The 57,346-nt window shown below is 60.3% G+C and overlaps 1 protein-coding gene across 1 annotated transcript; it reads left to right on the forward strand.

Annotated features, from left to right (window-relative positions):
- The first annotated feature begins 3,314 nt into the window (after positions 1-3,314).
- Positions 3,315-24,911, forward strand: TRPV4 (transient receptor potential cation channel subfamily V member 4). The gene is made up of 15 exons (XM_067539448.1): positions 3,315-3,694; positions 9,024-9,196; positions 9,801-9,953; positions 10,181-10,321; positions 12,110-12,408; positions 14,193-14,372; positions 14,971-15,129; positions 15,740-15,832; positions 16,403-16,476; positions 17,165-17,330; positions 18,417-18,483; positions 19,152-19,468; positions 20,402-20,529; positions 21,748-21,869; positions 22,231-24,911. The coding sequence occupies exons 1-15, from the start codon at positions 3,315-3,317 to the stop codon at positions 22,386-22,388; spliced, it is 2,610 nt and encodes an 869-aa protein (XP_067395549.1). The 3' UTR covers positions 22,389-24,911.
- The last annotated feature ends 32,435 nt before the right edge of the window (positions 24,912-57,346 follow it).

Raw genomic sequence — 57,346 nt, forward strand, 5'->3', positions numbered from 1 at the left:
TGTGTGGAATTTGTCGGGCTGGAAGTTTGTGTGGTGCTGCCACAGGGCAGGGAGCCAGGCAGTGCAAGCTTTGTTGGCAGAACTTTACCCTTCCTCTCCTAGGGCCTCACAGACTCTGTGCTGGCTGCTGCCTTTCCAGCCAGGAGACAGACGTGAACTGGCCTCTATCTTGTGTTCTTGTACTGGAGGAGCAGTGCGGTCTAGTGGCTAGAGCAGTGGACTGGGACTTGGGAGACTTGGGTTTTAGTCCTGGTTCTGCCATTGGCCGGCTTTGCTAAGCCGCGTCCCTTCTCTCTGCCTCAGTTTCTCCATCGGCGAAGGAGGGCTAATGATCGTGACCTCCTTTGCTTTGAGACCCATGGATGAGACGTGCTAGGTAAGAGCTGTGTGAAGCTGAGGATTTTCCCTTTAGGCAGCGTCTACACTAGACTAGTGCGGACAGGGGTGTGGACTAGCGTGGACGCATTGGCATGTCCGTCTCTGTGATATTTGACCCTGCTCAGAGCAGGTCTAGATGATCTGCTAGTTAATCACTGGTGACTGCCTGTGCCCTGGCTACGCTAGCACTCCCTTTGCCCCCCTACTTGTGGTTACCACCACTGGAGCTGCACCAGCGGGAAACCTCCCAGAAGAGGAGTCAAGGCCCTGGCTGCCGTCGCTGGGAGGGCTGAGTCACCGTGGTGATAAACCCGGGAAAAGAAACAAAATCTGAAGGTGGGACAAAGGTGTTTCTGTGTGCAGACGGGAGGTAGGGCAGAGTTGTGTCGGAGGCCAGCCCCGGGGGCTGGGAGCTCTGGCTTCTCACCGTGGGCACTGGTTGTGACCAGCCCCCCGGGGCGTTGCCGTGTGGGGACGCGGCGTTCACTGACGTGTGGAAAGCACCGAGCGCCTGCGTCCTCCAGCGAGTGCTTGACCGCGCTGAGACCCTCCGGAGTCTGCTCTGCATCAGCTCTTCTTCCACGCGCTTGGCTCTGCCGAAACCTCACAGTTTGGGTCTGGCTGGGGGACCCTGAGCCTTTCTCCCGGGTTCAGCACACCCGGCTTTGGCCCGTCCAGCCCAGGACGAACTTCTTGGGACTTCCCCAGCGCTTTGGGCTTGGCTCAGGTGTCCCTGCTTGTGAATCCAGAGTGGCCGCTGCTGTCTCCGGGTGAGAGGCATGGGAGGTGAATGGGGCGGTGTGGGAGGAGCTGCAAAGGGGGGGCTAGGAGAACGGCTTGGGTGACCCCGGGAGAGGCGCTGGAGGAGGCGGCGGTAGGTCTGTAACTGGCCAGGGCCTTCAAAGTGAAGAGGCGACTCGGAGCCTGCGTGGGTGAAGCTGTGGAAGGCAGGACCAACGGCTTCGGCTCTGTTCTCTTTGCTCTTTCCTTCTTCTGCATCCCTGCACCCCCTCCCCCGGCCATGCGGGGTGCGTGTGCTGCCCCAGCCTGGGAGGGAGCCCCCGGGGACACCTGCCTGGCTCATGCCAGGATAACTCCAGACACCGGAGTGGGGCCAGCGGGGGAGACGCTGCATTGCCAAAGACAGGGCAGCAGGACGGCCGTGCGGCGCTGGGACGGTGCGGCTCGCTGGTAATGACATGCTCCGTAATGAAAAGCAGGTGATCCAGCACGGTTCCCGCCCGAGCCCTGGAGAGCAAAGCCCCACATTAGGGCTGGTTATACAAGGCTGCGACCAAGGAGAAAATGGCAGGTTCCCAGGCTGCTTTTTCTGTCCTCCCAGAGCCGCAGGGGCTGTCAGCCACGGCCCAGAAACTGACGTCGACGCCTTGGCTCCGTGGCTGGCGCTGGCTTAGAACTTGCTGCTGATTTCTTTTGCAAATTTTCCTGTGCACCAAAATAAATCAGGGACGTGGGTTTGAGCTCCAGCTGCAGGGAAATCCACACTCAGGTCCTTCCCCCGCCCCACCGCGGAGCCCTCATGCGGATCCCCTTGCACATCTCCGTCGCGGGCTCTGATTTAAACAGATTCCCTGCTGCCCCTCCGTCGCGTCACCGTTTCCACCCGGGCGGCGTGAGAGCGACACGCCATCCATCAGCCAGGCAGCCTCTCCCGCCCCTCGGCCCTGGTGGAACTGACTGCAGGAGGTGCAGGGTGGCGGAGAATCGGGGCCTGGTGCACCCCTCGCCGACAGCTGGGCAAACTGGGAATGTGGCCAGGGAAGTCAGCGGAGCGGCACGGGTGTGAAACCAGCGGGAGACCAGGAGCAGGCCCTTAGCATTCACATTCACCCGCAGCCCAGCCTCTGCTGAACCCGCGCTGTGCGGTCCTGCAAATAGGACGTGTGCCAGCCCAGTGCCAGCCCAGTGCCAGGGCGGCAACTTCTGCCTCTCCCCGGCTGACCTGTGTTGCTTTTAGCCAGGCCCTTGGCATTGATTTGAGGGCGTTTTTTGGGTGGCCGGTCAGTATTTATAGGGCTGGAGAAAGAAGAGCTTGTTCTCTCCCATGCTGGGCTGTGCCCCAGAAAACCACATCTGGGAAAGGCAGGGCCTGCGGCTGGGCTCCCCCTCTGTCATTACAGCAGTTCTTTGAAACACGAAGCCGGCTGGATCTGCCGGAGGATCTGCAGACATGAGGGGACCTGGCAGGCGCAGTGCCCATCTGACTCTGCGTCCCGGGGCCCTGGCTCCCAGTGGGGGGGAAGCACGTTTACTGGATGCGGGCAGCCGGTGATCTCCGTGCGCACGGAGGGAATCAAGCAGGGTGCAGGGAGTCCCCCGGACGAGGGACGAGGGGTGGGAACAGGGACCTGGCTAGGAACGATCCCTCCTGCCGGCGAGCCCCAGGAAGCCGTCCCAAGATCCCAGCAAGCGAAGGGTGTGACGGGCGCTGGGGCCCTGCGACCTGCCGGGCGTGCTGCTCACCCTGTCTGCCGGGCTGTTCTCTTTCAGGAGGGGTTGAGTTGAGTTGATCCACCCCCCTCCCCGTGATCTCCAGGAGACCGCTCCTGATGTTACCCCCTAGCGTGCTGGCCGGGCGGCCGGCCTTGCCCCTTCCTTTCCTTCCGCCGCAGGCGGCGACTCCCCCACTGGGCTGCTGCTCTTCGTGGTGCTCTGGCTCTTGGGCCCAACCTCTGCCCCACAGCTGGGGGGCCTGGGATTCCTGCCCCTCCCCCAGAGGGCTGAGCTGAGCAGGGGTGGAGGAGGGCGCTGGCTGGGTTTTGTGCATCTCTAGCGTTGATGCCGTCTCCGGCTGGGAGGCTTTGTTGCATGTGGCGTCTCTCTCCCCCGTACGCGCGCGCCTCCGCACACACACGGTCCCCCTTGTCACGTCTCATGCCCTCTCCTGCCACTTCTCTTCCAGACACGCCGGGGGCATGGCGAACTCCGGAGAATCCCCCCGGCTCCGCGTCGGGGAGGTCGGCGAGGCGCCCGGCGAAGAGGCCTCCTCCCAGAACGACGCTTTCCCCCTCTCGTCTCTGGCCAACCTCTTTGAGAATGAAGACGGCCCCACCCCTGCTGAGGCGGCCCGGGTCCCCCCCGGCTCGGGGGACAGCAAGCAGCAAAACCTCCGGATGAAATTCCAGGGGGCCTTCAGAAAGGGCGTGCCCAACCCCGTGGACCTGCTGGAATCCACCATCTACGAGTCCTCTGTCGTCCCGGGGCCCAAGAAAGCCCCCATGGACTCGCTCTTCGATTACGGCACTTACCACCAGCACCCCAACGAGAACAAGCGCCGGCGGAAGAAGATCGCGGAGTAAGTATGGCCCCCCCTCCCACCCCTGGTCCCCGGGTGGGGTATCATGGGCTCTGCGGGGGCATCCAGCCAAGAGACGCCAGCCCGGGGCAGGGCAGAGCCAGCTGGGAAAAGGAGCTGGGGGGGGGGGGGTGGAATTGTGAATTGTTCTTTGAATTTCCAATGGTTTCACCAGCTGCAGAAATGGCGGGAAGACGGGGGCGTTTGCGAGCCAACGTTGGCCACAATTTTCCCATTGATTTTTTTTTTCAAATTTCGGAATTTCCAAAGGCAAAATTTACTGGAAATGTTGAAAAGTCTCAGCCGGCTCCAGCCCGGGGCATTTTGCCTTTCCCAGCCTCACAGCTCAGCTTCTCGCTACCGAACGTCCACACACATGGTGGAGTTTGAGAGTCTTTTCTCCCCCCGGTGTTTTGTTGCTGTTCAGGAAGTGCTGGAGGGATCTGTATGTTCCTGTTTCTGTTATTCTGGGGGCTCAGCTGCCCGGCGTAGCCATATTTCTTTTCTTTTAATGCTACTTTTAAAAAAATGCACATTTTAGTTGCCGGTGTTTGGGACGTTTGCTGCGGATCTGAACCTTCTGTGGAAGGTTTGCGGTGACAGGTCTTTATCCGAGCGGACAGATCTGCAGGAAGAAATGCGCTAAGAGGGAGGGAGATGGAGAGGCAGGACAGTCCCAGTGCTCAGTCCCGGTCTGCTCCCAGGGCACTGGCACTTCTGCCACCCTGGTCATGTCTCACCCGTGCACACGGGTCACAGTGACAGGACGCGTGTCCGTAGCAGGCCCGGCAGCGCCTGTGTCGAACGCCACCTGCTTGTGTCTGGGTGAACGTTTTCCAGGGTCGCTTGCAAAGAAGAGGGGTGCTGGGGTTACAAGGACGCCTAAAAAGCGCCTTGCTGGGGGCTGGACCATAGCCGGGCCCCTCCGACCTGGTCCCGAGCAAACCTCTGCCACGCGAGGGCAGCAGGCCTGGGAAATGCCGCAGGGGCAGGCTGCAGAGGGAAGGTAGCGATGGGCTGTGCAGACCGCCTGGGAGGCGGTGGGGCTGTTGTAGCAGGACTGGGAAGCTCCGGAGGCCCAAGGGGCGATCCCAGCCGGGGGCATTTCTCCTCCCTGACGGGTGAGTTCCAGTGCCCGTGCGGGAGCACTAGCTGGGGTGCTCCAGCGGCCCGCGGCGCTGCGGAGCCCCGTGAAGCGCTGGCATTGGGGCGCTGCCAGCACCCAGCCGCGTCTGCCTGAGCCGTTCCTGAAGTGAGGACCGGGCGAGCCCTGCTTCCGGGGGCTGGAACCCCGGTGCTGAGACCAACACGGGCCTGAGCCACCCCTGAGCCCCGGCGCAGGCCGGCGGCAGGTCACGCTGAGCTAGGGGCGAGGGGACGCCAGCGGGAGTGGGGGGCTGGGCCGGGCGGATCCGTCCCCTGAGCTGAGCCGCGTTGGAGGCCTGCTGCAGACAGCCTGGCTGGGGAGGTGCTGGTACCCGCTGTTGCGTGCGCTCTCCTGAAAGAGGGCTCTGTGCTGGCCCGTCTCACCTCTGTCTCGGGCTGTCTGGCTCTCCTCCCCGGGAGCGGCAAGCCAGGCTGAGCTCTCTCAGGCATGAATGAGCTTTTCAGGAGCGCTCCCCGCCCCTTCCCTCCCAGGCTGGGCCAGGAAGGGCCCCTGGGGACTGGAGGTCCAGCCCGCCCCAGAGCAGGCAGCAGGGCACAATGCACCCGTCTGTCCTGGAGAAACTCCCCGCGCCGTGGAGCTGGACACGCCACGGGCTGGAGAGATCCTGGCGCCACGCCCAGGGCTCCAGCGAACAGCACCTCGGGGCCCTGGGGCCGTTCAGACAGCAGGCCACAGCCCCGGCCCTGCGGGGTCCCGCGCTCCAGAGTCCACTGTGCTTCCCGCCCAGGCGACCTCAGGTGTTGCCGTGACAGGGACCCAGGAGGGCTCAGAGCAGGGGGCTGGGAGGCAGCGTGTCCTTCCCTCTGTCTTCTCCTCTGCCCCCCTCTGCGGGTTGGGGCAAATCCCACGCTTCGGGGGTCTCGCTGTCCCCTCATTGCATGTAGCAAAGGGATTACAATGCTCCTACCGCTTGCAGGTGTGTGTGTGTGTGTGTGTGTGTGAAACATTGGGACGGGACTGGGGGGTAACAGGCGCCTATATAAGAAAAAGCCCCGAATATCAGGACTGTCTCTATAAAATGGGGACATCTGGTCAGCCTCAGGTGTGAGATCCTCGGGTGAAAAGGGGCTAGGTTTGCGGGACATCACACAGGCTGGAGAACAAATGAATCAGAAAAGCGGTGGTGGTGGGGGCAGAGGGGCAGAGAAGCGCCCGGCTGGTTTAGCAGGCCCTGTTGGCGACTGGCGCGCTCTCACTGTGCATGGTGCTGTACGGCGCACAGAGGCAGAGGCCTCTCTCCCAGATGCTGAGAACGAATTGCCTCCGGCTTCTCTCCCCCAGCCAGGACAGTCTGGGACTGCCATGGGGCCGAGTCCCACAGCAGCTGGTGTGTATGTGGGGAGAGGTTTGGGGCCATTGGTCTAGGGCGTGTTGCTAGGGACGTGCGCCTGGGTGACTGGTCCACCTGCCTTAGATAGTGCTGGGAGGTCTCTCCCTCTCCCCCCCCCCACCTTCCGAAAGCTGAGCGGCGTCTGCGTACCCAGGCTGGCTGCAGACCGGACCCAGACGCCACACCCCAGCTGTCCCCTGCAGATGGTCTGAGCTTTGCAACCTGGGTGCTGGGCCCCCTCCAGCCTGGCCAGGGCCCTTCTCCCGAGCTTGGGAGGATGCTTCCCCACATTCCCTGGGGGGCTGCCCCATAGGGCGCTCTTTTTGGGGCAGGGAACACGGCTGATGTGTTGTAAAGTGCCGTGGGATAACAAGCACTGGTAACAATCTGGCAGATCTCCCTGTTCGGGAGGGTTTCCTGAAGTTTAGTCACGCTTCCCCTCCCTGCATCGCTCTTAATGCTGCCCCTCGTGCCTTCTGAATGTTCCTTCCCAGGCAGTCGGGTTGTTTGCGTGTAACCTACCAGGAAGTGTCTCTTGGTGCAGCTGCTCTCATGTTTCTGCGGCTAGATGCAGCCAGGCCAGCCCTCGCGGGCGAGGGGAGCGATTTATTTGGGTTCTCGTGCCAGCAGCGCTCCCTGGGCTGATCCAGGCGTGCAGAGCAGACCCCGAGATCATTCTATTGCACAAACGGCCTGGCTCGCTCCCCGTCAATGACGGCTGGTTCTGTAAGGGGCTGATTCGTGCAGGGAAAATGCCTCGTTCAGGCTGCGCTCTCCCCTCTGGCTAGGCTTGGTGTTTCGCTGAAACCAGTTTGTTTAGATGTAATTAGCTGAGACAACAGACCTGCCCAGACAGGCCCGGCTTGTGTCCACAGAACTGGCCGGGACGGGCGGGGAGGGGCGGGGCCCATGTCCTCTGGAAAGTGGCATTTATCCATCCCCAGCTTTCCGCAAGGGAGTTGGCCCATGTCATCCCCACCCCACACCTCCGAGCCTGGCTCCCCCATTGTGAAATGGGGACAGTGATGCCCCCCTGCCTCCTCGGGCTACAGGCATGAAGGTTTGCAAAGCCACTTGGGCAGAAGGCGCTCGAAAGAAGAGACATGTTCCTGCAAGCTCCGTGTGCTGGAGCAGATCTGCATTCTGCGGCCCCTCATGTGACTGGAGGGGGGGCGCCGCAGTCTTATTGCACTTCCTAGCTCTGGGGAAGGACCTCGTCCATCACCCCTCCCCTCTCCGCCTGCTGCGGCTGTAGCTTTCACAGGTAGCAAGAAACCTGGCCCAGGAACCGAGCCCTGGTCACCTGCGTGGCCGCGTGGAGCACTGATCACCCGGCTGCTGGGCTGCCTCCCCAGCGGGAGGCGTGAATTCTCCACCCTGGGACTGGTCTCGGGGGCAGTGGGCTGCTATGGCACGTGTTGCCAGCAGCTGTGTGGCTAAACCTCTCTGGCTGCAGCCTGTAGCCAGGCGTGGGTTCAGGTCACGTCCGGGGTCATAGTCACTTAGTCCTTGTTTGCCAGGGGATTTCCAACGGCGACCGGGTGGGGGAGGAAATGGCTTGTATTGGACCAACAAGCTTTCTCGCCCCCAGAGGCTGGTCTGATACAGATGTCGCCTCACCCACCTGGTCTCTCTGCTGTGCTGGGACTGACAGGGCTGCAGCTGCCCTTCGAGGCCGCCAGTTCGGTGTGTGAAGCCAGACAGAGTCACCTCTTCCTTCACCAACACGATTTCCAGTCCCCTCTCGGGGCTGCGGTTCTTGGGCAGCTCCTGGGCCGGGAGGGGAGGATTTGGGATTTGCAGACAGCAGCACAGTTCAGCTGGACAGGGACTGCGTGCAGAGGGATGCGAAATGATGTGCGTCCTTGGGCGATAAATGAATACTCCAGGGCCCAGGCTTGCTCCTCTGGGATACAAAATCCTTGCCAAACAGCTGTTGGCCATCCTCTCTCACAGCATGCAGGGTCCCCTGAGGGACAAGCGGCCTCCAAAGCAGGGAGACATTAGGAAATTCACATGCTGACGGCCCCGTGAGGGGCAGGCCTGCAGGGCCTGATATGAGGGGCAGATTGAGTCAGTCCATGGCAGTACCTGTAACCAGTCCTGTTTTGGAGCCGCTGTCAGGTTCTGGAAAGTTTAAGCTTTCATTTAACTTCATTTTTAAAAAGTAAATGTCTGGCCTCATTTCTAATGTGAGCTGGTACAGTGCTGTCTGTCTCCAACAGGAGCAGCCCGCAGGAGAGGTGCGAATTGGCCCTTACGTCTCAATGGTGTGTGTTGATTCTGAAGCCTAATGACACCAGCTCACATGGCAGCATCCTTAACTATCGCGCTGCTGATGGGTTTAGTAGAAACGTCCAGCTGTGATGCAATCATTGGTGTAATGGGGGGGAGCTTGAGTTGGATTCCCAGGTCTGAATGTGGAGGAGTTTCCTTCCATAGGAAATGAAACACTTTACACAGGCGGCCCATGCTGGCATTTAACAGATAGGGAAACTGAGGCACAGAGTAGGGAAGCACCTTGTCCAAGAGAGTCAGTGCCGGAGCTTGACTCCCAGGCCAGTACGCTGTCCGTTGGATCCCGCTGCCTCTAGTGCACCTGGCTAACTGCAGTGCTGCGGGGTAGAGGAGGAGTCGAGGGTCAGGAGAGCAGATGGCCCCACCCTTGCACCTGGAGCAGTGGCCATGTCTGGCTCGTGCACTGGTGCACTGGCTCCTTGCCCTGCAGGTGTCAGACCGGCACTGATGCCAGGAAGACCTGCTGCTGCTGCTTTGGCTGCTGGCTCGGCTGTTTGTAGAGCCTGTTTGTAGAGCCAGTGCCCCTTTTCCAGGAAGCAGACCCACAGCCCGAAGGCCCAGGCCCCCAACCCACCTCCAGTCGTCAAGGTGTTTAACAGGCCCATCCTCTTCGACATCGTGTCCCGGGGCTCAACCGCCGGCTTGGATGGGCTCCTCCCCTTCCTGCTGAACCACAAGAAGCGCCTGACCGACGAGGAGTTTCGAGGTGAGCTGGGAAACAGGCAGTGTCAGCGTCCTGCAGTTGGCCTGGCGCTGAGGCCTAGGGGGCAGGGGGAGCCAACCATGCCAGCTCGGGTCAGGGGAGAAGAGGGGGAGCCAGTGGTGGTGCTGCGGGGGCCGCAGACTATAGCCCCCCAGCGCCCAGTGAGGGGCACAGCAGAGTCCATCGAGCAGGGCGCATCATGTGCCGTCACTGAGGCGGAGCGTGTAGTGATGGCAAACGGGTGTGCACCCTCCGTTGTGCGGACCCAGCTTTGCATGCCTGAGCCTGGCTGCACGGGCGCTGCCCGTGTGAGTGCATTGGGGCTGGCGGGTGATCCTGAAGATCCGGCCACCCTTCTGGGGAGCTGGCCTCCTTTCCAGCAAAGCGGGTTCGAGGCCCCCCCAACGACCCTTCCTGGGACCTGGAGACGCCTCTGGACGCTGGCGTTCCTGGGCCAGGCGGGCTGGTGGCGGGGACAGCAGCGGGGGGAAGTGGAGTCTCCCAGAGGTGGGGATGTGTCTGCTGTGAGCGCCAGTCTACTCCCGGGCCCGGGGTGGTTCCATGCCCATCCCGCGCCCTTCCTCACAGCCGCTCCCTTCCCTGGCAGAGCCCTCGACGGGGAAGACCTGCCTGCCCAAAGCACTACTGAATCTGAGTGGGGGCAAAAACGACACCATCCCCCTGCTCCTGAGCATCGCGGAGCAGACGGGCAACATGCGGGAGTTCATCAACTCGCCCTTCCGAGACGTCTACTACCGAGGTGGGGCCTGAGCTGGGGGGGATGGGGGAGGGATTCCTGGCCCGGCCAGCGAGGGTTGGGTTGCTGGGAGGTCAGCCGCCGGGGAGAGCTGCCTTCACCCCCCCCCCGGTCTGCTCTCCTGGCACGCTCGCCGCTGGGAGCTCAGGGGTGTGACACCCGCCTGGCAGGGCTGTGGTGGGCATGGTCCCGGGTGCGCCAGGCACTGACGGGTCTGGGTGTGGTTCCAGGCCAGACAGCGCTGCACATCGCCATCGAGCGCCGCTGCAAGCACTACGTGGAGCTGCTGGTGGAGAAGGGGGCGGACGTGCACGCCCAGGCCCGCGGCCGCTTCTTCCAGCCCAAGGACGAGGGAGGGTACTTCTACTTCGGTGAGTGGGGGGCGCTGCCCAGCCCCGCGCACAGGAAGGGTCGAGTCTGGAGGCAGCCTGGGGGGGGGGGAAGAGGTGCCTCCGAATGCCCTGGTTGGAAGAGCAGGTGGGGAGGCCACCTGCAGTGAGGGGGACGCCCCGATGGGGGGCTGGGCAGTGCCACAGGCCAGCCCGCCCCTCGGCCCCGGTCACGGGTGTGGGTGCCAGGACGCGTCCCTGTCTGCCTGCTGACTGCTGGCCTGGGAGATGAGCTCTGGACCGGCTCTGCGCCCCACGGATCGCCCCAAAATGGACTCCTGCCCCAGCGGGCCCCCCGGCGCAGGGATGAGGCAGCCTGGCGGGGCGGGGAGGGGAAGCTGGCTGTCCCTGGCAGCCCCATGGGAGGGAGGACCCCGAAGGCTGCTCACAGGCAGGGCGTCCTCTTGACTCAGGTCCTGCCCTGACCGCACTGAGCCCGTCTGCGCCCTGCGCCCCTTGGTGTGCTGGGGGGCGGGGGCCATGGCTCTGCCCACGAGCTGTCTGAAGCAAATGCTGCGGGGGGCGAGGGCGGCTCGTTTCGAGGGGCGGCCAGGCTGTTCTTCCAGCCGGCTGAAGGGAACGAAGGCCCCGGGGCTGGTTCCCTCAGTGCCGGCCGCCGGCCTGGGCGCGTCCTCTGGGGCAGCGTGGAAACAGAGCGCGTGGGCCCGATCCTGCTCTCGTGGAGTTACTCCTCATTTACACCAGCGGGAGTGAGGGCCCAGTTGGGCCCTGTGTATCCCTCCTGCCCCCCACCTGGGGGCGGGAGCCAGGGTGCTCCCCGAGTGCAGGGGGTCCAGCCCCCACCAGAACTGCAAGTTGGGCCTGTGAGCCCAGATCCAGCTGGAGAAGCCGGGGATGGGCCCCGGCCTGCTTTTAGCACGTCCCGCAGCCCCTGCCTCCGGGCTCTGCTCTGGCAGGGGGCAGGGACTGGCGCTGGATGGGCCGAGGAGCAGCCTGCTGCCCGGGAAGCTGTAACGGGACCGGGCAGGGGCAGGTGGGCGGAGGTGACAGCAGTAAATAGCAATGTCCCGTCAAGGGCTGGTGAGGGAGACCGAGGGGTACCGGACTCGGGTGGGAGATCTGGGCCACCTGGGCCGGGGTTCCCTGCCGTGCCCCACCAGGAGAGGGGCCCCCCTGCAGCCAGAGGTGAGGGACATGACGCCAGGCTGGGCCTTTATCCCCACGGCGGCCACCGGAGCGCGAGGGGGTGAGAGCAGCAGGCTGGTGGGCGAGGCTGCTCCTGGCGCCCAGGCTCCGGGATGATGTGATTCGCCCCAGGGCGCCGCGCGTAGAGGTCAGCGACTCCCCGACCGGTTGGATGATGGCCAGGGTGAGCGGTGGCGGTTCCGGTTTGCAGGTGCGGCCCTGGCACTGGTACACGCCGATCAGCGCGGGAGCGCCCCGCCGGGCGGCACAGACCGTCTCACACGCAGCGACCGTGTGTGTGTTATCGCACAGCTGTGCACTCCCATCACACACTCAGGACCTGGTGCGGGTACACACCGATCTGTGCGGGAACGCCCCGTCGGGTCAGTCTCCCACGCAGTCGCGGTGTGCGAGCTGTCACACGTGTGCGATCCCGTCACACACTCACGCTCCCCGTCACTCCACCAAAGCTCACGCCTGCACTTCAGCGCCCCCCGCTGGCTCTTCCCTCGCTGCCCTGGGGGAGCAGAGCGGCTGCCCCTGGCCTGGCTCCCGCTAGCCGGCGGCCCAGGGCCCGGTGCGGAGGTGAGGGGCTGATGCCTGCCGTGCTCTCTTCCCTGCCAGGCGAGCTGCCCCTCTCCCTGGCCGCCTGCACCAACCAGCCGCACATAGTCCACTACCTGGCAGAGAACGCGCACAAGCAGGCCGACCTGCGGCGCCAGGACTCGCGGGGCAACACGGTGCTGCATGCCCTGGTGGCCATCGCCGACAACACCCGGGAGAACACCAAGTTCGTCACCAAGATGTACGACCTGCTGCTGATCAAGTGCGCCAAGCTCTTCCCCGACACCAACCTGGAGGCCCTGCTCAACAACGACGGCCTCTCGCCCCTCATGATGGCGGCCAAGAGCGGCAAGATCGGGGTAAGGGCGCCCCATCCCCGCCCCCTGCCTTCTGCTGCCTTCTTCTTTGCCAGTCCCTGGGGCAGGGCCCCTCCTTGCCCAGCAGCTCCCTCTCACGGCAGTGGCAGGCCCCTGGACAGGCAGGAGATGCCGGTTAGCGTACAGTGCCCGGGCAGGGCTCCTTTCTGGGGTGACCCCAATTCCCAGTCCCCTCCCCTCTCCGTGCCTCAGTTTCCCCTCTTTAAAACTGGGCTCATGCTGGTGATCCTGCTCACGGGGGGCCCGGGCGGTGCATTCAGCACTCAGCAATTCTCCAGCCACCTTGAAGATGGGAAGTGCCGGAGACGTGACGCGTTTCTTGTTGCCTGGAAAAAGCACCGTCTGCTCCCGTGTCCGTGCTGCTGCACCCATGCCGGTGCCGCACGTTTCCAGTGCGCTTCAGCTCCTCCCAGGCCGGGACGAGGCCGGGGCTGGAGGCTGATGGCGTAGGAGGTGGAGATTTTCCGCGCTGGGTGCACAGCGCGGCTGGAGTATCAGTGGGAATCGGATGCCTGCCGGCGGGAATCTCAGCTAGGATGCGTGTGTGTGTCCGGCCCAGACATGCTAAACACAAGGGGGCACAGATTGTTAAGCATAAGGGGCTAACCCGTGTGGCGAGAAACCACTTAAAATGAAGGCCAGTTTCCCTGGCGGACGAGGGCTGACGGGGCCGCTGTGGAGCGATGGACCCGGCTGCGGGGCTGTTTCGCTCTGCAAGCGTTTTCCCGCGGGACGTCGTTGGCGAGCGTGGCGATGTCTGCTTTCACCCACACCGGGGCTGTCCACGGATGAGGCGTGCCAGCTGTTGTGACAGGCACCTGTGGCCCCCCCCCCCGGCTCCCGCAAGGGCTGGGTGCTCGCTCACCACGCACGCGTCAGAGCCTGGGCGCGTGGCTGTGAGGCGGGTTCGTTTCTTTGGGCCCGGTCTGACGGGTGATTTAGTGGAGGCCTCTGCCTAGTGGCCGGCAGCAGGACCCCAGTGACTTTGTGTGTGTTTAAGAAGCTGCCCCAGAGCCTTACGAGACAAACTGGGCTCTGTGGGGACGGGGTCCCTGATCCTAGGCACAAGTGCAAGGGCCGATTAATAGGCGTGGTTAATTAATCTCAGCTGTCTCCATTGCGTCACTTCCCTTCCCTTCCGCCGTGTCCTTCTCCCCCAGCGCTGAGCGGCTGGGGCCGTGCTGCAGTCACGCGTGGCAGTGGGGAGGGAGGGGGGTGTGTCTCCAGTGACAGACGTGGGGATTGTGACATAGCAGACGCTGCGTGACGTTCCTCCTCGGAAAAGAGGGCGGTACGGCGGTGCCAGTCTCCGCTGCACCTTTCCACCCAGAGAGCAGGCCTCGTGGGGTCTCACATCACTTCCCAGCGCCCCCCATTTTCCCCTGCCCCAGCCACTTTATAAGGGATCCCAGCCCGACATGGTCAGGCAGAACCGTTACTCCGGAAATGCGGCACTACCCGGGCTGGTAAAACGGGTGGGGTGGAGGGGGAGGCTGGGCCAGAGCTGCCAGCACATGGTCATTGCTCAAGCCAAAGATTTCCCTGCTCCACTCGGGACGCCCCGGGCCGGCCCGTCAAACATCCAGCGCCTCGGCCACTCTGCAAACCAGGCCCGAAGCTGGGCACCTGGACTCAGCGCCCCGTGCTGCGGGGAATGTCGTCCGGAGCAAGTGGAAGCCACTGCACCTGGCGGCTCAGCGCCGCACAGCGAGCAGGGGGCTCTGCACGTCACGGGGTGGGTGACCCTGTCCCCCGCTTCCCTACAGATGTTTCAGCACATCATCCGCAGGGAGATCACGGATGAGGACGCCCGCCACCTCTCCCGGAAGTTCAAGGACTGGGCCTATGGGCCCGTGTACTCCTCGCTCTACGACCTGTCCTCGCTGGACACCTGTGGGGAGGAGGTGTCTGTCCTGGAGATCCTGGTGTACAACAGCAAGATCGAGGTGAGCGCTGAAGGCGGCACCGGGGAGGGAGCCAGCAAAGGGTGGGCACGCAGCCTGCCGTGGGAGCGGGCTGCACAGGGGCAAACCTCACTGGGTCTCCCGGGAGCCGAGGGCACCCAGCACTTTGCAGGATCCAGCCCCCAGCGCCTCGGCCATCGGAGTATTTTGGGGGGGACACGGCCCGGTTCACGCACAGACACGACTCCAGGCCAGGCAGGGCCAGGGCTCCTGGGACAAAGGCAGAAGCTGTGTGGCGTCTCCGCTCGCGTTCTCTGCTGGGCAGAGAGACATCCGCTCTCCTGGGGCGTCCGTGAACATCTGCACGGGGCGCACAGCGCAGGGCTCTGGTCTGCCTCTGAGAAATGGGGGAGGCGGGACAGGCGGGCTGGGCCCATTCCCTCCCTGCCAGAGATTTCCTGGGACTGAGCTGCCCGCCCGTGGCCCTTCGCCCGGGACCACCAGTGCCAGCGCGAAAGGGCTGTTGTCACACGCGCCTGCCACAGGCACAGGCGCACGCGTCTGCTCCGCTGCGTGTGCGGCCCGTGGAGCCCTGCTCCCGGGACCTCCGCTCACCGCCAGCGCCCTGCCCCCCTTGCAGAACCGCCACGAGATGCTTGCGGTGGAGCCCATCAACGAGCTGCTGCGCGACAAGTGGCGCAAGTTCGGGGCCGTCTCCTTCTACATCAGCGTGATCTCCTACCTCAGCGCCATGGTCATCTTCACCCTCGTCGCTTACTACCGGCCCCTGGAAGGCACGGTGAGTCTCCTCGCCGCCCCGGCCCGTCCTTAACGCCCTTAACGTAGCCCGGCTCCATGGGAGCTACGACCCACACCAGCACCCGAGCAGGCCGGGCCAGGGAGGCAGCCCGTATCTCAGAGCACTGGGCCACCGAGGACCCCTGCCCCTGGCAACGACCCGGGTCTGACCCCCTCAGAGCCTGGCTGGGTGCCCCCGCCGGCCGTGTGGAGACAGGATGCGGGGGAGCCCCAGCGGCTTTCTGGCTGGTGATGAAATCCCCGCTTTCCCAGCCATTCCTCGTGGCTCCAGATCGCCCCTGCCCGAGTCCTGCCTCTCCAACGGGGGTCGTGTCTCATTTTGGGCTTTAGCGAGGCCTGGCCCAGCAGCCAGCCCCAGCCGTCCATCCGTGTGTCCTGGGCAGCAGCTGGCTCATGGCACCCAGGGGATGGGGGGAGGCTTTGGTTTCTGCCGGGGCAGACTGGCCTCAGCACTGGGGGGCTGTGGTGTTGCGGGGGGATGTGGAGCTTAGGGGGCCGTGGCTCTGGAGGGCCGGGGGGAAGGAGGGGGATAGTGCTGGGATTTCTGGGTGAAGTTCTCAGCACCAGCTCGTCCTTTTCCTGCCCTGCAGCCCCCGTATCCCTACACGACGACCATCGACTACCTGCGCCTGGCCGGAGAGATCATAACCCTCTGCACCGGAGTCTTGTTTTTTTTCACCAATGTAAGTGGAAACCATTCACCCCCTCGCACGAGTGCCCCTGCCCCCTCTGCCCTCGCACGAGTGTGTCCTGACCTCACACAAGCGTCCCCCATCCTGCCACTCCCCACTCGCACGGGTGTCGTCTCTCACACACGTGCCAGGGGGCGGGGCCCAGCTCTGAGACCCACAAAGCCTGTGACACCCGCGTCCCTGCACAGGGGGGGAAGGGTGAGATGCAGAACGAGTCGCCTTTGTATTTACATGCTTCGGCTGAAACCGAGCGCCGGCCCCATTCCTGCGGGGAGGAGTGGGGCGGGGGGGTGGGGGGCGTGGAGCCTCTCCCTTCGCACCCAGCCTGCAGCCGGCTGGGCAGCTCCCGTCACCTCCCCTCCTCTGGGGGGAGCAGGGATCATCCTGCCTCCAGTCCTGCAAGGACCCTGCCGGGACGCTAGCTCCTCTCGTGATGCGCCCGCTGTGTGCGCCCCAGCCTGTCCCACCCACTGAGCTGGCCTCGTCCCCCGGATGCTGCAATGGGCTCCCCACCCCTCGCCCCCCCAGGCTCCGGCTCCACCTTTTCTCTTTCTTCCCCAGCTAAAGGATTTGTTTATGAAGAAGTGTCCAGGGGTGAACTCGTTCTTCATAGACGGCTCCTTCCAGCTGCTCTAGTAAGTAGCCAGGCCCGTCGCCCCTCACCCATTAGAGAGCCTCGAACCCGCAGCCCTGGAAATGCCTGGTGCAGGCGCCCGGCATGCTAGGCTCCTCCGTCTCGTCTCGGGGAGATGTCAGCCGGGCCTGGCGCTAATGGTGTTTCTCTGACAAAAGTGCAAAGGCCTCCAGGCATGCGCTAGCTGCTGTCTCGCTGGCGAGCGCCGGTAGCCAGTTTGAGAGAGGAGGCGGGTGCGCACAGAAATACAGACGAGGTTTCCCGCCCCGGCTGCAGAACTTTCTCCAGTCTCTGCTGTGTCTGCCCGCTGCGAGGGGTCAGGTCCCAGCTGGGTGATGGAAAGCAGCGGCAGTCCCTGCCATGCGCTCTGGCCGGCCTTCTCCGAGGGGGTCGGAGGCCCTGCCTGCTGCCTACGGAAACTGAAGATCCCAGGGCGCTGTCCGTGGGGGGGGGTTTTGCCCCAGGCGCCCTTGGTCCAGATCCCCACACAAACGCTGGCTGCTGCATTACGCCAGCCCAGAGGTGGCTGTCGGGGGCCCCCCCCATATGATGGTTGCCAATCCCACTGCCCTGGGGCAGGACTGGCAGAGCGCAGGAGCCCCTCTGCCTTGCCTGGCCATCCCTGGCTGAACTGGCCATTTCAGGCTGATGTTCTGATCTTGCCTCTGACTCCTCCTGCTCTTCTCCAGCTTCATCTACTCGGTGCTGGTGATCATCACGGCGGCGCTGTACCTGGCGGGGATCGAGGCGTACCTGGCTGTCATGGTCTTTGCTCTGGTCCTGGGCTGGATGAACGCCCTTTACTTCACCCGAGGCCTGAAACTTACCGGGACCTACAGCATCATGATCCAGAAGGTCAGGCAGGGACCAGGCCTGTGTGTTTATAGGGGCTGAGCGGGGGCGTGATGCTATTTACACTGGGCACTCATCGGGGCTGGGGCTGTCTCTCACCGTGCATCTGTGCAGCACCCAGCGCAGCGTGGGACCTCCAGGCGCTGTCGTGACACACCTAATGATGTGCCTGGGTCCCCTCGGGGTCTCTGCGTGCTTTTGCAGGCACGTACAGAGCTTTAACCTCTGTGTCCTGGCCAAACTCCGTTCTTCTTCCTAAACCATCCAGCGGTCACAGCTGGATCCAGGCGTCGGCTTCGCGTCGCGTCCTGAGCTGCTGCATGCGAGCCAAGAATGGTGCGCCTCAGGGCGATTAGGAGTTAGGATGAGACCTTCCCGGGGGCAGATTAACCCAATCTACCTGTGCAGGGCTCGTATACCTTCCTGTGAGCGCTCTGGTGCTGGCCTGTCTGAGACGGGCCCCTGGATCGGAGGGACCTTCGGTCTGATCCAGCCTAATCATTTCCTCGTTCCTGGGGCTCCTCTCTGTGCTGTTAAATGGCTGCGTGACGGAGTGCTGAGAACCCGCAGCCGAGCCAGCACTCTGGTCACTCAAACGCCGATTAATTCCTCCCAGGGTGGACCCGACAGGGCCTAATTAGTGCATGGAATGCGCCGGGGGGAGGCTAACGAGCAGCTTGGCGCGTTAACGCAGGCGGTATAAGGCGGCGCAGGGAGGAAGTGCAGGGCAGAGCGAGGGAGGCCGGGGGAAGCGGAATGGCTGTCTGGGCAGAGAGGTCTCTTCTCGCCTCGGCAGAGAACTGAGAAGACACTGAGACGGTAAATCATGGTTGCGGCTGGGTCCGTAGGGGGGTGGGACGAGCAAAGGTAAATGGACTGCCCCGGGGCGTTGGCCGACGGTCTGCGTAGGCGGAGCAGAAGCCTGCAGCTGGACGTCACCCAGTCACAGGATGCACAGCCCACCCCAGACACAGCTGCATTTCAGTGACGTGAGGAGCTGTGGATCCTGCCGGCTACGGGGCTGTACAGGCACATACGGGGCTGCCTCTGCTCCCAGCCCGGCTTAGCTCGGCCTCTGGGTTTTTTCAGATCCTCTTCAAAGACCTCTTCCGGTTCCTCCTGGTCTACGTGCTCTTCATGATCGGCTACGCTTCAGGTGCACTGCGGCGGGGCGGCTAGTTCAGTGCCTGGAACGGGGAGGGCAGCAGGGAGCCGGATGGGCCCCCTATAATAACACTCAGCCCAAGTGGAAAACGGCGGCCCTCGTTAAAGAGAAAACCCCGCGTACTGGTACTCGCCCTAGGCAACCCGCCCAGGCGGGGGCTGGCTAGACAACAGGCTGCGTTCCCCTGGGCGTGAGGGCGAATCGACCGAGGAATCTCAGCCGGGGTTTATTGCTCAGCTCCCCTGGAACGGGACTTGCGGGGAAATGGCTCGTGTGCCAATGGACAGAGGCGTCAGCCCTGCGTGGCGCGTGTGCGCCATGGGTCAGGGCCCGGCCAGGTGTTTCCCTTCATTTGAGCCCCCTGGCACGCGTGAGGGACCTGTGCGGGGCAGCCCAGGAGCGGCCCCATCACGCTCTGACCCTGGGCTCTCGGCGCCTTCGCTCTTCCATTGGGAGAGGGGGGCAGCTCTCCTGTGGGGCAGGGGATGGGGGCGGAGTGTGGTGCCCAGATTTGCCCCATTTGTCAGCCTAGCGAGTCACCCAGAGAGGCGGCATCACCGACCGGCGCCTTGCCTTGCCTTGGTGAGTTTTCCCAGCTAAGCCCCGGGCCGGGGCCTGCCAGGATCTGACCCGTATCCGCCCCCTTCTCCCTGACCCAGCTCTGGTCTCGCTCCTGAACCCCTGCACCAGTGCTGAGGCTTGCAACAAAGACAGGTCCAACTGCACGGTGCCCACCTACCCGTCCTGCCGGGACCACAAGACCTTCAGCACCTTCCTGCTGGATCTCTTCAAGCTCACCATCGGCATGGGCGACCTGGAGATGATCGACAGCGCCAAGTACCCCGGCGTCTTCGTCATCCTGCTGGTCACCTACATCATCCTCACCTTCGTGCTGCTCCTCAACATGCTCATCGCGCTGATGGGGGAGACGGTGGGGCAGGTCTCCAAGGAGAGCAAGCACATATGGAAGCTGCAGGTAACGCGTGGCCAGGCCAGGCCGAGTGCCGGGGGCGGAGAGGGCTCCGAAGCCACGTTAGGTGCTGCACTGCTCCATGCTGGCCAGGCCGGTGATGGCCCATCCCTTAGCGTGCCCGGCTGAGAACGCCGGCGTCATCACCCCGGACGCGAGGGTTACGGCCTGCCCTAGGCTGTGGCAGCCCCTTCGTTCCCAGCAGGCACCTCCCGGGGGTAGCAGGAGGGGAAGCCGTGGTGTAGAAAGGGCTCCGGCGTTTTTATCACCATGTCCCCTTCCCCTGCTCAGGGACTGGACATGGAAATGACCCGTTGGGTCCCATCTGGCCCACGACCGCTCCCTGGGCCAGGGCAGGAGAGTGGCCTGGGGCCTATGTTCTCCTGCTCGTTGCACTTGAGATTGGAGCGTCTGCAACGATGGGGCCTAATGTGGAAAGGAGGGTCAACCCCTGCCCCCAGACCACAGGCACCTTCCCTTGGCTGCCTGGGGTGTCGCACGAGGGTACCGGGGCCAGCACTGGCCTGTGCCCGCTCTCCCAGGGAGCCATCCAAAGGCGCAGGGACAGCCTGGCTGTGCGGAGCGTGGTGTTATTTTCCGAGCCCCGGCAGGGAGCTCAGGTGCCCCGGAAGGAGCAGAAACAGGGCTGCGAAGCTGTGGAGCCGAGCGACCCCCCCTCCCCGCCCCCCCATCCCAGGGACTCTCCCTGGAGCGCGTGGCTGGCCTTGGCCCCAGCAAGATCCCAGCCTGAGGGCATCCAGGAGGGCGTGTGGCACTGCGGGGGGATTCTCCACAGTCCCCGGGGAGTCTGGAGCCCAGCTCCCGTTGGAGGCCAGGGGGTCCGATGCCCACCTCCCCTCGGTGCTTGGGAACGCCCCCTGCTCCCAGCCCCTCGGGCTCCAGCCTGGCTGACGGGCCGTCCCGCTCCTCCCTGCGCAGTGGGCCACCACCATCCTGGACATCGAGCGGTCCTTCCCGGTGTTCCTGAGGAAAGCCTTCCGCTCCGGGGAGATGGTCACCGTGGGGAAGGGCATCGATGGGACGCCGGACCGGAGATGGTGTTTCAGGTAAGCGGAGGGGGAAGAAAGTGGCCAGTAGCTCAGAAGACTACAAGCCCTTCGAGCTGAGCTCAGACCCAAGCCCCGCGGGAAGCCCAGAGCCACCGCAGCCTTGGGCCCGTCCCGATGAGAGCCGTGAGGAAACCGAGCTCGTTACCCTCGATCCTGAGGCGCCCCGGCCGGCCCCCACCACAGCCTGACTCCAGACTTGCTGCGAGCGGAGGGGTGCCCGTGGCTGCCCTGATAAGTCTGCAGAGGAATTCGTTTGCATCTTAACGAAGGCGCCGGGCAGGCTGGGCACACAGCCGGGGCTAGTGGCTAGGACCGTGTTTCGTGGCGTCTCTGACTGGGCCTCATCAGAGCCCCGTAGTTTGTACTAACCTGGAACTGGGCAGACCTGGCCCCATCATCCTGAGCGGGGCTGAATAGCGGGTGTCTTTCCAGGGCCGGTATAGCAACGCCGCGGCTCGGCTGCGCGTGCCGGGGCTCGTCTCCGTGCACGGGGCGGAGTGGGCAGAGCTCCGGCTGGGGGATCTGCAGAGAGGACGCGTGTCGGCAGCAAAACCCACGGCCCGACTAGGCCAGCGCTGGGGAGCTGCTGTGCCAGAGGCACTGCCCTGACTTGCTTCACGGGACAGGCGCCCCCAGCCTGCCCCGCCCCGCCGTGCGGCGGGGGAAGCACATCGCAGACAGTCTGGGCCGGGGCGGTCTGGGTGAATCGGGGGGCAGAGGGCTGCCTCGGGAAGAGGCGTGGAGCCAGGCGGGTGCTAAACGAGTTGTGACCGGTCTCTGCCGGGGCTGGGGACTCTCATGCAGCCAGCTCCCTGGCAGCGGCATCTCACCCAGTGTTCACGGGCGCTGCCGAGATCCCTGGGGAGCGTGGCAGCTGGCACAAGGGGTTCCTAGTCCTGGGGGCACCCCAGCCTTCCCTGCTGCCTCTCCCATGGCAGGGGCCAGCAGCAACTCGGGGAGGGACGCTCAGGCCCGGGAGAGGGAAATACAACGACTGAGTCTCCTGCAGGCCATTGCATGGGCCATGCACCTACCCTGGGACAGCCCCACAGGCCAGGGGCCCAGATACCACGGTGAGGGGCCAGCTGAAAAGCTTAAACGGGGCAGGACGGAAGCCGGGGGAATTCCCACCGCAGGGGGCTGGGTGGGATCCCGGGCCCGTCGCCCCGATTCCCTTCCCTGCCATTGCCCAGGCGTGCCTTCCTTCCCCCGCAGGGTCGATGAGGTGAATTGGTCTCACTGGAACCAGAATCTGGGCATCATCAATGAGGATCCAGGCAAAAACGACACCTACCAGTATTACGGGTTCTCCCAGACGGTGGGCCGGCTGCGCAGAGGTGAGCGAGGGGGCCGGGGGACCATGGGCCCGGGGCATTGCTGTGTGGGATGGATCTGTGCTCCGGGGGGAGGCGGGGGGTGCACCCGTTGTCTCTGGGGGCGCACGGTGCCTTGCAGAGTTATAAGAAGCCAAGGGCAAAGCTCCCAGGAGCTTCCCCATGCGAGATCCGTGGGATCCGTGACCAAGGAGCCCTGTGCCAAGGGCAGGGGGCGCAGGGGAAGCTGGCGTAAGGGGAGAGATGGGGGCTGCGTGCTGGGAGGGGACAAGCCCACAGGGCAGGGCGGGGGGCGCGTCACTGTCCTGCCAGCGAGGAGCTGGGTGGCTCCCGCTAACCGGGCTCTCCCTTCCCCGCCCGGCAGATCGCTGGTCGACCGTGGTGCCCCGCGTGGTGGAACTGAACAAGAGCTCGCCGCCGGACGAGGTGGTGGTGCCGCTGGAGAGCAGGGGGACGGCCGAGGTGCATGACCGGCGGCCAGGGCATCCCTCCAGCTGGCGGAAGGAGGACTCCCACATTTAACCCCGGGTCAGGCGCGAAACGAGGAGAAGCCAACCCCCGCCTCTGCCTCGCCTCTGCCGCCCACCGGGCCCAGACCCCGGGCACCGAGCTGACGGGCACAACGCAGGCAGACCGGAACCGACCAGCCAGGGAGCTTCTGAAGTCGCCTCCCCCAGCCGGGCCCTGAAAGCGCCAGTCTGGCAGGGCCCCGGAACTAGGACTTGGACTCGTTCCGAGCGCCAGCAGAGCCCCTTGAACCCGAGCGGTGCGGAGAGCAGAGCCGGGCGGGCACACCAGCTCCCCGGCACCGAGCGGCGCCACAGCTGGCCCCTGGCGCCTCGGCGGGCTCGTGTCGTCTCTGGAGTTAACGGGTTTTGGCCAAGGAGCAGCCCAGGCTTAACGGTGGCACCCTGCCGTGGGAAAGAGCGTGTCCGTGGGCGTGCCAGGCCTGCACACGCCCTTGGCACCAGGTTTCCAGCAGCTCTGGGAACTGCCTCCTGCTGGGGCACGGACACGCGTGTCTAGTAAGTGCCACCAATGCACGAGGAGCTCCACGCCGAGCCCCAGGGACGGGCGAACCGCCAGCTCCCCCAGCCGTCGGATGCTTCCCTGCCCTCGCGGGAGCCGTGGGCCTGCAGGGCAGGGCTGGGTGGGCAAGGGGGCCAGGAAATCTGTCTGCGCTTCCTTCTTCCAGGAGTCAGCGTTCAAGCCTAACCTCTGCTCTCTGCCAACACCCGTGCCAGTAGACCCGACCCCCTGGGTGCCCCTGCAAAGCCAAGCCTCTGCCCTGCCCAGCGGGTGCCCGGCGGCATGTCCTGCTAGTGCCTAGGCTACAGCCCTTTCCTAGGTGGCCCTTGAGAGGGGCTGGAGATCCAGCCTGGGTAAGACCCACAGCCTTGGAACCAGTCTGTGCCCTCCCCAAGCGGGGGGAGAGGCTAGGAATCCCCCACCGAAGAAGCCAGCCTGCCCAGTGCAGGCAGGTTCCCTGTGGTGTGTTCGCCAGGCTGTCAGTCAGCCTGTTTCCAATGTCCTGGGCAATGGGGCTCCCCGTCCCTCCCTGCATAACGTGGCTCTCTGAAGAGAAGGCCGGGACAGGGTATAGTCGCTGCTTCCGGCAGAAACGTAGCCAATCAGCTCCTCCTTCACCCTGCACTGTGCCACGGGTGCCTTGCGGCCGGCTCCCTGCACCCTGTGTTAATCAGGGACCGTTTCCAGTGCCCGTTCCCTGCCCACCCCGGATCTGCAGTGGGTGGGACAGAGCTGCACCCTTCGTGGTGCAGGGCTGTGGGCGGTGGGATTGCTGCTGTTACCCGCAGGGCTGGGGCAGATGCAGCAGGGCATCCTCTCTGTTAGCGCCACTAGGCCCAGCTGGCCACGGTCTCCTCCGTCACTGAGTCCTGCTCTGAGAACGGGCCCCCAGGGATGGCTGGGAAGGTGTGCGCTGGGGCAGTGATACCAGCTGCTGCGTCTCCGCCCAAGCGCCTTTCCTCTCCCAGGGGCTGAGGCCTCTAGACCAAAGCTGGGTGAAGAGCAGGCAAATTAGCGCCACTGGAGGTAGGTTTTATGACTTTGTTTGCAATTCTCTGAGCTCTGGCCCCTGCCAACCTCTTTCAGCCTCCGAGCTGCTCGCTGGCTTTTCACTGAGCCCCTTGTGTCAGGTACCGGCTCTTCGTCAGTCACGCTGTGACTGGTCCCTTGTCACAGGGCGTCTGCTCTCTGGCCAGCTGGTTCCCATGCCCCCAGACATCTGGCAGGTTGGTCCTTGACTATTCAGGGTGTGAAGGCCCGTGCAAATTCATCTATGCACAAACAGGTGTGACCCTTTGGGAACAAAACGTCACTTGTGGGAATGTTCCTGCGGAGTAAACCTGGCACCGTGGTTATAGTCAAAGCACTATCCTGATGTTTACTCAAACGAATATTTGCAGCTCCCATTTGCCAGTCGTTGCCCAGCTTTACTACAGACTCAGGCAGCTGGAGTTTGGGTTCCCGTCTACCCAACTGTGGCATGTGCCATCCGGTTCCAAAGCCCAGCTTGTAAACCATAGGTGTCAGTGATGGAGAAGGCCTGTCAGCCCCCTTCCTTTTCACAGCCAATGCAGGACTGCGCCAGGCAGTCTATTCCTCAGGGATTTGTCCAGGCCAGTTGGAAATGGCTCGGAACGGGCTCCTCTTGAGACCTCATTCTCCAGGAAAGCGCCAGCCGTGTTTCCAGTCTTACGGAGGGGGAGGTGAGTCAAGTGATACAGCAGCCACCAGGACCAGTCTTGATAGTTCAGCTAGGAGAGCAGAAGCGCCAGTATTCAGCCGCTGACTTTCCCACTGGTAGTGGGGACACCGGAAGAGAGACCCACCTACAGGAACCACGGAGCAATAAAGCAGCTGCTAAACTCTCTTGCTACCGGGAGGCGACTGTACCGTAGCCTGGGAACAGCAGGAGAGACGTGAGCATTATCTGTTACACGCCCCAAAGGCCAGTGAACCATATACCTTTTTGCACAAGATTTATACAACTATTTATTTAGTAATAAAAACCGAACCACACCCGCTGCCTCCTGGCTTTATTTGCTGGTCCAGCTCTGAGAGGGCGAGCGTGTATGTATCCTAGGCGCCAGGGTGAGAGCTGCCACAAATATGCTGAATGGCTAAGGGGCAATGCCCAAGAGATGCCATCTCCAAGCCGGCCAGCTCCGGTTCCAGTCCGGGGCCGGGTGAGCGTGTCGGTTGATTATCAGCAGTGAATGGGAGGTGATGGCTAACAGGCCAAGCATCCCTTCGCTTAGCCGAACACGCCAATCCACGAGTGGCAAATTCCACGCTGTTGGCCCGTGGCTCCTCATCTTACGTACAGAACAGCAGGCAGCAGTGCACCCTCTTGATGCAGGTAGCCTGACGTTGGAGCCGTGCATGCTGGGACCTGTCGTCTGCACGGGCCGCACCTTCCTATGGAAGCTGAAGTAGGATTGTGTCAGGCTCCTGGCACAGTGTGCGTCAGCGCCCCATGGCCACGAGCCAACAGTTCTGGCGGGTGGCAAAGGACGGGATTACCCCACTCCTGCTGAGGCTTTCCTCCTCTGGAACGAGGCACTTTCCTGGCCAGTCTCAGGGCTGGGATTAGAACGGGTTGAAACGTTGCAAATGAAAAGATGTGTGTCGAAAAATGGCCCTCGAATAAAAAGAAAAAAAAAAGGTTTGGTGTCAAAAAAAATCATAGCCCCAGAAATGCAGGATTGAGAGGGACCTCGACAGGTCAGCTACTCCAGCTCCCAGCACTGCTGCAGGACTGAGTATTGTCAACATTGTCAGTGTTTTTCCTCAGGAAATGAATTGGAGAAGATGGGCCGGGGGGGGGGGGGGGGAATTGTGCATTTGGAGTATTGTGTCCAGTTTTGGGAACCCACTACAAAAAGGATGTGGACAAGTTGGAGAGAGTCCAGAGGAGGGCGACAAAAATGATGAGGGGGCTGGAGCACAGGACTTATGAGGAGAGGCTGAGGGAACCAGGCTTGTTTAGTCTGCAAAAGAGAAGAATGAGGGGGGTTTGATAGCGGCCTTTAACTACCTGAAAGGGGGTTCCAGGGAGGATGGAGCTAGGCTGTTCTCAGTGGTGGCAGATGACAGAACAAGGAGCAACGGTCTCAAGTTGCAGGTTGGATATTAGGGGGAGGTTTTTAAGATGCTGCGTGACAAAGCCCTGGCTGGGATGGTTTAGCTGAAGTTAGTCCTGCTTTGAGCAGGGGGTTGGACTAGATGACCTCCTGAGGTCCCTTCCAGCCCTCATCTTCTATGATTCTAGGATTATGACATTTTTGGAAAACGCTGAAAACTGGGTTCGTTTTGAACTTGTCGCAGTGAAAACAACCTAGGCATTTTTTTCACGCGAATAGGGCTTCATTTTTCTACCAGCAGCAGCTGCACTCTCATCTGAGGAGCCCACAGGAGAGACGAGACCCTTTAGAAAGGCAAAAGCCGCTTGCAGCTCATCAAGAGAACGTCTAGGCAGGGCCGGTGTTAAATCCGCCCAGGGGTACCCAGGGCGTTTGGTGTCTGGCTCATTCTCTTTGGCTATGTCGATTAGCAGCTCCTCAGGTCAAGGGCTGTCCCTTCGCCTGTGTCTCATGTGGCACAGAGCAGGCCCCCCAGCACTCAACGAATCATGCTCAGGCTAAGTGGCAGCCGTAAGACCAAAAAATGCAGGTGCAGCCAGGCTCACTGGCACGCACGTTACCTGCGGAGACGTGTGCATTTAGAGCTTGGTGGTTCCCTCTGTCACTGTGTTAGGTGCCGGGGAAAGCCCAGTTCATGTCTTGACAGGCAGGCAAAATCCTGCCAGTGTGGCGTTACAGGGGCGTTTGCATGGGATCAGCCGTTAAAACAAAGGGATGGATGTCCCTGGCCGGGTGTTTTCTGACCCCCACTGGCTCTGATGTCTGCCCTTAGGGCCCAGTCCTGAGTCTGTTGACTCCAGCGCCTCGTTGGTCTCCTCTGGTCTCCAGAGCATTGCCAGGGACTGGGCCGTAGTGGTCTCAGCATGAACATCCTGCCTCCCAGCTGCTCTTCTCCCTGGCCATGCCACGCTCCCGTAACACTGTAGCTAGGGCGGCACCGTCTCCTGGGCCCAGGATGTCACCCCTGCAGCAGGAGGAGGAGGAGGGAGCAATGGCGTGAGCGTGGGTAGCGGCTGTCTCTAGTGAGTGTCTCGAGGTGTGAAACAACGGTGACGCGTCTGGGCCTCTGCTGTATGCGGAGCCATCGCTCGTCAGGGCCACTGAGACACTCAAGTGGCTGGGGCGTTGGTGCTGTTTGTCGGTAGCTGAGACTGGGAGCCGGGATGGATCACATGACGATTGCCTGCTCTGTTCATCCCCCCCCCCCCGAAGCACCTGGCATTGGCCGCTGTCGGAAGACAGGAGTTGGGCTAGTGGACTATTGGTCTGACCCAGTGTGGGCCAGACAAATGGTCCATCAAGTCCAGTGTCCTGTCTTTGGACAGTGGCTGGTGTCGGATGCTTTAGAGAGAATGAATGGAGCAGGGCAATTTTTCCAGCAATCCATCCCAGTCCCAGCTTCTGGCAGTCAGAGATTTAGGAACACTCAGCGCATGGGATTGCGTCCCTGACTATCTTAGCTAATAGCCATTGATGGACCTGCCCTCCAGGAGCTTACCTAATTCTCTCTTGAGCCCAGTTACACTTTTGGCCTTCACAACATCTCCTGGCAAGGAGTTCCACAGGTCGACTCTGCCTTGGGTGAAGAAATACTTCCTTTTGTTTGGTTTAAACCCACTGCCTAAGCATATAAGACCGGCCATCCTGGGTCAGACCAGTGGTCCATCTAGCCCAGTATCCTGTCTTCTGATTGTGGCCAATGCCTCAAAGGGACTGAAGAGACCAGTGTGGTAATTGCATGATCCCGCCCCAGGACCAGGCAGGCAGAGGATTAGGGACATCCAATCTATTAATTGTGTTATGTGAAGGGGTAAATAACACGTCACACGATTTTATAGACCTCCAGCATATCCCCCGGAGTCATCTCTGTGCTAAGCTGCGCACTGCCTGTTTTTTTTAGTATCTTCTTGTATGGCTGGCTGCTAGTCCAGACCCCTAATTAGTTTTGTTGCCCTTCTCTGTACCTTTTCCAATTCTAATACATCTTTTTTTAGCTGGGGTGACCAGGACTGCATGCAGTGTGGGTGCACCATGGATTTAGATGGTGGCATTATGAGCTTGTCTTGCTTATTAGCCATCACTTTCCTAAGTTTCTTAGCTTTTCCGACCGCTGCTGCACAGCGAGCGGCTGTTTGCTGAGAACTACCCACGATGACTCCACGATCGTGCTCTCTCGTTGTTACAGGAAGAAAGTCAATCCCCGCTCCCCTAAGCACCTGATCCAGGAGAAGGCGTTCCTACCAATAGGCTGGAGAAATCACGGTGCTTGTATCTCCTCGCACTGTGCTGGGGAAGATTTAATGTCAATACTGGGGCTTCCAAGCTGCCTTTGAACGGGACGTTGGGCTGGCCCAGTCCCCGGCTAGCTTAGCTCACAGGGTTAAACTCTACCAACCGGAGGGTAAAATTCTGATGGCGGCTTTGACGGGAGAGCAGGAAATTGGACTTGAGGTTTGCTGGGTGGAGCAGAGACGGGGGGAGGGGGGTGCCTCCCACCGGGCCCAGATCAGCCGGCTCCCTGAATCGCGAGGAGGGTTTCAGGATTTTAAAGCTAAGTTGCAGGGCGTTATCAGGGGAATAAAAAAGGAATGTTAACCCCCCCCGCCCCCATCAGTGGGTTCAAGCCTGAACTATTTAAGTCAACAGGCGTTTTTCCATCAGCTGGAATGGCAGCAGGATGAAGCCCAATAGGTATCAATAATCAGCAGTAAACCCAATGATTTTGGCTCTGCTGTACTGCTGAAATGGGCTCTCCTGCTACCGCTGTGTCCTCCAGGCTTTCATTGTGTGTGTGTTTCCCTTTTGCCAGCTGCCTGGTTAAACTAGCGTTCGGGGCTTTTTTTTTTTTGCCCATCAGCTGTAAATTGTGTTATGTGGATGAAACTTGTTCACGATCTCATTAAAGTTTATTGACAGGGCAAGTTTCGACTCCTTAATTCAAGCAGGGGGTCCTGGAGACCGTGATTGCAGCAGGGCGCCCTGGGTCACAGCCTGCGCGCCGGCAGTGATGGTGTTGATGGAAATTTTAATTACAAGTGTGCACATGTGGGGGGAGGAAATTAACCCCTTCCCGCGTGCTGACGCTGCTGTTTCTCAGCGGAGGTACTAACTAACACGCAGTGCTGATGTGGTGCTGTCTGCGGGAGGATCTCAAAGCGTGGAGTGCAAACGCTGTAGGAAGCCCGCGGTCGATAGGGCCGGGCGTCAAGACACAGAGAAGTCAAATGCGTCAGGGTTCCTCCCTGGCCAGGGGCCCAGGCACAAACCGAACGCGCCCTGCCATGAACTGACCTCGCAACTAAGTCAGCACCAGCCCATGTGCCCCAGAGCTGCCTCACAACGCCCAGTGCTCTAGCAGGTCTGGGGACACAGACAGAGCCCATCGCTGCAGCCTGGCGGCGGGCAGAGGGCAGGCAGCGGGGCAGAGTCCAGGCCTGGCCTCGCCCAGTCACCAGCGTGCCTGAGGCTCGGCTCGGTCCTCCCGGGCCAGGCGGCCGGGCTGGGGCTAATGGCCCATGACCCTGCTCCTAGCAGGACACTTCTGCGGGAGGCAGGGAAATGGCATGGGGGCTGCAGGCATGGACGAGGGACGTGGTCCCAACCACCCAGCCAAGGAAGGGTGCCTAGGAGTCCGTCCACCGCAGCCAGCACGCGGGCACGGGACCCTGATCAGCCCCGTGCAGGTCCCTTCTGGCCGTGCCCCAGGTGCCCGTTGAGTGTCTGGTGCCAAGGGAGCAGCTCAGGGCTTGGCCTTTTGTCACCAATGCTTGTTCCAGCCGGTCAACGCCACCAGAGTTTTGATTTCGGGGGGAAGGGGAGGGGGGACCAAAGCAGTTTTCTAGCCCTAAAGCAACCTCCTGGGGCTGGTGCCTGTCGCACCAGGCTGCCCTGGGGACCCCGGACCGCCTGTTTTCCCGGGCAGGGTGAGCACGCTCAGGGCGTGAGACGCTGGGCTGGAGTAACAGACACAGGCGTAGGGGCCCTTCCACCGCTCTGCCGTGCCCCGGCCCGTGTCAAACACCTCCTCTCTCTCTCTGTGTGTGTGTGTCCGTCTGTCCGGCCCCAACGCTGACAGCTCGCCGTGGTTGGCACCTCACACCACTGGAGGGCACCACACACCGCACAACTGCCAGCCGGGGCCCAGTTCATGGCGGGCAGGAGCTGAAGGCTCGTGCTGGCCCTGCCCTGTGTCTCTGTGCCCCGCGTCCGGTCCCGGGAGGGTTACTGCACTCCTTGGGCTCCCGCAGCCGCATGACCATCAGGGCGCGTCCCCCCTGCCCAGCGCGTGGGCAAAGCCAGGGTGGCCAGCGCTGGTCCCCGTGTCTGTCGGGCCGTTGGGCTCCCAGCTGGGCTCTGGGCTGCCCTGACCTGGCCCTGCCCAGGGCTGTGCAATGGCCTCGACCGCCTGGCCTCCGTGCAGCACGGCTCGCTGAGGCCCACGCTGTCAGGACAGCTGATTGAGAGAGGAGGCGTGGTGGGGGGGGGTCCCTGTTTTGGGGTGGCCGGGCTGGTTCACATGGCACTGGGCGGGCGTGTGGAACAATGTGGGTCTCCTGCAGCTGCACTTTGGATGGGGGGGGCTGTTCAAAGTGTAACATTCACAGCAGGCCTTGGGGGGGATGGTGACCCCCCTCCCCCCCAAAAGCCAGGGTGAAGTTTGCACAGATCCCTCCTGAGCTTGGCCTGGGACGCGGCATCCCCGGGGTGTTCCCCCCTGAGCTGACGGCTGTGCCTGTAGAGAGGGGTGGGGTGTAGGTGTGTAGCCCGTCAGGCCAGGGGACGTGACGCTCAGCCAACAGGCCCCCCCCCCCCCAGGTGTTCACAGGGGTATGGGGGGGGGGTAGGGTCCCATCCTGATACCTTCCATGCCCACCCTCCCCTCAGCCCTGTGATCAGGGCTCACCCTCGCTCCCTGCGCAGGTCAGGCCCCGCTGCCTCCCGAGAGGGGCCACGGCTTGTTAGGACGGCCCCGTCCATCCATCACCCTGGCCTAGCTTGCTTCATCTGTTGGCATGGCAACCTGTCCCTTACTCCGCGGCGGTGTCTGTCACGGGTCGCAAGGCCCCGGTTGCCTTGACGGCGCCAACCCCGTTTTGCATCACGAAGCAAAGGCCCATGGAGCAACTGGCCGGGTTGGATGGGCTCTGCCACGCTCCGAGATGGAGCCAGCCCGCCGGGCACCTCCCTGGCACTTTCAGCCGCTGTCAGCTTGGCCCACCCCCCTCCCGGCTCCGCACCCTCCGAGGGGCTGTGCTGGACTTGGCCCCAGCTCACCGGGCCACGGCCTGAGGACAGCCGGGGGGGGGGGGGGGGGGGCAACTGGTGGCTCTGTGGGCCCCGTACCAGCTCTGGACTGAACCGCGCCGGGCGCTGCATGCTCCCTTCTCTGCTGATCCGAAGCCTCTCCTGCCCCACCCGGCTGTGTGGCGGGAACGGCTCAGCCCCTGCACACGCGGCTCAGCCGCCCTGGATGGCCCCTCTGAGGTCCTCTCTCAGCAGCAGGCGCTAGCAGAGACCCGCTGGTACCGGAGCACCTGGGGGCTGAAATTGAGCACGTACCAGCTGGGGGACTGACTGGTCTTCCCCTGGAGGCTGACACTCGCAGGAGAGGCTGGGGATGAATTGCCTGGAGGGCGGAGGAGGGGATATCCGTGTACAAGGTTGATTCCCCCCCCACCCCAGAGCTGGTTGCAGCGGGTTAAACTGCCGAGCGGCTCAGCCCACTGTGGGCAGGCTGCTGGGAGGGGAAGGACCTGACACAACAGAATGAAGCACTGGATGGTTTGTAACACAGCACCCAGCCTCGTACGCAGCCCAGTCAGAACCCAGCCACGCCGCCAGCACTTCCAGGCCTGGCCCAAGGGGCAGTCAGTGCTGCCCGGAGCCAGGCCCAGCAAACCCTACGAGCAGAACTTCCGCTAAAGGCGTTGCAGCCGGGCGCTCTCTGCAGTTCCCTTCCTGGTGGCACTGAGGCTCCACTGACCTGAAATAAAGAGCCATTCGCACCCCTTACGTTGGCAGCATAATTCAAGTTTCCCAGCGCTAGGCCCACTGTAAGGCTCCTATCCAACTTGCACGTGGACAGTGAAAGATGTGAGTTCAGGGCATGACACACTAACACTGCAAGCTGTGACACGGCCGTGGTCCCTGGCCAGGTGCTCTTGGACTTGGAGGGTGATGGACAAAAAGATCCACGCTCCTAGGGCTTGCCCTTGAGACCTCTGTGCAATGCAGGACATACATGCATGCAGACATTTCATTTCCCGCTCTGGCTAAGGCGATGAGCGGCATTTATTCACAGCATCACAGGCAAGTATCTCCAGCTGACCTCTGCTGTCACAAGCAGTTTCTCCCGGCTCTCCAGATGTGGCAGAGCCCGCGCTGCACAGCATCCAGGCATAAGAGATGGAAAGCAAGGCGTCAAGACGGCAGTGCTTGTGTAATCCCCACCAAAAATCACCTTGGTTGTGTTCCATTTCATTAGACTCAGTTACTGCTTCTGGGGCATCAGAAGCTTGGGCCCTGTTCTCACCAGATTTCAGCCCAAAATGTTGGCATGCTCCATGAATCGCCTGGCAGGACTTTGTGAGAGTGGTTGTTCTGCAAGGTTTCTGCCCTGTGGACTGCATCCAAGCCACATGGAGAACAAGGCCCCGTCTAGCTGCAGCTTCCACCCAGAACCATCACCAGAGAGGCTGGAGATTGCCGGCTAACACGTGTGTGCTCGTGTGTTTAGTTCCAGCTGGGGTTTGCACCGGGGGCCCAGCTCGAGTTAGCATTCCCCTGGCTGCAGGAAGGTCCCCTACAGCACACTGCCTCAGGCTTGGTTTTTTGACGGGTTGGCAGAGGCAGAGGGCGGAAGGTGGGTTCTGTGACAGAGGTTGCGAGCCACATTTTGTGGGCAGCACCCTTGCCTGCCGGGCAGTCTGGGCACTTGGCAGTGACGGACGGGCCGGCAGGGAAATGAGGAAAAACAAACATGCTGCCGTAATGACTCTGCGCTGGGAAATCAGCTTTCAGGGGGTGATCCAGAGGCAATAAATACGTCTAAACAAAGGCTGCTTGCTGCACCTACTGGCACCAGGGAAACTCAGTTATAGTGGGGGGCGTAATATCATTTTGTCATGCTCGAGCATGACAGGCACGTGGGCTCTGATGGAACGCAGCATAAATTGTGCACGTCAGCCCAGCCCGGTGGAAATGAACTAACCAAGTGACGTGAACTTTAAGGGTCAATACTGTAAGCGGATTCCTTCCGCCACGCAGCCATCCCGCCACTTGTTTGAGCAGGACTTAGAAATGGGGTCGTGCCTGCCCTGTCCCCAGCCCCAAATCCAACCGCCTTTCGACACAGCTGTGGCTTTTCCTTAAGGTAACTTTGATGCGGGGGCCGTGACTTTGCTTCTGAAGAATCTGCTTCCAGATCTTCCATTGACTCCAAGGGCGCTCCCCCCCCTCATATTTCTGAATGACACTGCTCGCTGCCTGTGGGCAGTAAAAAGGAGATGGGGTTGATAAATGTTTCTAGAATAAGGGATTTCAGTCGTAAATTGCACAATTCACTTTACAAGAAGGAGAGAAGCTCATTGCTTTTTTATTGCAATGTGCTGCCTCATTTGCTTGCTCTTTATTTCCATAGTGGGCACGCAGGTGACAGGGGTTTCTTCCCGGCTGAAAGTCCAGCTTTGGAAGGATGGTTTGGTTGCACAGGACTCAGGCTTTGCTAAGGTATTAAGTCTCATCCCGTCAATGCTCTGCAGCGGGAGTCCATGGGGGCACGTGAAACAGTGTTAGCTTATGCGTCACCCCTGAGTGTGGTCCAAGGGCAGGGAGCGTTGGAGCCGGGTGTGCAGAAGTGTAGGCAGGTGTAATTTTTTTTAATCGGGTGTGACAGCCCATTTAGTGACTAGCTGGAACATGTCAGTGTCTCAAACACTGAGGGGAAAGGTGGTGGCAAGCGTGCGGGGTGACTCCTAGGCAGTTACAGAGGCTAGCCGGGTGCCCAACTTGCTGGCCCTGCATTGATTAAGACGCTGTTTCAGATATAGCTACTAGCAGTAAGCCGATCGCCATGGAGTCCCGGCCGAGTGCACACAGCCTCGTCCCATATGGCAGTGCCTGATTCTAAATCAAAGGGCGGGCTGTGTGATGAATAGCGCCATCCCACCCAGCCCTGGAGTCTGGAGCCGTTCCATCGAACAGGTGTGCTAATGTCCTTGAAACACCCAGGCAGTCTTAGCGACAGACTCGCCCAGGAAAGCTGCAATGGCAGACAAAAGGGTACGCAAGGCCGCACAGAAACTGGCACGCTTCTCACAGGAGTAACAGGCCCCACGGTCACGCTCTGACACCGCGTGAGACTGAGGAAACCTGGCACGGATCTGAGCCAAAGGGCTTCCAGCATTTAGCAGGGTAATATGAATGAATCCTCGCCGCCCCCCCCCCCCCCCCCCATCCTCTGAGCCACTGACCTTCCCGCCAGCCCAAAGGCACGCTCCACAAATGCCTGGTGTGGGTCAAAACTCCTTCCAACTTCAACCCACAGAGGAACAAGAAGGTAGCAAGAAGTCCAGGCTTGGCGTCTCCTAGGTCTCCTCGGTCAGGCTGCTCAGCCCACCCACTGGATCCTCTCTGCTTCAGACCCACAATCCCGGCAGCCTTGGGAAGTTTGCTCGCTTTCTTTTATCCCCTCGGCTGCAGGGTCCTTCCCCCAGGCCCGATATTGCAGGCTGGTGTTGCAGGGAAGCTTGGGTCTATGCCCTGTCTGCAGGACTAAATCTTCACGCCCCTCCTGCCCTGGCCCAGGGCAGGATTTGTCTTCCCATGATGGGACAGGGATTATTGTTCCCATTTTACAGATGAGCTGCCTGAAAATCAAAGGTCCTGATTTTCAGAGGGGCTGAAATCAGTCTGGGTGCTCAGCGCCTCTGAAACTTAGGGGATGAGGTGACTTGCCTGAGGTCACATAGTGAGTGAGTGGCAGGGTCAGAGCTGTAACCCAGGCGGCCCTCGCTCTGGCACCGATCCACTAGGCTTGGAGACGTGTTCCCTGCCAGCAGAGCCATGTCACAAGCCAGGTTTGGCATTGCTGAGCAAGGCCCCAGCCGCTGGGCTCCCGCAGCGTCAGTTCACGAAGCCCCGTGCGATCCACGAGGAGCATGTGCCACTTACCCTAACTGCGTCTGAAGTTTGGATGATAAAGTCACATCCGTGCAGGTTAATTATCTGCCTTTACAAAGATCATTCTTATTTAAAGACAACACAATGGCTGTAAATCCTCCTTTAAACCAGGACGATTTACCGCTGGCAGAGGCTTCTCACGCTAACGAAAGTCTCTGCAGTTATCTCCACAAACCCCCCTTAGACTGCGAAGCCGCAGGGGAAGGCAGCGCCCAGCCTTCCCCGTCTCCCTCCGATAGCTCTCAAGTCTCAAACCTTTAATGCCGGCTCCCCCCTGCGTGGCTCTGCCTCCTGGGATGCTGGAGAGTGCCGAGGGCAGCATGGCTCTTGGGAGCAGCCATGGGAGAGGAACCGACAATGGCCTAAATCTAGCTAACCGGGATCACACCAGCTGGGCTGCCTGGCTGGGGCCAGTCCAGCCAATTCCCAGGGGGCTGTGTCGTCCGGACAGAAGTCCCCCACCCTGCCTGGCATGGAGCGGCTGAACTCCCCTCACTCCCCCCCTCACTGCCAGTTGTCAGGCCAGGTCGTGTGACGTGGGGAAGCTCCCAAAAGCAGGGTGGGCCCCAGGACCGTCACCCCAGCCCCCTTCTAAGGGCCAGGGAAAGCCAAGCCGGGGGCTGGGGCCCGGGAAAGCAGCCTCCCTCCGGCATGCTCTGGGCAGGTGAGGCAGTGGACACATCTCTCCGGGGAGGGGTCCCCGGCTGCACCAGTTCCAGAACAGAGGCAGGAAGCATGGGCGGGAATGCCGTGGGGGGGCTGCCAGCTGCATGGCCCGGGCACGCTGGCTCTTATGGAGCCAGGGACTCATTTTCGCAAGGGAGTTGGTTGATCCCTGTCTCTGACCCCTGCTCAAACCTCCCGCGCTGAGGAGATGCCAGCGGAGAGACACCGGGTGCCAGCGGTGTCAGCATCGTTTCCAGCAACGCTGAAGTCAGGTCGTTCAAACAAGGCGCATCGTCTAGCGGGAGCAGTGGCGTACAAAGAGCAGAGCTGTCAGCTCCCACCTTCAAACAGCCCCGCCTCAGACTCTCCAAATGCCAAGCCGACTTTCCGGATCTGCCAGGAAACTCTCCGTGCCTCTGCTGAAAATGTCCTCAACCTTTCAGCGCCTGGTGTATTCTCCCCCCCTGGGGAGGGCGTGAGATATGGAGGGAGGCCGGAGGCGAGCAAGAGAAATGATAAAATGATACAGCCCTGACGTCTGGAGAAAGGTTAAATAAAAACCGGGCCTGTCTCGTCTTGAGAGAAGCCGACGGAGGGGGAAGCTGAGAACAGGCTGCACATGTTACGGGCTGTTATGCAGAGGAGGGTGAGCGGTATTTCTCCCTGGCCCCGGAGGGCAGAAGAAGAGAGAATGGGCTTAACCTGGAGCCAGGGAGATTTGGGTTAGATACTAGGAAAACCTCTCTAGCGACCAGGGCAGCTAAGCTCTGGCCCAGGCTCTCGAGGGAGGGGGGAGGTTTGCAGGGCTGGTCTAGGTGTTGCTGCAGGATAGGCAGCTGGGCTTGCTGGCCGCTCGAGGTCCCTTCCAGCCGGCTCGTCTCTCGTTCTGTGCTAGGAACGGCTGCAGCTGCCGGCTCTCAGTGCCCCCGTTGTGCCAGGCCCCTCCCCTCACGCCCAGCGTCCCGCCCCGCCAGAACAATGGAGGGCCTCCACAGCGAGTTCAGGATCTCCCGGGCTGGCGTGGGCGGGCGGGTCCCTCCAGCCGAGGGCTCAATGACAGCAGGCTGGGGCCACCCCCCTGCCCGTGCAGGCTGTGCCGGTAACTGTCGGCCCGCAGCCTCTAGCGCTGTTAGTGCAGGGAGCTAGCCTGGCTCCGCTGTAGGCGTGCCGGCCTGCCGCCTTCCCAGCACCCAGCGCCGTGCTCTCCGACCGGGGCAGCGCGCTTTGGGGGGCTGAGTGCGGCGCTCGGGCGTGCTGGGGCACGGGGCAGGCGGGTAACAGGCCGCCCAGCAGCCACAGACGAGTGACAGACTCGGCCCGTCCCCCAGCGGGGTTAAAGACAGGGCGCGACCCGTGAGCGCCCCAAGCGCCGGGCAGACGAGGCGAGGGCAGTTCGCTAGGCCCCGACCCCCGTCACAGAGTTCAGTCCCTGCAACGCCCGGCGCTCCCCCACCTGCCGCTGCTGGCCTGTCGCCTCAGCAGGCCCTTGCCGGGGTGGGGGGCATTTCGTCGCGACGGAGCACGGGCCTGGCCTGGCGGACAGGGAACGCCCTGCTCCCCCGGCTCACGTTCCAAGCACGCGGGGCAGCAAAGAGGCAGAGAGGGGCGGAGGCTGCCGCTTCGGATGTGTTGGCTTCTGTTTCTTGACTTCCCGAAGATCTTCACTGAACACTCGCCTCTGGCCTAGGAGCAGTTGGTTCCTGTTAGCAGCAGCTGCTGTTCGGGTTAGAAGATGAATGCAGGAGAGGGGGGTTTCATTCAAAGCAAGTGCAAAACCCAAACTGCTAATCCTCCTCCTCCCTCTGGCCCCCTGCCCCACGCTCCTTAAAACACCGGCTTCTGGTCCCACAACATGTGACGCACCCCCACCCCCGCACCCCCCATGTCATCTCATGTGTGTTGAACTAGACTCAGTTGCACGGAAGCCCCGGTGCTTTTGGTTAACAGGCTGAGTGGCCTCTGGCTTGTAACTTTTCTGCTCTCAGCAATCACCCAGCGTAGCCGGAGAGTTTGGCGTATTCTCAAGAAAGCCCCTGCGGTTACTGGAGGCCAGGCCTGAAATAGGGTTAGGCCAGCGTGGGGGGAGGGATGGAGGGAGACACGGACGCGTTGGAGGCAGCAGCAACTTACAATAATGACAGCGCTAGAAACGTAATTTAGAGTGATTGAAAAGAAGGGGCGGCCGGGAGGGGAGTAGGCTCCGGAGAGGGTCCGAAGGGACCCAGCCTGCCAGCGTCCACAGGCGGGAAGGCAGAACCAGCAAAGGGGGCAGGCGAGGGGTTCGCTAAGGCAGCAGCAGAGCTGGCCAAGGAAAGGTGAGCAGTGTGAGTGCCGGGGGCTGCCCTGGCCTTGGCACAGTGCATTTCTGGGGCAACCCGTCGTAGCCAAGCTCCCGTCAGAGATGCAGGTCCCCAAACGCGGCTCCCTGAGGGCGGCGAGAGCCTCTTGGCCCATTCCACCCACCGCGCTCAGCGGAGGCAAGATTCCCGGCCTGCCGAATGCTGACACGCCTGCGTCATTCCTTGAGCACGGGCTTCCACCGCAGAGAGGGGCTGCAGGGCCCGCCCGGCTCCCGGCAGGTGACGTGGGGCAGCCCGGCTGATTACTGCTGCCCTTCCCGTCCTGCCTCCTTAGCTCACCCGGAATAAGGCAGGTGCTGCCTGGTCCCCAGCGGGGTCTTCGCTGGGTGGCTGAACCCAGTGTGCGGCTTTCCACGTGGTTCAACTACTTCAAGACAAGGCCTGAGGTTTGCGTCACCTGCTAGTGGAACGGGAAGGATGAACTGCTGCCCTACGAGACCGCAGCTCTGCCATGGCCTGGGAGGGTCGCGTCTACACCTGGCGCTGTGAGGGGGAGGTCCGGCTCCCCCAGACAGACTCGCACTAGCTTGCATCACACCAGCGTGCTAAAACTAGCGATGGAACCACAGACAAACCCGCTCGGCTCCCGTGGGCAGGCACGGCGGGGAGCCCTGCAGGGCTGCTGCTCCCTTCTGCACCGACACGCGGAGTTGGAGCTTGCTGAGAGCCAGCGTGAGTACCTGCTCCCGGCTCCAGCAGCCAGCCAGAGTCCGAGCTGGCACTGACAGGAGAGCAGCGCTGTCCCGTGGGCACTGTTGGATGGAGAGAGACGCGGGTGTTAAATAAAAGGGGTGGCCCACTCGGAAATACCAAGTAATGGTGCAGAAGTGCTCCCCTTCCCCCCCCAGCGCTGCCGTCTCCTGTTATTTACCGGTGATGCACACTGGGGGCACAGAGAATATGCTCAGAGTCAATGTCATAGGGGCATTGTGAATCAGGCTGGGCTGAGCGTTAGGAGCTGCACGTATCTGGCCTCATTTGGCGTTCCCTCATTGGCCATCTTGCAGCTTGTCCCAGCGAGGACCTCTCCTGCCCGGATCGGACCCATTCTGCAAATGAAATAAATACCCTCATCTTGCAAAGGAAAAAAAAAAAAAAAATCCCCATGAGCGCCGCCTGTGCCGACTCCGTTTACGCCCCAGGCCCTGTGAAAACATTCCCCTTCGCCCACATTTCGCAGGCCTTTAACATGAAACCTGCCTGCTCTTTCCCTGCGCTCACATTCCCTCTTCCTGGGTTCCCACCAGCGCCGCCTGCAAAACCTCAGCTTCCAAACTGGCCCCTCTGCACCCGAACGTCTCGACTCTGAAGACATGCCCTCTCGTGCCTGCCACCCCGGCCCAGCCGACGGGCAAGGCTTGCCCTTCACCAGCGCCGGGAAAGGCGAAAACCCGACCCGCGAAGCAAATGAGATTGCAAAAAGGGGACACTTCATCTTCCAGCGTGATTACTAGCCCCCTAGCATTAACTGCACCGGCTCTGTTTAAATGTGATTTACACATAGCTCGCATGGTGTGGTGTAAGCATTTCCCCAGGGTAAGCGAATGAATACGTTTCATTATCACTACTTAAGGAAGGCTGATGGTTTCAGCTCTCAGCTTAGGCTGTGTAATCAAACGAGGAGCTGCGCCGGCTGCAGATTTCATGCAAGATAATATTTGACAATGATACGCTTTGTTTGCATCTGGATTTGAGTCCGGTTCCCACCATACGGCAAGGACACGCGCCAGGCCCCGGGCCGGCTAGCACCTCACGTTCCTGGGCACGAGGCAGAGGCAGCCCTGGCTTACAGCTGTGTACGTGTGAAGGAGCCTTTCCGGGCCACGCTGAGACTAGCCCCGGCCGTGACAAGCCTGACGCACCGATGCAGCAGCTCCTTCTGGCGCGGACGCTCAGCGCTGCTCGGGCTGTCTTCACACGAGCTGCCTCCAGCTACAGCACAGGCAAGGGGATTTTCCAGCTTAATTGAAAATAAACCAATTTCCCCCCATGAAGATTGTCAGGCCCCCAAGCGAAGGGAACGTACGTGAGTGGTTCTGAAAGTGGCTCGAGACACACTGGGAACAGAGGTTACCTTCTCCCCACCTACGCACGTCTGAGCTAGATACGTTCCAGAGCCAGGCACCGCGGCCCGTGCTACCTCCACAGACAAACACGGGGACAGAAAGGCTCCGGCAGAGCCCGGAGCCAGCCCAGGTTGTTGGGAAACCACAGCAGAGAGACGGCCCCCGAAGGACTCCGCGTTGCTGCCACACACAGGCCGGGACCCTTTCAGGGGTCCAGTGAGTTCCCGGTCCACGGCTGGCCTGGCTGCACCGGAGTTATCCACTACACCAGCATGCTCTTCAAACTGGTACTCAGGCCCCACTTCTGAGGGGACGGGGGGTCTCCAATGGCCTCTTTTTCCAGCTGCCATTTCCCCACACTGCTCTGCACTGGGCTGACGGAGGAGCGGGTTGGATGAAGAGCGGAGCACAGCTGTATCCCCGACCGAGCCTTGCTTGGTGCAGACAAGGGCTGGCGTCCTAGGGACGACAGGATGGACGCCGCAGGTGCGAGCGGAGCAGGACTGCCTCGTGAACACCAGCTCCGGTGGCTGTCCATCAGGAGAACGGGCGGGGCCTGGGCCAGGTAGCAGCACAAGAATGAGACACGCGGCTGGACGCAATTCAGCCTCTTCTCAATAGCTTGCCAATGACTCCTGAGCCTTGCCTTGGCCACAAAGGGGGCGCTGCAGGAAATAAACACACGCTGATGTCAAACACCTGCACAGCAGAGAGGGGAGGGCTCACGCCGCACACCCAGAGACCGACAGGCGGCTAAGGACCGGTCAGTGCCAGGGAGTTGCAGCCCACAACGTCCGCCCAGCCCGGGCCGTTTGTAGTGGAAGGACAAAAGCCAGAAATGCTGGGCTCAAAGCACTCGTGGTGGGTGCGAAAGTCGGGCCCCCCCCCGAAAGGCCAAATGGCTGGATTGGGGGCCATCAGGAAGGGTGATCCCCTGTTAGCACCTCGCCACTCTCTCGAGCCGTAGGAAGCCGTGTTCTTTACTGGTCAGAGCTGAGGACTGAGTTCTGCCCCAGTTCTGCCACTGACTTGCCAGGCAGCCTTGGGCAAATCACTTCCCTGCTCAGTGCCTTAACTGCTTCATCTGAAGACAGGGATGCAGAGACCGATCTCGCTCAAAAGGAGTTCCCAGGTGAGGCATCAAGCTAGGAAGGCCTTGGAGATCTTCTGGTGCAGGGAGCCAGAGAAGCACACGCTGTTCTGATGATACTGCTCTTTCCGCTGCCGCCGCCTTAGTCTGAGGGGTGAGCGAAAAAGCCTCCAGGCAGCTCCCAGAATGAGACCCCTCAGCCCACGGTGTCTCCATGAAGATCTGATGCAGCCCTTTAGCATTTCACCAGGCTTCCGCCCCACCACACGCACGCCCCTTCAAACTCATTTAAGAGCTTCCCTTCCTAGGGAGCAGCTACCGTGATGACAACCCTGCCAGCATGCAACAAAGAGAGGAGAAAAGCACTTGTCAGCCAGAATGCGGAGTGCGGAAGCAAATTTATTTTTAGATAAATTTAAAGCTTAATTTGTGAAGCTAATATCAATCAAAATGAGAGATGGGGTTTTTTTTAAACCCTTTTGCAGCAGTGCAATTTATATCGCCTGTCTCCTCGCTCTCAAGTAGTCCATGCAGACTCAAAGTTTAATACCAGCTTCAGACGCGCCTTCCTTAAAATTATTATTATTATTATTTTAATAGAAAGATATTTGCAGGCCAGAAATGTCATTATTTTCCCGCTGACATGTTATTAAACTGCTCGTTGTGCACGTCCGCGCCTCGCCGGGAGCCTGCTAGTGCATTGCTAGACGAGCGTTGACGCGGGTCCCTGGATGGCATCGCTTCTTAACTGCATCGTCTGATTACTTGTCAGACTGCGCCTCCCAGAGCGGGGATCTCACGTGCTACGCTGGGTCGGGGCAGTTCAGTGCGCGGGAGGGAGAGCTGTAAAGAAAGCCCAGGCGTGGTCGATAGAGACAATGGCAAATGCCCTTTTCTGTCTAGGCTAAAAGGGGTGCTGTGCTCGCAGAGGTTCCCCTTTTGGTTGAGGTACCACACTTGACTATCCCGTGGCATTCCCTTCTCCCAGCGCGGCTTGGTTCCAGTGCCCCCCTCATTCCACGCGCAGGCTGCATCCCGCAGAATCTACCGTTCAATATGGTATCAAATCCTCAGCCACCTCCTCTTCCAAGCTGTCACAAAGCCTTGGAGGTGAGCTGCCGTCTTCCAGTGCCAGAGGTGGCTGCCTTTCAGTGATGGGTAATGTGACGTTTGCAAAGGACTTTGAGGTCTTCCTGGAGGAGAGATCAGGTCAAAGAAGTTAAAATAAGCCCGTATGAAGCCGGAAGGCCGCTTATCAGAAGCAGTTGCTAAGAGTGATGCCAAGTGTTCAGACAAACACCATGCCTTGTTACTGATGACCACAGAAGTGCCATCTGGTGGTGACTGAGGTTCATGGCGTTCATGCAGACACAGACACACCGCCCGGCGACTCGGACCAGGCCTGCGCTGGCCACTCCGAGGAACGCTTCTTTCTGTACTTCCAGCGGAGCGGTCTGCATTCATTCCAAGTAGCGACTGACTGACCCGATTCTCAGCTAGCCGCCGGAGCTTGTGGTAAATGGATACTGGAGAGAGGCAGGCACCTCCCTTGTGCAGGGTACATTTGAAATCTTCCCATGTATGATGAAATCCTCCAAGACGGATACATCTGAGGGGAGAATTAAACTGCTAAATAATAAAAACCCAGTGCACCTCATAATGAAATGTAATGACTGCTAGACCTGCAAGATGAATCACGCTGTTCCTTAGAGCTGCGAGCCCCTGATTTATAGCGAGGCGGAAAACATGATAGAGGCCTCTTCGCTGAATTCTTTTTACGAAGGGAAACTGATACCAGAGTAACGTTCCCGCGGTGCTCCCCTCCCCCTCCAACGTCCCTGCAGCACGGCGACTTTTATTACACTGAATCCTGGCCAGCGGCATGCCGTGACAGTTTAGTCCGGCACGCCATGGTACACTTTCCTGCAAAACGGCGTCCTCCATGTAGCCTGCCCTCGTGCGTACGGCACTAATGAAGTCACGCCGGGTGGAGGACGCTTTCGGGGGGGCTGGACGGAATTGTCCCATGGGCACAGCCGGTCGTGGAGCAGGCAATACATGTCTTGCGTACGCCGACGGCACGCCGCTGATCCCGGCCCCGCTAGCCCAGCCCCATTTCTCCCTGGGAAACAAGCCAAAGAAGCCATTTCCCCACGCTTAAGGGGTTTTTATTTTATGGCCTTTCCCAGCGGGAGACTCTCTGCTGCTCCCAGAGAGCCATTTCCCCCAGGAGCTGGCTGGGCGTGCGCTGGCCCGGAGCAGCGCAGCTCCTGACATACTTGGGCCCTGCCCCATCGGAGCCTGGAGTTAGCCATGCAGGCGGAGGAGGAAGCAGTGAAGTGATCCTGGGGGCCGCTCCCGGAGAGCAGGTGGGCAGCGGCATCCCCCCCACACCGGGGCGCCCGTACCGCTCAGCCCCAGACCCGGCGCGGCCCGGAGAATGGCGCCGGAGGTGATGAGCGTGGGGTCGCTGTGGGCAAGTCCTCAGCCAGGGCAGAAGAAGTCTCGGCGCTAGCCGGGGGTGGAAACGCTGACCCTACCGGCACGTGCACGGGTAACGAGGAGGCTGCCCCTCACTTTGCCAGCAGTGGGGTGCAGAGCAGATGCCTTTGCTGGGAGGCGAGGCCAGCGCCCCACCCAGCTCTTTGAAACCTCTCCCCTCCTGAGTGCCCCCCATTGATCAGGCCCGCTCTCCTGGGGGAAGGTGTAGGAGTTAGGCTCCAGCCAGCAAAGCGGAGCAAAGCCCACGGAGATGGCGTGTTTACGGCTGACATCCTGCCTGCAGAGCGGCAGTGAAGTGGCTGGCCAGACCGACTGTGCTGGGCCCGAAGCGGAGCAGGATCTCGGCAGGGTCCAGGAGGGAAGCCGGGGCATGAAAGCCGCCCTGTTTGGGGCGCTGTTCCCCAAGGCCCGTCGCGACACCTGGGCCTGCCCGTCCCCCGAACTGGGAGCTCGACCGTGCAGAGTCTGTCCGAGTTCAGGAGCCGTTACAGCGACCCGCAATAACAAACCTTGGTGGGAAAAGGGCGCGCAGGGGACGGACGAACTGGGCTGGGCTCCGGCTCCTGCCTGGCACGCGGGGAAAGGTCAGCCTCCCGAGGGGCCCTGGGAGCTGGCTGCAAGGGCACCGAGAGACGCTGTGCGGGCGCAGAGGAGGGAGCGGCTTTGTATTTTGTTTTAAATGGAAAATCCTCGCCTCTCTCTGCACGTTAGCTCAGCCCCCGCCTCCCCCTAGTTTCTCTCTCTCCCCGTCCCCCGTGTTACAGAGCGATTTAAAACCCTCCTTGGGGAGCCACAAATCCCCCTCCTGCCAGGGTGGAGAGGAGCTTGCAGCGGCTTCCCGCCCCCCGCCTGCTGCTCGTCTGAAGCAAAGCAAAATGGCAGGCCGGGCAGGCCGAGGCGGGGCACGGGCAGCGGTGGGAATGGTTTCTGGGCCGCGGGAGCCCCACGGGAAATGCCTCCCCGGGGCGCTGGAGCCTGCGGCTCATATAAACACCCCGCCCCCGGAGCCAGCCCCAGGGCCTTGGTCTCTCTCTGCAGCCGGAGGCGGGTTTCAGGGAATGACCGTTCGGAGGGCACCGGCTCGTCTCTCGCCCCCTCCTCGGCAAGGTAAGCGGCTTTGCCGGGCTCAAGCGAGGCCAGTAATCCCTGCGCGCGAGCTGGAACGGCCACCTTGCAGCCCGGCCCCTACCCCGCCGGCAGCAAAGTAGGGCAGCGGCTGCGCCGGGAGGCCAGGAGCGTGGGCACGGGCAGCCTGTTTTTAGCATGCCTGCCTCTAACCCGCTAATGCCCCTAAGAAGATTTCCGGTCACAGAAGGAAGCAAAGCAGCAGCTGGAGTGTCCTGCGGCTTATGGGCCAGCTCGAGGCCGAGCCCAGCCCTGCACACAGCGTGCTGAGCGGGGGCCAACGGCCCCTGCACCCCACAGCCAGGGGGAAAGCTACCAGTGCACACAGCCATCCGGGGCTCAGCCTGGGCCACTTCTCCACCGTACCGCCTGGGGCCGGAGATGCAGGGCCAATGCCTCGGGCCTGTGCGTGGCCTCCCTGGAGCCGACAGGGTGACACACGAGCGAGGCCGGCTCGCACTCAGAGCTTTGCGGCTTTAAGGCTGGGGCTGTTATTTCCCAGGCGGGGGAAGGGTTATTCCAGGGGAGGATGGAAGAGCGTGCTCCGGGGATGCGACCCTTCCCCCTTTACCCCCTACTGCCAGCTGCTGGCCTCTCACACCTTCCTCTCCAGCTGCTCCTGGCCTCCGCGAGTCCCTAGCCAGCTCTCCCCATCAGAGCATGCCCCCACTGGCCACGTCATCCCCCTCCCCGGCAGAAAAGCCGTGGCCATTCCTGGGGCAGGATTCGGAGAAGACCACAGCCAGGGAGTGGAAATCAATCCCAGGGCCAAAGGCTGGAGGCCAGGGACGCCGGGGGTCGCACTGCCCCTGTGATTCTCATTCCCGCCAGCCAGGCAGTTCCTTTTTCATTCTGAACCTGTGAAGCAACAGCACACCCGAGCCTGCACCCGCCTGTGGTACTTTCAATCGGGCGCCCGCTGGCTTCCGAGGGGGAGGCCTAGCCCCCAGGAAAAGCAAACCAATCCATCCGATTGTATGACCCACCTTCCCACGCGACGGGGGCCCCGTTAGAAGCCACGCACTGGCGCTGAGATGCCACATTTACGTCCCCTTCTAGCAGGGGCGGGAACCGTAGCAGTCAGGTACCGGCGGCTGGTGTCTGCTGATGGAAAGCAGCTTTTTGCAGCGACGCCTTTCTAATCGCGCTCTCACACCCATCACCATGGCAGCCATCTCTGCTCCTCTGGTGGAGTGTCCTTGTCTGGAGAAGGCGCTCTGGGGTGCGTTCAGGTGTGTAGCCAGGACTTTCTCCTGGCAGGCATCCTAGCAGGAGGAGAGGGCAACAGCCAGCGTTTCATCTCTGCATTGCTGGTTCTAATCCCGCCTGCGACAGTAGCGACTCCAAGTGGAAATGGGCCGGTGCCGTGTCTGAAAGGCCCAGCCCCACCAATGGGTCCCCCTTGCCGGCAGGTCCTGCAGCAGGAAGGCTGAGAGGAGGATGGGGTAGGAGAAGAGTGAACGCCTCTTATCCTCCAAGGCAGGAGAGACCTCACGCTGCTCCTCTCCGTCCTGTGGCTACGCAGCGTCGTCCAGCAGCCAGGACGTGTCACGAGCTCTGCTGCCCTCTGCAAATATCTCCTTCAGGGAGCTGAGACTTGAACGGCTCTTACTGGAGCTGAGCAGAGAACTCGGGGAAAGCTGTGCCTCCATTCCCCAAAGCCTGCAGCAACGGCGCCTCCCGGCAGAGACCGTCCCCACCACAGCCACTTCCGAACTGGGGGAGGCTGAAATCTTCACCCCACATGTCTTCACGAGCTGCCTGCGTTTCTTTTCAGCCCTCACTCCCTTCACCGCTGCTTCCTCTGGAGCCGGAGATTTGCCTGCCCAGCCCAGCCCATCTCATGTCCTCCTCCTTCCCTTCCATTCTGAAGCCAAGCCATGGGGCCAGGCAGGAGACACCCGGCGGGCAGGAAATGACACGGGTGGCTGGCAGTCCCTGGCTGGGAGGGGGCAGTGCAGTGGGTGTCCTGCAGACTTCAGAAGAGAGGGACCCATCTCTTTCTTCCCATATGTTCCCCAGCCATGGGAGATTCTCCGCATGGGAGACGGGCCGTGTTGCACCCCAGTTCCTAGGAGATCCATTCGGCAAGGCACTCAACCTCCATAATGAAGCATGCACCCATGAACTGTTGCCTGGGCTCAGTAAATCCTCCGTAAATCCTGGGCTGCTTCTCTGGGGTTTGGTCCCTCCAAAGTCCCGGTCAGGACACTCCAAGCTGCAATCAGTTTGGAACCGATTCAGCCACGGCAAGCGCAGGTGTGGCTCCCAGGAAGGCAGCGGGCGCTGCACCGGCATACGGCAGGCCAGGGTCCTTGGCAGCAGCTGTCAGATAGTGCCAGGCAGGTGTGCTCGTTCACACGACAAAGCGGAGATCAACCGGAGACTGGCTAGCCCCGTGCACATGTTCCACGTGGATCATTGATCCGATGGAGCTGCAGTCCGTGTGTGGGCTGCTTATTAATTTACAACCTTGGATCGATGGGTTGCATAATATTAAAGAAACCCAAAACCTTCACAAGTACCACGAAACCTGCTAATTATCAGGCCGGCTTTTGATCAACAAGTTCCCTTCAAATAATTCACAGGCTCTTCTCTTCCTTTCCTTCCTGCTTTTCCCGCCTGTGCTGCTCTCTCACTTTCTCTGTCCCGAATGCCTATCAGAGTGAGCTCGGCATTAAAAACAGAATCCTGGAAAAGAAACTGCTGTAGAAAGGCCTGGGTAAAGTTGCTTAACCTCCCTGGGTTTTAGTTTTCCCATCTGTGCAATGGGGCTCGTACTCACCTTCCTCCCCAGGGGGTGAGAGCGTTGCTCTCCTGGTCTAACGCTCAGACGGCAGGGCGCCGACGCAGAGGGGAATTTCAGATGGGGCTTTTTTTGCTCATTGGCAACCATAAAGTCCTCCCGAACAGTCCCAGCGAATGATGAATGTGCAGTTCAGAAACTCTCCCGCGCAGCGGCCAGGCTGGGGAGATGCACGGATGTCATCTCCCTGCTGTCTGAATAAGACTCAGCTGTGTTTTCTTCTCGACCTCTCCTGACCCGCGGCCTCGTGGTCTCCCTCTAGTCCTCCTTCCATCTTCTTTGCAAATGGGCAAATAGCAAGAGGCCCGTGTGATGAGTTCATTGTGTAACAGACTGCGGGTCAGAATACCGTAAGCGGTTCTTTTAGCAGAGCCGTGTCGGCAGAGCCACCGAGAACAGCGCCTGCTCTTCGCACCGAGAGGAAGGGAGCCAGCCCTTTTACACACCTGCAGACGAGATCCGACACTCAGTGCCGCGTGGCTGGCGGCCACAAGTGCAGGTTAATGTCGGCGTCCTGGTGAAACAGGCAAACTATCTAGAAATGTCGCAAAGCAGGAGCTGTTGGTCGGGCAGTGACCACGTGCCAGGCCGCAGCAGGCAGCTGAGGGAGGGGAAGCTTGTGTATTGGGGAGAGAGGCAGATTGTCCCCGGCTGTGCACGTGTGTAGACATCTGCATTCAGTCTGCACAGCTGGAAATGACAACACAAGGGACAAAGTACAGCGGCCACCAGTGATGGTCATTTCTACTGCTGAGACTAAAGAGCAGGCTCTGTAACCGGGGTTGGGATGACTCCATAGCCTCTGGGGATTGGGTGGAAAGGGGGACACATACCACACAACGACCACACAAAGCTGGGGAGACAGGCCCAGAGTGTGTGCGCACAGAACCCTGCTGGGGGAGATCCGGCCCAAGCAGCTTCCATCTAAAGGGATGTTGTCTCGAAGACTCCAATAGTCTTAAGTTGTCGCCTCCCCGTGTTACTAATAATGCTTCTTATTCTAAAACTGAACTGTGCTGGGACATTGGACACACGCTGGGTTGAGTCCCACATTTTTTATTTGCTTAAAAAACAAAACAATAAATCAGACGTTTCCAACAAACGGCCCCCTCCGGATCGGTGACTCGACGTACCAGGGGCTAGGAACACGGGCGAAGGAGGCCAGCTAGCTCCCAGCCAGCCTTGCTTCCTTCTGCAAGCTGCACGTGGCGTTACGCTGCCGGCACTGCCCCGTCGAATGCCGGGCTCCTGCACGTTGACATTCCTGCAGCAATTCTCTCCTGGCTGCCCGTGCCTCCCAATTTCTCCAGAGGCTTCTGCTGGACACGGAGAGGCACCTGATTCCCGAGTCACGGCGATACCACTGCTACCTGTGCACGGGTGGGTGCGGGGAGTGGGAATCCAACTGGAGCAGAGAAACAGCCTCTTCTTGAGAATTTCTTCCAAGTCCATGTCTTGACTTTTCTGGTGAGCAGCCTGCCCCGCCCCCTTCTTTCTGGGAACAGAGCGGATGTTTGAGGGGAACGTGCAGCGTCCTGAGATGGTAACGGGAGGTGTGGGGGGAGCTCGAAGGAATGCCCCGTTCTTTACTCTGCTCGGACACTATTCCAGCAGTCCCTGCTCTCGCCAGGTTTGTGGAGCCCATCGCCGTGCTATCTGGACGCTCATGGCATTGTCCTGCATGCGGATCCAAGGGCATTTGTGCCAGAGAAATTCACTCCCGCTTTGAGCAGCGGTGGGAGGTAGATTTTCTAGCCCAGTCGGGGGCCAGGATTCACTTCTGACCGACTCTGCAATGGGGGTTGCTCAGATGTTTAAACTTCACTGAGCTCTGGGCAGGCCGGATCCCTTCCAGATGTCAGCATGCGCTGCCCTGCCATCCTGAATCGCTGATAAACATGCGCCCCTCATTTGGACAAACTCCCGGGAGCGGTGGGGTGGCGAGTCTCTGGGCGCACGGTGCCCTGCCAGAGCTTTCCTTCACCTAAGTCACCGGGGGTGATGTCAATTGGGAAGGCGCTGGGTTCTTAAGTCACTGAGTCCTCGCTCTGCGGGATGAAATATAGGCCTGGCTTGATTTATGGGGTCAGTGGAGAGCTTTATCATATATAGGGATCACCAATTTGCCTCTTTCAATAGTATTCATTACTCCCACGTCCATCTCTCCCTGGCATGTCCTTCAGAAACGAGACCCAAGAAAAGGAAAGAGGCAGCTACAGGGTCAGCTGCTGTTCTTAGGAGATTAACAGTAAATCAGGTGTCACCTGGCAATACTATTTCAGAGGACTTCTAGAAAATTGTTTTCTGTCGGCTCCAGCCATGCTTGGGAGATCAGGCTTGTGGGCAGGGGATGAACCCAGCTCACTCACTTCAGTTCTGCTAAGGATGTTTGTAACCTTTTGGGGCATTTTGAGTGACCGTTATCACCCCTCAGCAACAGCAAGTCTCGTCTGGCGCGCTCTACATGGCAAATTTACTTTTCAAAAGAACTGGGAAACGTAGGGACCTAATCTAGGGGCTGGAGCAGGGAAGAACCGGGGTCTGCAACTCACTTGGGGCTTTTTCTCCGTGACTCTTTCATCCACACTAGAGGCGTGTCAATTCTAGTGTGCACCACGGCGTCGGGCACTCGCTGCCCCAGCCGGCCTCGGCTGGCAAGCACGACACGTTCTCTAGGGCGTGTTAACGTAGCCCTGTTTGAAACAGGGCCACGGTAAGTAGATGCTTTGCAAAAACAAACCACCCAGCCTGTGGTGCCTTGGCACGAAGCTGGTGCAAGAGAAGCCAGTTGCTATCCGCCAATGCACAGTTGCTCGCAAATCTCTCTTTTTTTCTTTTGTTTTGTTAAAATTTGAATCACTCTCTGGGAGGCAGAGGACATTTGGTTTCATGACAGCACATCTTATTTACTGAACAGCAGGTAATTTGGCCCTGAGGCCAAAAGGGGTGTTAGGACATGTACGTGCTCTGCATTGTGTGAGAACCATCCTCTCGCTCACCCTTCCCCCCGCCGCTCACAGAACTCATCGGCGAGATGAAAATGAAGCATAAGAAATGAAACCAAGATATCTGTCACTCTAGCTCCTTATTTCACTGAGCAGCCCAGTCGTCCCGTTAGCAGAGGGTACCACGCATGTCCCGGGCTATATTGTACACCCTTAGGTTTCAATCTGTCTGGGCGGAGAGATTCCCATTTCTCACGCCCTAGGAAGCTACCTGCTCATTTCAACATTGTTCTAGTGTCGCTGATCAGGCAGAAGGATAAAACCAATATACCCTGAGAGAGGAATGAATGATCACTCGTCTGTGCTCACACGATCTGACCATGCACACAAACAACCCCATGTCACCAGGGTGTGAAACGTTCAACTCTCAGACAACAACCCTAGTCCAACAGCCAGAGCTAAAACACACACACACACGCACTTCAGCATAACAGCCACAATTTTCCCACACTGCCTTTTTAAGGCATGAGTGCGATGCATCGTCACATTTCTTTTAACATGGCATCTTTTTAATAACAAAGATCGAAGCAAAGATTTTCCTCCAGACAATTTAATTTTAACGTGCCAGGCAGGCAATTTCATCCCTCCCCCCCCCCCCCCCACCACCACCCTTTCCCAAAGTAGCATTAACCTCTGTGAAATTTTTCTTTTGTCCCAATTTCTCTTTGTTCCCTTGATTGGCTGTCATGCCAGTTGCACTGCATATGACTGAGAGTTCCCCTCCTAGCATGCAATAAATATCAGGAGAAACATGTTGTTTGCAGTTACGGTAAGGGAACAAATAAGACAAATGTCACTGTTTTACCATTCTGGAAGGAACACGCTCCAATCCGTCACCAACAGGGCTGCAGCAGACTGCTGTGAAAAGGGCAGACAAGGCAGCTTTTTCGTCATCTGACCATCCTCCGTATTGTTGGAAACCCAAACCTACCACCCTGGCATTAATCCTTGAGACCAGGAAAGTGCTCTGTGTTTGTACACTGTGCCTAGCAAGTTGGGGGTCCTGATCCATGACTGGGGCGGCTAGATGCTATGGTAATATAAATAATGAAACTAACTGGGTCCCAGCTGGGTGAAATGCAATCAATCAATCAAACAAACAGCCTCAATCATGCAAAGGGTTAACAACAGAGGCAAAGAATATTGTTCTGTATGTGATTCTGATTTCACTGAGTCTTTCCCTTTGAGGGTTTTAACTGGGGAACTTCTGAGTGGAGTGTCTAGAGACGCTTCGGACGGAAAGCTCCCTGGAAAGGCAGAGTGTTATTTTAACAGTAGTGCGTGTCAAAGGGACACAGCGATTGAACTCCAAACAGCCTTTCGTCTCAGCGAAGGGAAAGATGATCGCAGTAAAGAAGCAGACGGAGAGAGGATGGCGATACGTTTATTATTTGTATTTGTTCCAAGGCAAACAATAATAAAAGAAGAAATTAAAGAGCTACATAAAACTAAAAGAGATGTCAGCCCTGAGACTGACAACACAGGCACCGGGTTTGCTCTGCTTCAGGCCCAGTTATAACACCACCGGCAGGGAAGCGCTTGTCTCAGCCGACAAGCTAAGCGTGGGAAGAAGGAATCGCAGGAACTTTTGAGACGAGTTAGTTCAAAGGCTGAAGCAAGTGCAGTTAAAACAAAAACCAAATCAGGCCCTGGAGTTACCGGAGCGTCTTCAAAAACAAGCCAATCCCCAAAACCAAGCTTTGTCCAACTTCAACCTCCACGGAAACGGAAACTTTTTAAAACAAACCAGGTGGGAAACGAATGGATTTATCTCAGCCTCCGAGTGCTGTGCTTCTCACTGAAAATCCCAAGATACTGAGCATGTTCCGTTAGCAACGCGTTCAACAGAGCCCCGGCTCTCCTAGACAACTATTGAGCTCTGCTGGGATGAGCAGTGTCATGCGTCCTAGCGTAGGCAGGCTGCAGCAGCGGTTTTAAGCGCCGTATTGATTACACCTGCTCAGAGGAGGTTTAGAGGACACACGTCTGTGCTACAGCTCCTGGGGTCACTAACACAGGTGAACTGGTGTTAGAGACAGCAGGAGACTTCTTGCAAAACATCCCTAGCATAGAGCAGGCTGATTTGATTCCCTTGCAGGATTGGACCTCCCGGCAGACGCATTTCTGCTATGATCACGTCACAGCTACCCCCACGAGCTGTTAGACTAATTCAATTACCTGGCCCGCTACCCAAAGAGAGCGCGAGGGAGCGTGAGCACGCAGCCCTGGCCGAGAGGATAGTCCCATTTGACATGGCAGAAAGAGCCGCCCCGGGGCGTTTCAGTGTGGAGGGGGCATTTGCTGGTTTCCGCGGGTTCTGAACAGATCAATACGAGGCTGGAGCGTTTCGACGCGTTACTTTGGGCTGCTTTGTTTCCAGCTAGCGCTGAGGACTGTGTTACAGAAATGCACGTCTGAGCTATGGATATTTCACACGTCGATCACATTTACTGTTGATCACGTAGCCCTGAGAGGCAAAGGCTGCGACTCCTCCCTCAAGCGCTGGGAGGCTGCAAAACTGGCGTCATTTTACTCACCCGAGTCAGGACAACCGCTTGACAGATCGGAGCCCAATTTCCACCGGAAAGGCAGCATTTGGGCCAAAACCTTTGGGCCAGTCCCACCGAAAAAATCGGAGGCCAGGTCCACACTCCGATGTGTTGGAAGCACAGCCCCGGGGGCCGGAGGTGTGAAAAAAATCCAGCCCCTCTCGTGACATCGCCATGGCAGCAAAGCCCCCCGTGTAGACACGGCGATGCCAACATCCGAGTGGATCCGTCTCCACAGCGAATGGAGCGTGGCCGGCTTTCTCTGGGACAGGAGAGCTGAACCCCTCCTCGGCGCCGCCTCTGTCCCTGCAGCGTCTCCCGGTTCAGAGCCTCTCGGGGGAGCCGCGGGCTGGGCCCAGTTCGCAGGCTGCAGACGCTGACCAGGTGCATAACCGTCTCCTCCGCAGCCGGGGGCCGGAGCCAGCAGGGGAGGAGGCAGGTGTCAAGAAGTGATGAAATTCCTCGTCCCCTGCCGCCGAGCAGAGGGAAGGCCCAGGCAGCGGGCGCGGGAGGGCAGAGAACTTACACGGCCTTTCACCGCCTGGACATTGGCTGTTCTTTCCTGCTGTCCTGATAAAGCCACCCGCCGGCTGCTCCCATTTACACGGCCGCTGGGCCGCGCGCTCCGGCAGGGCAGCCCGTGGCCGTGTCAGTAAGCCAGCCTGGCTGGGGTGAGGGAGAGCAGAGAAAGCCAGAGGGCCGGAGCGTGGCGGGCTGCTCTGCTCTGCGGCGCAGCGGAAGGGAAGCGACAGGAAGACGCCGCTCCCCTGACGCCCCCCAACAGCGCGGGGGAGAGGAACGAACCCGGCTCTCCTGAGGATGAGCTGTTCTCCAAGCTGCCCTTGAAAGGCTGGGAAGACAACGGGTGTTCTTGGGACAGCAGCGAGTGGGTCCTGCCTGCAGCACCAGCCGGGGGCTGGGGGAGCGTCTCCAAACAACTGGAGGTTGAGAAGAACTCAGTCCACCCTGGAACAAACCTTTCCCCCCCGCCTTGTTCAGCAAGGGACACCTTGGACACCTTCCTGGCTCGACGGGAGCGTGCCCCCGGCCCAGGCGAGGAGGCTGGCGGTGGCCTCATTTCCATGGACACAGACACCCGCCGGCGGCTGGTCTCCTGCTCTCAGGCCGTAGGGCGGGACGTGCCGGAGGTCGAGCCAGGCAGGAGTGGTGACTCCTTCTAGAGCACAGGTGCACGCTGCAGCTGCAGGGACCTGACACGCAGGTCGTGCTGCGGGCACGGCTCCGGTTTCCAAGGCTGTCAGCTACTGCCAGGGACAGACCAGCAAACCCTTCACTGCAAACAGCTCCGGAATCTGGGGGAAGCAGCCTGGTTTGGCCCGGGCACTCCTACGCCCCCACTAGCGTCGCGTGTGCGGTAGGGATGCCATAGACGGGCGGCTGCATTCAACGCCCAGCTGAGCAATAAACCCAGACTGAGAAGTGCAGGGCCCACCCTGTACTATTGACTTGTAAGGATGGCCAGGCTGCCTGGCTCCTTGCTGCCGCTCTCCTCCCAGCTTACACCCAGCTGCTTCCCAGGAACCTGCTACGGTCAGGGTTTTTATGATCATTTTGTTTTCCAAACAGCTTTCCACCAGCAGAGGGAATAAAACCCTGCGTCCCCAGGCTCCCTCCTCCCAGCCGGGCGGGCAGGTTGCATGTGCCAGGGAGAAACAAATGGAGGCAATTTTGCAAAAAACAAACTACGGCTCAGGCTAGACCCATTTCCCCCTAAATCAAGCGAAGGCCGCACCGGGATCTGGGAAGGAGGCGCAGGAGCCGAGGTCACAGCATTGGGAATTCTCTCCTGGCTCTGCGCTGAAAACACAGCTCCCCCTTCCCGTCTGAGCTGCAGCCTCAAATGCGCCGCTGCCCTGTTTGCTAAGCCCTCTCTCCGCTAGGCCAAATCTCATTTGGTTAACAAAACAGCAGGAACAAGATGCAAATATGGAACCAACCCATCTTTTGCCAGGATTTCCTCTGTGTACTGTGCATAACGACAAACAAATCCTGCCTCGGCCTCCGTGCTGAATTTTTGCCCTTGAATGGGAGCCGGGAGCAGTACAGCGGCCAGCCATTTGGCCAAATCAGCATTTTTATTAGGCTGTTTCTTCCCCATTATTGGGAGCCGGGCGGAACAAAGCCACCTCTTTCCGCAGGCCCGAGCGCCGCAGGGTGAGAAAGTGAAAACAAAATTCCTTTCAGATTCGTGCTAAAATGTTATCCTCAAGTGAACACGCACCGCCTTCGAAGGCTGCCTCGCTGTTTGTTTAAGCGGTAAAGTCTTTTTGCTGGGCCCGAGGCTCAGATAATGGAACACCATATGTCACAGCAGCTGAGGGAGACAAGGGGCTGAGTGAGAGAAGCCCGGCCTCGAAATCTATTTGGAATTTAATACTATTATCCTAATGCAAGCGGCTCATTGTTCAGGCCAGGAATCTGCTGCCACTGCCAAAGCAGATAGGGTCACCCTAGGTGGCAGAGAGTAGTGGCAGCCGAGTGGAGACGGAGGATTCCCGGATATAAACCAAGCCCCTTGCTCCCCGCTGGAACACCTACAGAGGTGAGAAAATTTGCCCTAGAGAGAGAGAGAGAGGTGATGGGAGAACCTGGGGCTTTGTCTGGAAAAGGAGAGAAAAACCAGCGCTAGTTTCTCGGCCGGGCATGGGGGCAGTTTTTATACAGTGCACCTCCAACGCCAGATTGCCCCGGGGCAGGGTGGAGAGCGTCAGCACCTGGGGTGGAGACCGCAGCAGCCCAGGGGAGGGCCTGTGGCCCGCTGGGCAGGACGCGGGTTCTAGCCGTTGGAGCAGGGGTGTCAAAGTAACTTCCAATGGCGGGCCACCGTTCTATCAAATGAACTGAAAGTGGGCCGTGCTCTCGGCCGCTGACAAATCATACCGCGTCCTCCCTTTCGGCAGCAGTGTAATACCCACTGCCGAGAAAACTCGCAGCGTCCTGTCTTTTGGCAGCAGCTCCAGGGGAATTGCCGGGCAGCAGCCGCCAGGGGCCGGAAGAAAAAAAAAAGTTGATGGGCCGCTCCAGAGCCTCTCCAGAGCCCAGTTCCCCCCAGGCGTCAGCTGATGGCTGCAGGATGAGTGAGGATTGCCCCTTAGCCGTAACCCCCCGGGAGGATTTCCATTTCAGACCCGCACTCACTGCACGTCAGGAGCCACACGGGGACCCGCCCACCTCACCAGCCAGTGTGTGCCCAGCCAACCCCATCCCCTTCCCTGGGGGAAGCCAAAGGCAGAACTTGGGCATGAAAGCCAGGCCTGCGGGAGAGCGACGTGGGTTTTTGATGGACCCTAGCCCAGGTGGTGCCCCCTTCCTCCCCCAGAGCCCAGGACCACTTCCCCTGCCACATGGCCCACAGAGCACGCCATGTCTCAGCAGCTTGCTCGGCCCCCGTGCTTTCCCAGGGAGCCAGGGGTCTGGTAGCAAGCGTGGGTAAAAGCATTCAGCGCAGAGTACGTACGGGTGGATCCTGGTTTTGTTTAATGCACTGGTTTGGGTCAGCGAGAGACGCGGGAGCCAGGGCTGGATTAATGGATCAGAATCATTAGAAGCTTATTTACAGACATTTCTTCAGCGGCCAAGAGCCTTAAAAAGCAGAGCTGGAAAAGACCCGTCAGACCATCACCCCCAGGCCCAGGAAAGGGTGCAGTGCAGTGCTCCCCCTTGTGCAGGCAGCCACGGCAGAGGTAAGATGTCCAAAGGACAAGCCGCAGCGGACAACAGCCTTCGGCAGCAGAGTCCCCGCCTGACCCCTGGCAGCTTGGTGGCACCAAGGGCGGTGCCAGAGGTGGGACAAACTCTCCTAACCCAGCCTGGCCCCACCGCCAAAAAAACCCAGACACCAGCCCATTCAGCACCTCCACCTACGCCTGCAACCAACCACCGGAGGCACAGGCGGCTCTGACAGGACTATATATCCTGGCACCTCCTCACCCCTTCTCTTT

The sequence above is a fragment of the Emydura macquarii genome, unplaced genomic scaffold, assembly GCF_026122565.2.
Source record: "Emydura macquarii macquarii isolate MOO-44397 ecotype Brisbane River unplaced genomic scaffold, CSIRO-AGI_Emac_v2 contig_554, whole genome shotgun sequence".
NCBI classification, from domain to species: Eukaryota; Metazoa; Chordata; order Testudines; family Chelidae; genus Emydura; species Emydura macquarii.

Excerpts from the sequence above, each read along its gene's own strand:
- TRPV4 (XM_067539448.1), top strand. The coding sequence starts at position 3,315 with ATGGCGAACTCCGGAGAATCCCCCCGGCTCCGCGTCGGGGAGGTCGGC. Across the intron at positions 18,484-19,151 it reads CATGATCGGCTACGCTTCAG|CTCTGGTCTCGCTCCTGAAC; the intron begins GTGCACTGCGGC and ends TCCCTGACCCAG. Across the intron at positions 20,530-21,747 it reads GACCGGAGATGGTGTTTCAG|GGTCGATGAGGTGAATTGGT; the intron begins GTAAGCGGAGGG and ends CTTCCCCCGCAG.